The sequence below is a fragment of the Schistocerca cancellata genome, chromosome 8 (assembly GCF_023864275.1).
Source record: "Schistocerca cancellata isolate TAMUIC-IGC-003103 chromosome 8, iqSchCanc2.1, whole genome shotgun sequence".
NCBI lineage: Eukaryota > Metazoa > Arthropoda > Insecta > Orthoptera > Acrididae > Schistocerca > Schistocerca cancellata.
In genome coordinates this window covers 589,748,175-589,820,263 of record NC_064633.1, presented here as the reverse complement: position 1 = coordinate 589,820,263, position 72,089 = coordinate 589,748,175, and positions in this window count along the sequence as shown.

Sequence of the window (72,089 nt, the reverse complement as noted above, 5' to 3'; positions counted from 1 at the left end):
TCAGAACAGTTTCAACACTGGTCCACACAGATACACTTCTAAAGATGAAATAAATGTTTGACCTGTGCACGTCGGTGCGGCGGATGGCGGGCAGCGAGATAGCGGGCAGCACAGCACACATACAAGCACGGCTAAGGCTCTCACAGTATCGGCACTTTCATTCTTCTTGGCGTCGTAATCTTTCCAGTTTTGTGCGTGAGAATATAGCCATGCCAAGTAGTCGTCGGACTCGGCCCATCCGAGGCTCAATGGAATCCACTTTTCCTAGATAGCCTCCTCGGTACAGTACATGTTCCTCTGACCGATGCCCAACTCCGACTGTTTCACTGAGCCCGTTGTGCCGAACCGCACCAGTGTGCGTTTTCCCGCACTCGCCTGCATCCACCTTTTCCCGCGCCCCTACAGGTAGGGTATTCACCACAGGTTTTCTACTACACATATTCTAATGCATTACCTACGTATGGACCAAGTGTTTAAATTACAATTTTCACATTTTACAATAGTTTTAACATTAAATACATTTCCTTTTGGTTATCAAATCGCTTGAAATCTAACATAAATAATAACATTCATTTCAAAAGTTGTGTACAGTTTCTTTAACATGACACGAAAAGGAAAAAAAAATCCAAAATAATATTTACATTATTTTACATAAATTCAGAAAGAAACATTTATCTAAATGCATAAAGAAAAAAGTTATTATAGGTACATTATTGTTACACATGCCCCTGTTTCCAGAAAATTTTCTTAAGTCCAAATTTTATGGGAACACTAAATTTAACAATGATACACTGGTTCTGAATCTTTACGTAAATGTTCAAGAAGATTTACACTACATATTTCCTTCCACTCACTGTATATAGGTTCACACTATTTTAACATATCAAGACCAATTTCTCGTTATTTACTTAAGTGCCTTTTGCACAGTCCAACTTCCAATTCTAACATTACTAAAATAGCAATTTAATCATTTTTTCTAAATTTCTCAAAGAAATATTTTAAAATTCTGGAATACAAACATTTAACTACAAAAACAAATGCATATTTCGTATACACTATAGGATAATTTATCGCTGCTTGCTTTGAATAGCAGTCCATTTCTTAACTTACTAAACAAAACACACACACAAAATTTTCAGAAAATTAACTACACATATTTGCTGCCTATTATGCGGATTTGGGCAGTCCTTCTCACTTCTTATTGGCACACCTCCTGGATTACATTTACAATTTTCCATCGACTATTTATCTGCCCTCATTGGTATTTGGCAGTCCTTCATTTTATGGTTCATACACTGCCCATTTTCATTTTAGACAGTTCCATCTTTTATCTGGCAGATAGCATTTATCCTTTCTTTTCAGTCCTTTCCTCCATACATTTTTATAGTTACAGTACAATTGGTAATCTGAAACTCACATAACTACATTAGCACACTTTCAAGATTATACAGACATTTACAAAGAATAGTTACATTTGAAATAACTTGGGTTCAGCATAAAATACAGCACAATTACTCGTTTCTGGGAACATACAGTTTCAGATCCACAATATTTCTTACTCCTAAAGGTCTTTTGGATTTTGGGTAGATTAGGTAGTAAGCATTGTCATGTGGAATATTCTGTATTATATATGGTCCATTATAAATATATTTAAATTTTGAAATCTCATGGTTTAGTTCACTAGATTTTTCGTGGGTTTTTAGAAGAACATAATCTCCAATTTTAAATTTTGAAACTTTTAGATTTTTATCGTGTCTTCTAGATCTAGATTCGGCTTTTTGCTTTGCCCTTTTTATAACCAATTCTTTCTTTTGATTCAATCCCAAACTTGTACAAGGTGGAAACTCTAATTTTTCTTCAATTAAACTTTTACTACTTTTACCTAACAAAATTTCTTCCGGTGGGAACCCTGTAGTTTCATGATGTAATGTGTTCATGACATTCTCAAAATCCGATATGAATCTGCCCCAGGCTCTATGATTGTGATTGCAGTATGTTCTACACAATCTCCCGACTTCGCGCATGTACCTTTCAACAGGATTGCTTGCAGGATGGTAGGCTGCAATATATTTAACCTCCACACCATTTTTCTCCATTCCCTCTTTCCAAATTTTGGATATGAACTGGGGTCCATTGTCCGATAGTACTGCCTTGGGTTTCCCGATGGTCCTGAAATATTCGACCATCCTACTAAATACAGCTTTTGCTGTGGCTTTTTTCAAGGGGTATAGTTTCACAAATTTAGAAAATACTTCCAAAATCACCGAAACATATGCACAATTTCCCGAAGTCTTTGGGAGGGGACCATATAAATCTACCGATAATAAGTCTAGGGTGTCTTGAGGCAATGTACTTTGCATTGGTCCCCTACTAGTTTTGTTCGGTACTTTGGTCTTTTGACAGACATCACATGACTTAATCCGTTCCTTTACCTTCTTACTTACACTACCGGTAATCACTATGACATTATTCAGTTTATCCAAACATTTTTTCGGCCCACTATGCCCCAATGCCAAATGAAAATAATCTATGACATCAGTATCAAACTGGTTTGGCCAACATACCCTCCATTCCTCGGTAACTAAATCTTTCCTCCTATATAAAATGCCTTTATAAATTTTGTAATATTTCTTAATTTGAGGGTACTGCACACTGCCAAAATTTACTTTCACTGATTTCCAGGTTGAATCCTCATTCTGATGGTACCTCATATTTTTACATATCTGCTCAATTTTCCTATTTCCTGAAATCTCTTTCATATACCTTATCTGAAAAGTACCCTCTTCCCCATTTTCATTGGGCACTTCACTCATACCATTAGGCAATCGAGATAAGGCATCTGCCACATAATTCTCAGTACCTTTAACATAGCAAATATCGTAATCAAATTGTTGCAGGTACAAAGCCCAACGAGTTAACCTACCATTAAGTAAACGGCAATCTTTAAGAAAAGTCAATGCTTTGTGGTCGGTATGTATAATGAGCTTATGGCCCCACAGATAATTTCTAAATTTCTTTAGCCCCCATATAATGGCTAAAGCTTCCTTTTCCGAAATAGTGTAATTTCTCTCGTATCTTGTTAGGGTTCTACTGGCAAATGCAATAGTCCGGTGTTCGATTTCTTTGCCCTCACAGATTTCTTGGAACACTTCTATGCCAATTCCATAAGCACTGCTGTCAGTACTCATATGGAAAGGTTTTGACAGTATGGGGTGATGCAAAATATTGTCATTCAAAAGTTCCCTTTTTAAGTTTTCAAAATCTTTCATGCATGCTTCAGTCCACACAAAAGCACTATTTTTCTTAAGTAAATTATTTAAATGAGGACTATTAAAAACTTGGCCCTTGACGAATTTTCTATAGAACCCACATAAACCTAGAAAGGCTTTCAACTGTTTTCTATTTCTAGGAGCTGAACATCCCGATATTGCACTTAACTTCTCCGGATCCTTGCCAATACCGTTTGTAGTGATAATGTGCCCCAGAAATTTTATTTCCGATTTCACAAATTCACACTTCACCCATTTAAGTGTCATGCCCCCTGCTTGTAGAGCAACAAAAACTTTCTGTAATAACTCGCAATGCTCCTGCCATGTTTCTGTAGCAATCAGTAAATCGTCTACATAAATGGTTAACCGGGAACTCAGTTCTCTACCTAACACAAAGTCCAGTGCCCTAATAAATACTGCCACAGATGTGCTAAGCCCAAATGGCACTACTTTATACTGATAGCATTTCCCGGCGAATAGAAAAGCGGTATATTTACGGGATTCTTTACTCAACGGGATTTGCCAGTATCCGGCGGTCATATCCAGACTGGTTAAATATTTTACGTTATAAAATTTTTGGAGCATTTCGTCCAGATTCTCAGGCCTATCTATTTCCTTCTTTACAATTTTGTATAAAGTCCTAGCATCGATAACTACTCTCACTCCCCCATCCCTTTTGTTCACTATGATAAGGGGACTATTATACTCGCTGTTACTTCGTTCGATTACCCCCCACTCTATCATCTTATCTATTTCCAATTGAACAGCCTGCCTCTTTGATATGGGTATCGAAAACGGTCTTACTAAGAAAGGTTTATGCTCTATTGTCTCAATCTGGTATTCAAAATTCTTAACTAGGCCAGGTTTGTCCGAAAATACGGGTCTGTTATTATCTAAAATTTCAAGCAACTCTGCTTTCTGTTCGGGAGATATTCCCTCTAAATTTTCCACCATTCCCTTAAATTCATGCCCCTGCTTGTCACTCTCATTTAATAATTTCTGGACATGGTACATCTCGTACTTGTTCGTCAACCCATCATTCCCTTGGTCAATCTCCAACAACAAAGAATCAATTTCTGACTCAAACACTTTCCCAGTTCCCTCAAAATTTAATTCCAAATTCCTAAATGTACTATTAATTTTGATCACTCCCTGGCTACAATCAATAATAACCTTTTCCTTATCCAACCAATCTATTCCCAAAATCATTTCAGTACTCAAGTCTGGCACAACCAAAAAATCGTGTTCAAAGTTTTGTCATTTTATACTAAATTCAACCAAAATCTGGTTCTTTACCGGCTTGCTAGCCTTGCCAGTAGCCCCAACAATTTTTACACCTGTTACTGACATAATTACTAGCCCAGGCTTATCACAAATGTGTTCGAAAAACGATTGGGAAATTGCACTTATCTGAGACCCAGTATCAAGAAGTACTTGCAATTTCATGTTATAAATTTCAATTGGTATTATTGTTTGTTTAACCGTCGAATGTTTTTCATTACCGTAGTCTTCCTTGAGCAAATCCGGGTCGACGATAACATCGTCCCAAGATATGCTTTTAATATTCACTTCACATATATCAGGCGGTTTCTTTGGTTCCGGAAGTTCAAAGTCATTAATTACCTGAACCATTTGCGAAATAAACTCTGAGTCGTCCGGTGGTTCTTTCTTTCTTTGTTCAGTCACAACATCTGGATTCTGTTTTGACACTTCGTCATCGTTAGGTACAATATCGTACTTAACTACATCCCCTTTATTTTTACTGATTTTCTCATACCCTCTTTCAGTAAAAGTATATTCACTTTCTTTTACCCCGAAAAATTCATCTTCACTAGAGTCATAACTACTCTCTTCCTCAACACCAGATTCATTTAAGTACGCTACTTTTGCACAACAGGGAAAGCTAGTATATTCAATTTTGTCCGTATTAGCGTATCTTTCATCATCTGAACTATCGTCGGAATCCGACCATTCCGGATCGCTATCAGGTTCTAACATAAAGGCTTTTCTGACACAGGCACTAAGTTCCTCCTCGGTATTGTCATCAGGCTTAGATTTTAATTCAATCTCCTCTTTTGGTGAAACGGCCTCATCATCAGCTTTATTTACCTCTACTGTGACTTCATATTCGGTGTAATCCTCGTGGACTTTAATTACTTTCAGGTAATTATCTGCCCCTTCTCCACGGTGCCCCTCGGTAGCAGCTTGCACTATTGGCGGATTGTTAGCAGAAGTTATTTCTTCGTCAATGCTGAGGATTTCATCCTCCAAATCCTTCCTATCATTAACCTTCCTCTTATCGGCAGCACGCGTACTTTTCGCGGCGCTATGTATTCCCCCCTCTTCAAATTTGGGCCACGTCACTTTATTGATGCCCCTATCATTTCCCTTTCTATTAACTAATTTCTTCGCCTCATACTCCTTCTTAAAATCCTCCCACTCACATTGCTTTAGGCCCTTGTACAGATCATCGATCTGCACACGCCAATCAGTTACTTCTGCTAATTCATTATCGCCCTTTACCACATTGCAAACACTGCTAACCGCACCTCTCTGTGTATTCACAGTCTCATCTATTGTTTCCTTTGCCACGGAATTATCACTCGTAAAATTTTCATTATCTCTTACGGCTACGTTCGCACCTACTGCTGCCGTATTGCTAGCGGCTTCTCTCTGAACAGATGTTCCGCTAGGCTGGGCCGTTGCCCTCTGATGCTCCACTCGCCCGTTAATCTGGAGTATTCTGTGCGTCCGATATGACTCATGCTGGCTCGCACCTGACGCTTGTCTCGCCACAACACGTTGCGTCGTTTCACGCCTGTCTCTAACCTGTCTCATTACATTGCGGTCGGTCCGGTATCTTTTCTTAAATCGGGGCCGGTATGTATTGTCCGCTTCCGTTTGGCCCGCAACGTTTGCGGAAATTAGTTTCCCCCGTCGTTATTATTTTGCGCGGCATACCCTCTACCGCGACCTGGATAATTTCCTCTGCCTCTTCCTCTGCCTCTTCCTCTCTGTATTACATTGACGCGAAATCCGTCGCCGTCATTTCTTTCGTCATTGTGTCGGGTATTATGGTTGCCAAAATTTTGATAATTGGCACGACTTGCGCGCCAATGGTCTTCGTCTTCGACCCTTTCCAGAAATGCTTGGAAGCTACGATGGTTGCTTCCTACATACCTCTTTGAATCTTCTGGGAGCTTTTTATACAGTTCCCAGATAATTTCTGAATCTGATCTCCGGCCTCTTAAATGTGTCAATTTCCGGTACCAATATTCACAGAAATCTTTCAAAGAATTCCTGCCCCTGTTATCATGCAGTTTGGCCATGATAAACTCGCGCCATAAATGGTCCTGCTTTTGTTCAGACCAATATTCTTCTGTAAATCTTTGCCTGAATTCTTCGAACGTCATTCGTTCGGTATCTAAATTTATTCCCCAGCGCTTAGCATCACCTGCTAAGGCGCTAATTACTATATTTATCTTTTCCTGATCAGACAAGTGCTCAGGAAATACTCTCTCGCAATTTTTGATGAAGTCTAACGGATGCCACCAGTTATGTTTCTTGGCGGGATCGAAGCGTTCCTCGCCTTCTAACAGCTTCGTAATCGGTGTGCCATTACAGACAACACCAGGCCTATCTTTAATTTTGCTCTCCAGATCGAAAATTCTGCCTTGAATTTTCGTAGTATTTTGTTCGCAATTTTGAACACATCCGGTTACTTTTTTATCTAAATCCCTTTCAGTGTCTAAAACTACCTTTTTCAACTGTGATATTCCGTGTTGACATTCGTTTACGATCTCAGTTTTAAGACCGAAAACTTTTTCGTCTACCTTAGTTTCAACCAGAGGTTCTACCTTCTCTTGGATGTTGAGAATTTCAACATCGAATCTACTATTAATGTTACCAATTTCCTCCTGCATAGTATCCATATTTTTGTTAATGGTGTCAATTTCAAATTTCATATTATTTACCACAGAACTTAAATTTCCCATTTTTTGTTCTACCTGCTCTATTTGTTTAGTAATTCTAATTCCTTGATCTTCAACCTGTGCTTTAATCTGATCACTTTGAGTTTTGATCTGCTGATTAACGTGAGTTTTAAGCTGCTCGTTCTGTGTTTTGATCTGATGGCCCTGTGTTTTAAGTTGCTCGTCAACGTGCGTTTTAAGCTGCTCATTCTGTGTTTTGAGCTGCTCGTCAACGTGTGTTTTTAGCTGATGACTCTGTGTTTTAAGTTGCTCGTCAACGTGTGTTTTGAGCTGATTAACCTGATTGCCGACTTGTTTTTGAAGTTGCTCATTCTGCGTTTTAAGTTGCTCAGTCTGTCCTGGAATTTGTTTGGTTAATTGTTCTAATAGATCGTTCATGCTCAAAATTTTTACACTGTTTTGTTCTACGGAATCCGTGTGTTCCGAACCTACTTCAAAAGTTTCTTTCGGTTCTTTCTTTATCTGCGGTGAATCAAATATGTCAGTGGATTCGTTCACGTACCCACTATCATCTACAAAGTCACCCTCTACTTCCTGTTTTGTCCCTTGCTGTGTTCGAGGCGATCGCGACATTTCAATCTGTTCGTTGACGTGTTCATGGTATTGTATGTACGCCAATTGTCTTCCGCTAACGCCATCTGTTATCTGGCCGCGTAAACTCCTGCTACTACTAGCCGCATTCTCCATTTCGCTCGGCACATCTACCCTGTGTACGTTCCTGTCCATATTGAATACCAACTGTACCACACTATTATATTTGACTCACACTGCAGTTTATTTTACTGAACTTTATTACTATTCGTGCCACTGAACATCCACTGTTCGGTCTTTTCTTTAGTTTGTAACCGACAACAACTGATTGTCCTGTCACCGGGAAGCCACTTGTAACACTCCCGCCCTGTCGGACGTGCGTTAGCTCAATAAAGCCTGTACTGTAATAAGTTCACGGGCTTCACCTTGTAAACAAGGATTTTAGTACATAAGTTGACCGCGTGTACCTAATGGAAGCAATTCGGACTTATTCAGTCAGTAACTACAGTGATGCGTCAAGCAAATGTAAAGTACAATTACGCGTTCGCATGGACAAGAAGTACACACAGTAGATACTACCAATGATTAATAATACGGTCGCCAGCCGAATTAGGCATTGAATGAGTTTTTCCCTGTACAAGTGGTAGCCTGTACAAGCATAATGACACGTAGCAATGTTGCGTTTTATAGCAAAGTTTAGAACCAGAAAGAATCTGCTGAACTAAGGTTTTCTTCCTTTGTACTAATTTGGATGAGCTAAAATTACACAACACCACACAGCAATGATTACTACGAGCTGCACTTTGTATATTGATCAGACTGAAATCGGGCATAGATTACCCTAGAATCAGCAATTTTGAAAACACACATACAATGTCACTATTAAAATTAGAAAAAAACACTAATACACTTAGGTTTAATATAGAAATTAATTTTACTATTCAATTCTGATCAGTACACTTCAAAATGTGCAAGAATAGGCAAGAGAAGGGGGGGGGGGGGCCCTGAAACTGTTACGGTCGTTATGCTGAAACTAGTAAGTCCTGAAGGTACATTAACACTCAAAATTATCAACCTATGGATTATTATTCTTTTGTCCCGCTTCTGCAGTAATTGACTAACATTCTTTCAGTCTCAAATGAATTAAATAACCTTGCTAGCTCAATTCAAAATTTATCTTTCAATTTAATCACACTGTTGTTCTTTACTAACATCTGCGTCAACAAACATGAATTTAAACGTCTTTATAGCATAGATTAGTCTGCAGATGATTTATTACTAACTGTAAACTTTCAATTCGGGATACTCGGGTTGCACAATATGTGGTAAGGACCCTGTCTAGGTCAATGATAAGGATAAGTGATGGCTAAGGCAATTCTGGTAAAAGTCACGTTATTATTGAACAGTCAGAACAGTTTCAACACTGGTCCACACAGATACACTTCTAAAGATGAAATAAATGTTTGACCTGTGCACGTCGGTGCGGCGGATGGCGGGCAGCGAGATAGCGGGCAGCACAGCACACATACAAGCACGGCTAAGGCTCTCACAGTATCGGCACTTTCATTCTTCTTGGCGTCGTAATCTTTCCAGTTTTGTGCGTGAGAATATAGCCATGCCAAGTAGTCGTCGGACTCGGCCCATCCGAGGCTCAATGAAATCCACTTTTCCTAGATAGCCTCCTCGGTACAGTACATGTTCCTCTGACCGATGCCCAACTCCGACTGTTTCACTGAGCCCTTTGTGCCGAACCGCACCAGTGTGCGTTTTCCCGCACTTGCCTGCATCCACCTTTTCCCGCGCTCCTACTGGTAGGGTATTCACCACAGGTTTTCTACTACACATATTCTAATGCATTACCTTTGTATGGACCAAGTGTTTAAATTACAATTTTCACATTTTACAATAGTTTTAACATTAAATACATTTCCTTTTGGTTATCAAATCGCTTGAAATCTAACATAAATAATAACATTCATTTCAAAAGTTGTGTACAGTTTCTTTAACATGACACGAAAAGGAAAAAAAATCCAAAATAATATTTACATTATTTTACATAAATTCAGAAAGAAACATTTATCTAAATGCATAAAGAAAAAAGTTATTATAGGTACATTATTGTTACAACTTCTCTTAAAAAGTGGTTGGAATGTATGTCTTATCCTTTTCTGACTCTTACGTTCATGATTTTTCTGTGGTTTTGTTTCGTTATTGCCACATAATCCAGTTGAAATGGGCCTAAATGTGTACTGGGACAAGAGCAGGTCTTTCCCCTCCTTGGCAATTTTCTGGAAGAGATTCGGATTAGGTATGAGTCGGATTGTCTGCTGAAGTTGATGAGCCTTTCTCCATTCTTACTGGCGCGTTTTTGAGCAGGAACATTTCCTGCTATTGCCTTGCACTTCTCTTCTCTTACGACCTGTGCACTGAACTCCCGTACTGTTTCGGTATTTTTGATATCTCATTTTCTAGTGTTCCCTAAACTGTTCGACTTTTTCTGTTGTCACTGTTAATGGGTGCATGGGCACTTTCTTAGCATAGCCCTTGTTTGCTGATCTAAACGAGAGAAGCCATTTTCGCTCCGATGCGGATGCAAAATTTACTATGGATTCTGTTGCATTCAGTCTGACCACGAAAGCTATTCCAACCATAGCGACTTTCTGTTTAATTTTTATGGTCGGTTTTTCTTTGTAAATCCTGCAGCCCTCTGAAATGTGTTCTCATCACCGTATCTGGTTTCCTGAAGCGGTAGTATGAATATGTTGCGTCTGTTTAACACATCCGTCTACTGTTTAAATTCCCCAGTCTTTAATTAAGCGTTAATGTTCAGTGTTCCTAGCAGATATTTTTTTCTTAAACCGTATGCAGTAAGTTGTAGGAAGCTCCGACTCTTCTTTACACGATGTACTATGCTCTTCAGAATTCGACGGCCTAGTCTCATCACTGTTTCCAGTGCTGAAGGATTGCTTACCTCCTGGAGTATCTCTCCGTTCAGTGTTTACCATCATGTCTTGACTGAAAGTTAATTTCGGAAAGATTGTTAACCCCTTCGTGGCGTGTTACATCTGGATCGATCAAGAGATGGGTCTTAACAGGTCACCCAGGGAATAGACACCTTTTATAGCCGACTGATTTTTGCAGTCGCCATCAACATAAACATGTAGAGAGACGCTACCATGTAGCCGCTTGTTGTAATAGAGACGCGACGGGAACTTTTGTTCTGCTTCGTGGGTGGTCTCTTCCGGTGGAACCACCTTACTGAGGTCCATCCTTTCCGCTTCTACTACCGTTCAAGTATCACTCTCAGGAGAAAATGATTTGACCGCCTTCTTTGCCGTGGAAATTATCCTCTTCATCTGCCTCAGAAACCACTGACCCTCCTCACCTCATCTCCCACCTTACTGACAAACTGGATTCCTCTCTCATCTTACCAAGTGACCATCTATTATAAATTGACCGTCACGCATTGGCAGTCGAGATAATTGAGTATTGAGTCCCCGCCATGTCAAGGCTTAGTCCTCGGTTGCAGGGGAAGGAGTGTTGACATCATTATATGTAGCTGTTCGACAAACTGTTATACAAGTCAGGTGAAAGCATAGCGCATTTTTTTTTCTATTATTTATACCTTTCAATTTCATTGCAGAAATAATATACAGATTCACAAAGGAACGCGTGCTAGATACAGTGATCAAGCAAAACATTATGACCACTGCCCACCGTGACGTTGGACGCCGCCTACTACATCTACATCTACATTTACATCCATACTCCGCAAGCCACCTGACGGTGTGTGGCTGAGGGTAGCGTTGTGGGCACGTTACGTGGTAACAAAAGTATGTAAGCGGAGCAGACACTGACGGAGGATCGCCCAGGCGAAGATATGGGCTGCAAGTGGCGAAATCCATTCAGATAAGCGACTTTGACAGACGACAGGTTATTACTACGTAGTGCCTGTGAACGAGTATCTCGAAAACGGCGAAGTTCACTTGCCACTGTCGAGAGCATCTACGGAATGAAGTAGGGCAGGCTATAAACTTTGAAGCATCTGCTGCGTGGGTGTACGTTTACGAGAAAGACCATTGTATTGCGTCACGAAAGAAAACATGTTACCACTGAAACTTTTGCGTTTTTACTTACACTTCTGAATGCAACTGAACCTTCTTAATATTTGCTGATTTTTTATCATTTCAACACTGACCTACAGAATTTTCCCTGACAAATACAACTCAGACTTATCCTATTCATTTATGACCTACAATATACAAATATTCGTTACACGGAAAGACAAGCAAAACAAAACTTATTAACAACGGGTTTCCGCAAGGCTCCGTATTGGCCCCTTTTCTGTTTAACCTCTATATAGCAGATCTCCCAAACACAAAGTCAAGAAAATTTTTCTATGCGGATGACATAGCACTGGCTACCAGAGACAAGTATCTCTTCAATACAGAGGAAGTCCTTAATAATGACGTCGAAATACTATACAATTATTTCAAGAAATGGAGACTCATGCCAAACCCTAACAAAACTGAAGTATCTACATTCCATCTTAATAACAAAATGGCAAATGAAATTATTAACATAAAACTCGGAAACACCAACCTCAAACATAATAAGTTTCCAAAGTACTTAGGTATAACATTGGATCGCACTCTTTCTTACCGAAAACATCTGGAGAACACCACTGCAAAAATTGAAACACGGAATAACATCATTCAAAAACTTAGCGGTACTACTTGGGGAGCTAACGCAAAAACATTACGCACCTCATCTATCGCCTTAGTGTTCTCTGTGGCTGAGTACTGCGCTCCAGTCTGGATTAATAGCTGTCACACCAAACTTATTGACAGGCAATTAAGTAACACAATGAGGTTGATTTCTGGAACCGTTAAATCAACGCCCACGTACTGGCTACCGGTGCTATGTAATATTCTGCCCCCGGACCTGCGTAGAAAAGCGGCCCTACTGCACGAATTCAGAAAGATTGAGACAAAACCAGAACTACCAATTAAAGAAGAATTCTCACAACTGCGACACACTCGATTGAAATCAAGAAAGCTACCCATACGCACAGCTGAGCAGCTTCAAAATAATAACTATGACCACATGAAACAATGGAGACTAGATTGGAACCAAAAGACAAATGACCAACTACAGACCTGGTTTGAGAGCTATAACTGCAACATCTCTGGAATGGAACTTACACGGAAAACATGGTCCGCATTAAATCGAATATGTACTGGACATGGCAGGTGTGCGGATTCACTACACAAATGGGGAAGAGCGATGTCACCAGAATGCGACTGCGGTGCCCCTAGACAGACGATCCAACACATCCATGGTGAATGCTCTTTGCGAGCATATGCAGGGAACTGGTCCGACTTCCTGGAGGCATCCCCATAGGCGCTAGAGTGGATCTCAAACCTCGATATCACCTTTTAACTGACCAATATAAACATAAATTATATTCATGATTGTTATAAGATTTTAATGTCTAAAACTTGATGTATTAATGTTGCATGTATAGCCATACGCTAAATAAAAAATAAATAAAATTCGTTACACGAACGACAGCAAGCAGCAACTACAGCCAGATAAGTAAAAAGATTCTAACTCCTATAGGCTTTACCTACCAAGAGGCATATGGTTAGCAAAAGAAATATGTTTGTTGAAGAGCAAACAATGTATTTAGCAGATTTTACCTGATTCATGTGACATCCATTTCCAAAAATTAGGTAATCAATAATTCCATTATCCAAACATTAGCTGATACATCAATCATTATTTTACAATTCATTTCCAACCAACACTAAATCTCCATGACGGACACACGTCCAGACTTTCCGATCGCTCACTGCTAACCTCCAACAATGCTAACTACTTGTATCAACTTCTTACTAAGACTCCGTCGAGCCACAGAGTCTCTTAGCGAGGGCACACAGCGCTGTCAGCGATATTAATGCAGTCTATGACGCTGCCAACTTACAAACATACAAACAGGCTACTTTCACTAAACTAAGGAGCCGCGCAATGAAACAGCTATGCTTACTGCATGTGAAAACGTGTCGCTAACATCAAGGCTATTATGGGAACGATCGGTAGATAGAATGTGTGCAATATGGAACAGAGCTGTTTTAATTTAGGAATCAACTAGGGTCGATTTCTTGCCAAGAAAGGGACGAAAGATGTCGACACACTCCGGCAGTCCGTCAGTAACATGGCACACAGCTGCACAATAATGCCAACGGTATATTCAGATGGAAGTTGTTGTCGCCTATGATTCTAGTTTTAATAGAGCTGGCCTGGACGTCTGGGCCACGAGTCGAAGCTTGTATCTTACGAACAATATTGTGGCAGTCGCCTCATCTTCTGGAAGGGTCAACAAGGATCAGATGCGGTTATAGTGACAGAAGGTGTTTTGTAAATCTGTACAAGATGGATGCCTTTTCCGGTATCACAAGCTTGTCAGTGCATGAAGGAAACGCAGAAGACACCACAGCTTCTATGTTGACGATGTCACCAAGTGGAACAAGGTAACTGCCAACCGCTGGGTGTAATTTGCTTTCCCACATTCAGAAGTCTTGTCCGCAGGTTCACCAAATCGTCATGCCTTTTTAACAGCGTAACAACACCCTTAAAATGTTCTCTCTTCTGTAGAGACACTTATTTGCACCAGTATTAAGGCCAGCCTTCCAGTACGCTTAGTGTCAATGCAGCTACACCACTGTCCGTCCAGATGGCGTTAAACATCCAGCGAAACACTGCTTTTACATTGGTGACGTGCTTTGTTCATTGTGTCAGACATGTACCTGGCGCCAGATGTTCCTTTATTTTGAACTTCACAAGTAAAGTGCGAGTGACTGAGACGAATGTGTCATTATAGAAGTAGCATGGCGCTACTTGATTATTAACATCGCTGTAATGCCTTATTTTCTTTGGAGTGTAGAGCTGACACTTTTAAAGTGAAGTACATCTGTAGGAGTTGCGTTTTCCGTCGATGGGAGGGCATTGTTTGTCATTCTGCTGTAGGGTATATCTCGTGGCAGTCGCAGTAGGGCGGAGCGAGTGACATACTAGGAATGCGAGCGTGTCTAAAAGCTATACTGTAAAGGTCATAACTGCCCGCTAGCGGAATAATGGCCGAGATTTTCGCGCGGGGTCTATTGCTGGGGCTGATATATTCCAAGTGTGCTTTTTTCTGGTTAAAATACGAGGTCGAGTTCGGGATGTTTTCGTGTAAGCATGGCTAAGCATACGACACGAGTCATTAGTTGTAAATTTATACATAGACTATGGGGCACTAACTAATTTATTCTCAGACGGCACTAGCCTGCAATACATGTGTTATTTTAGTTAAGTGCGGGATATGCGAAGCAGGCCCTCTCTTCACCCACAGATGGTAGAGTAGGTCAAATAATTCTTAAGGTACAATGTCAGTGGGAACTAGACAGTTATCAAGGTACTAACACTATTCGCAACTGAAAGCATTTGCACTGCGGCAACTGTTCTTCAACATCTAGTGTTACAGGAAGGTTAGAATTAAACTCGCGCTACTTGAGAGGGCTCCCATGAAAAAAGAGTGTTCGTAGGATACTGAAACTTCGTGGAAACACTTGTAAGGACATGAGAAAGATAAATAATGGATAAGCCATTGAAAGAAACACATTTTAATTTCCACATGGCAGGAAAACAAGTTTACGCTCCAAGTCACAAAAACTGCTATATGTGACGACCATCTGCATTAACGAAAGCCTGCAACTGCACAAGAGATCTCTTTACTGCTAGACGACACATAGCAATGTCGGTGCTACACAGGATGACGTCACCTTCGTTATATGATGAAAGAAACGCTACAGATAATGCAGCGACGAGTGGCAAGAGCTTTTATGAACCAGTCCTATGATGTCAAACTTCTTAAGCAAAGCACGACAGAGTGAAACTTCCCCTTTGAATGTAAAGACTGACTGTGCTGGTAAAACGTCTGCGTCACTTGATTTCCAAACACCTGAGTGAAACTGAACATACTGAGACAGTTTTCTCTTTACTTATTCTGATCATTTATTAACCCACACACAATATTTTAGCGCAACGCAATCTGACTTTTAATAATCCCTACAAAAGAATAGCCCTGACTAACAACAACCTGCACCCTTCATGAATCACTTACCTCACAAAAATCTTCGTTACTCGAACTACTGCAATACAGCGAGCGCAAGTACTGCCAGCTATATAAAAGATTCTAACTACTGAAGGCACTAACTACTGATAGGCACATTGTTAGCAATTGAAAGATTTTGATAGAGAATAAACAATGTATTTACCTTAATACTGTTCAAAAGTCATTATATACAGGGTGTTACAAAAAGGTACGGCCAAACTCTCAGGAAACATTCCTCACACGCAAATAAAGGAAATATGTTATGTGGACATGTGTCCGGAAACGCTTACTTTCCATGTTAGAGCTCATTTTTATTACTTCTCTTCAAATCACATTAATCATGGAATGGAAACACACAGCAACAGAACGTACCAGCGTGACTTCAAACACAAAGAAAGGAAATATGTTATGTGGACATGTGTCCGGAAACGCTTACTTTCCATGTTAGAGCTCATTTTATTACTTCTCTTCAAATCACATTAATCATGGAATGGAAACACACAGCAACAGAACGTACAAGCGTGACTTCAAACACTTTGTTACATTAAATGTTCAAAATGTCCTCCGTTAGCGAGGATACACGCATTCACCCTCCGTCGCATGGAATCCCTGATGCGCTGATGCAGCCCTGGAGAATGGCGTATTGTATCACAGCCATCCACAATACGAGCACGAAGAGTCTCTACATTTGGTACCGGGGTTGCGTAGACAAGAGCTTTGAAATGCCCCCATAAATGAAAGTAAAGAGGGTTGAGGTCAGGAGAGCGTGGAGGCCATGGAATTGGTCCGCCTCTACCACTCCATCGGTCACCGAATCTGTTGTTGAAAAGCGTACGAACACTTCGATTGAAATGTGCAGGACCTCCATCGTGCATGAATCACATATTGTGTCGTACTTGTAAACGCACATGTTCTAACAGCACAGGTTGAGTATTCCGTATGAAATCATGATGACGTGCTCCATTGAGCGTAGGTGGAAGAAAATGGGGCCCAATCAAGACATAACCAACAATGCCTGCCCAAACGTTCAAAGAAAATCTATGTTGATGACGTGATTGCACAACTGCGTGCGGATTCTCGTCAGCTCACACATGTTTATTGTGAAAATTTACAATTTGATCACGTTGGAATGAAGCCTCATCCGTAAAGAGAACATTTGCACTGAAATGAGGACTGACACATCGTTGGATGAACCATTCGCAGAAGTGTACCCGTGAAGGCCAATCAGCTGCTGATAGTGCCTGCACACGCTGTACATGGTACGGAAACAACTGGTTCTCCCGTAGCACTCTCCATACAGTGAGGTGGTCAACGTTACCTTGTACAGCAGCAACTTCTCTGACGCTGACAATAGGGTTATCGTCAACTGCACGAAGAATTGCCTCGTCCATTGCAGGTGTCCTCGTCGTTCCAGGTCAAATGGGTCAAATGGCTCTGAGCACTATGGGACTCAACTGCTGTGGTCATAAGTCCCCTAGAACTTAGAACTACTTAAACCTAACTAACCTAAGGACAGCACACAACACCCAGCCATCACGAGGCAGAGAAAATCCCTGACCCCACCGGGAATCGAACCCGGGAACCCGGGCGTGGGAAGCGAGAACGCTACCGCACGACCACGAGATGCGGGCTCGTTCCAGGTCTTCCCCAGTCGCGAGTCATAGGCTGGAATGATCCGTGCTCCCTAAGACGCCAGTCAATTGTTTCGAACTTCTTCCTATCGGGACACCTTCGTTCTGGATATCTGTCTCGATACAAACGTACCGCGCCACGGCTATTGCCCCGTGCTAATCCATACATCAAATGGGCATCTGCCAACTCTGCATTTGTAAGCATTGCAATGACAGCAAAACCACGTTCGTGATGAACACTAACCTGTTGATCCTAGGTACTGATGTGCTTGATGTTAGTACTGCAGAGCAATGAGTCGCTTGTCAACACAATCACCGAAGTCAACATTATCTTCCTTCAATTGGGCCAACTGGCGGTGAATCGAGGAAGTACAGTACATACTGACGAAACTAAAATGAGCTCCAACATGCAAATTAAGCGTTTCCGGACACATGTCCACATAACATCTTTTCTTTATTTGTGTGTGAGGAATGATTCCTGAAAGTTTGGCCGTACCTTTTTGTAACACCCTGTGTATATTCTTGACATCCAGTTCAACAGATTTCCTTTTTCTCACAGACACACGTCCAGATCGTCCGCTCATATTAACATCTCAAAACTCTGGCATCTCTCCCCCCATATCCACCACTGCTTGCGGCTCACCTCCAACTGTCCAACCTTACGGTCTCTTCACATCCAACTGCACAACTGCACAACACTACCTACTGGCGAATAACTTCCAACAACGAGTTTAACCAGCCACAGAAGCCCAAATCGCAGTCAGTGATTTTGATAGAGAGCGCTACGTGGCGTTACTAACATGAAAACCTAAACAGTCTACTTACAAGAGTAATAATCGCTCGCACCTTCTTAACATCGAAACTTAGGCGATCATGACAAGCGATATCGTCTAAACGTTAGCCACTACTTCGCTCCATAAATACCCCAGCATTTTAGCTCATAAGGCAATCGGTCAGATGATCGACGGCGTACATAACGTTCGCACTAGATTCCATGATTACAGTAGAGTGACGTCTGGCACAAGTCTCTTGTGGATTTCCTGCAAACTACTGAGCAACGACAGCGTTTACTGGGAGCGGTGGCTACCTCGCCATAATCACCATTCGCAGAGTTTGACATCACAGTCTGCCACTGTCGCCGACGGGTGGACCCGGGGGACAGGGGAGGGGTATTCGCTATCATCCCAGGTCAGGACACCAGCTTTCTCAATTCCTCGTGTCATACAAGGGGCCCAGATTCGACTGCCGGCCGGGTCCGAGATTTTTTCCACTCCTGTGTGAGGCCCATTGAAGAAGGGAAGTGGAGCTATTTAAGATTTTGTTTTATTCATGTTGGGTTGTTGTGTCTGCTGGGTGAGTGGGCGGGCCAGGGCCCACCTGAACTGCAAGCCAGGATCGTCGTACTACACGGCTACTCGTCAACCGTCATCACGGTTCAACAGAGATCCGTACATTTCCCTTCTTGGTATTCCAGCCTTATCCTTCCCTCTTGGCTCGTGTAGATACTATAGTATATTACCCAGCAATCCAGTAAAAGAAACTCCAATAGAAAATTATACAAATAATATCTTTGGAAAAGTAATTATTTTTTCAAATGGGCTTGCTTTGAACTTTGAAAATACCTAGTACATCCAATTTTCAGCTGCATGGAGTAAAGTTCCTTCAATAAACATAACACATCAACAGAAGTCAGTAGCCAGGGTAGAGCATACAAAGTTTTTGGGGTGTACGTACAGTTGAGATCATAAATGGAAAATGCATGTTTTGGATCTCCTAAAGCGACTGGCAGGTTCGAATCCTGCCTCGGGAATGGATGTGTGAGATGTCCTTAGGTTAGTTAGTGTAACCTCCCCCTCACTTATTGACCTTAATGACAGTGAAAAATTAAACCGCGTGTACCTAATCGAAATTTGGGAAAAGCAATCGTCACCGAAGTTAATTTGTCGGTAAAGAGGGAGGAAAGGGTTACATCTAAATGAAAGGAAAAATGCTAATGAAACTGGTGGAAATTAATTTTGAAAAGGGGTAAAGTTAATAAAGAAAGTAAATGTGCGGTCGTTACCTTATCAATTAACTGTCGTTAATTAGATATTTCAGATTTGGGGAAAATTACGGTCGCCAATCCTATGGACAACTACTATAATAACTGAAAAAGAAAGGTTAAAGCACATATGATTAGCACTAAAAGCGTGGCAACTGAAGGTTGACACATGTTCTGTGAAAACTGAATGTTTGTCAGAAGTAATAAATTTCGCTACGCTCTGACTTAATTTAGCAAAGAATTAATAAAACCGAAAAATTGAAAGTTAATTTAGTGACTGAAATTAATAGTGAACTTTGTTTCAAATAAAATAAGGTACGTACCAAGCTGAGCTGCAGTCATAGGTAAGCTAAAATATGGTAACAAAACTCGCACCCTTAATTTGTGCTTGTGTAATCTAAATATTGTAGCCAGCTATGAATACCTTAACTGAACTTTGAAATTAAAGCAGTGAAATCGAATGATATTACTTTAATGCTGGCGTTTGAATTTCAATGACACTCGGGTTCATTCCGGAAAAGGAAGGGAGCCTGCTTGGTAATGCAACTGGGACAGTTAGCAACAAAGTTTCATGCTAAGTTGCTGTAATTTTGTGAGGCAAATGGAACAATTTTAAAAGCTGAGGTCAGCCCTACAGTTCCAAAACTTTGCGTGCTTCCAGTCTTCCTTGTTGGTTGATTGAAGGTTTGAAGTCGTCGGTGGAGGAGGTGGCGACAGTCACTCATTGTCGGCCGTCGCTGTTGCAGAAGCTGGATGTTGGCGCGCCTTCCTCTCGACACTGTCACCAGGCGAAACGGACTCTTGATGTGCACCAGCTAATGCTTCCCGTCCGCGACACCATGTCAGAAACTATCGTAGCAAGTCGAGCGCAATTACATGCTGCCAATCCCCGAAAGCGCGGCAACTCTCGGGAGCTTCACACAACACACCTGCTCCACTGCCCTCCCCAGCAAGACCCTCTCTGCCTGCGCTCCACGCGGCAGAGTTAACACTACCAAAGATCCTAAACACTTTGGTTCTCCACACAACCTATCGATGTATTCGTTCGATAGCATAGTTTTCCCTAGGCAAGACCAAGTGTAAAAATACAAATAGTATTTACAAAACAAACCAATTTATATATATATATATATATATATATATATATATATATATATATATATATATATATATATATATATATATTAAAACAATTACAATATATAAAGACACAGAAATGTCATATCTTCAGGTAACAAAATAAGGAAAAAAAATTACAGTACAGTAAATGGAAATAGGAGGATATGCATTTCTGGCGTTACATTAGGTTTAAGTAGTTCTAAGTGTAGGGGACTGATGACCTCAGATGTTATGTACCATAGTGCTCAGAGCCATTTGAACCATTTTTGAATTGCCAGTGCTGAGGATACAGAAATTCGTAAGCTAACATACTTTGCAAACTTTCACTCTCTGATGTCATACGGAATATTTGGGTAACTCAACACTTAGCCAAATGTATTCACTGCTCCAAAGAAAGTGGCGAAAGTGATTAGAATAATGTGTGCGGCTCATAGTCTCACATCTTGTAGCCATCTGTTTAAAAGGTTAGTAATTCTTACAACAGTCTCACAGTACATTTACTCAGTAATGAAATTTGTTCTCAACAGCATGGACCAATTCAAAAACAACAATGACATTCATGATTACAATACCAGAAGAGAGAAATACTTACTCTATCCTGTACTTAATCCATCTTTGACACAGAAAGGCATAAATTATGCTGCTGTAAAACTTTTGTATAACAGATGAAATAAAATGTCTGGCAGACAACACTAACAGTTCCAAAAATAAACTGAAATCTCTTCGACAACTTCTCCTACACCATATATGGATTCCGTAACAGGAATAAGTAAATATATAGGTATAATATATACATTTTGTACCATTTCAGGGAATGGGATAGCTAATAAAAATTTTAAGCTTAAAAAAAGAAACCTTGATTCATGTGTGCATTTTTTTATGAGTTGACACGTTCCACATCAGAAAGGTTACCGTGACATTGATCAGTGAAACACCTAACTAGCTAACTAACCCACAAACCCGTCTTTTCCTATAGCTTACCATAGGTTTTTCTCATGATTTCGAACATCTTGCACCACTTAACACCGTCTAACGGTTTTTCCATGTCGACAGACGCTGTGAATGTGTCTTGATTTTTCTTCAGTCTTGCTTCCATTAGCAACTACAATGTCACAGCGGCCTCTCTGGTGCCTTTACCTTTCGTGAAGCCAAACTAACACTCTTCCAACAGAAACTCAGTTTTCTTTTCAATTCTACTCAATGTTATGCTTGTCAGCAACTTGAATGCGTGAGATGTAATTGTGTTGATGATGTTTTACCGAAAGTGTGATAGTACACCGCCAGTCTCACACATTCTACACACCACTTCCTTTAAATTTCATTCCTAAATGATTTGTATTCTCGTATCCCTGATTTTCCCTCGACACTTTGGTTCTTGAAAAAAAGTGTTCATATGTGTGTGAATTCCTGTGGGACTAAACTGCCAAGGTCGTCGGTTCGTAGACTTACACAATACTTAAACTAACTTATGCAAAGAACCACACACACACACACACACACACACACACACACACACACACACGGGAGGACTCGAACTCCGGCAGGAGATGCCACGCAGTCCGTGATATGACGCCTCAAACCGCATGGCCACTCGGCGCGGCTTTTGATCTTTGTTCTTCCTTATTTCATCGATCAATTAAAGTATTTATTCCTTTACTCACTATTTCGCTTCAGTTACCTTCCGGTACACCTATGTTTTTGTTTCCAGCTTCTGTCATTTCATTTTTTAGAGGTGTCTATTCGTCTTCACCTTACATGTCTACTGATCCATTCATTGTTGCAGTAGCTACAGCATCTAAGAACTTAAAGCGTATCTTCAAATACCTTTCCCTATTTCATTTCATTACGCGTTGATTCTTCGTCAAGCTTCAAATCTCCTCATCATTACTAAAGTGTAACCTGAGACTGTATCTGCCCCTGGGTACACCCTACAGTCCAGTATCTGATTTTGGCCTGACCATGATCTAATTGAAATCATCTTGTGTCTCCAGGCCTTTTCAAAATTCATCTCCTCCTCTTCTGATTCTTGAACAGCGTATTCGCTGCTACTAGCTCAAATTTATTGCATAACTCAATTAGTCTTCCTCTTCTCTCAATCCTATTGTCAGGCCCATAGTCTCCCGTAGCCCTTTCTTCTTCTCCTACAACCGCATTCCAGCCTCTCACGACTGTTAGATATTCTTCTCCCTTTAATTACTGAATTACTGATTCAGTATCCTAACAAACCCTCTATCTATTCTTCTTCTGTTTGCGGCGTCTTCGTGTATACATGAGCTATTGTTCTCGGTGTTGGTTTCCTGTCGATTCTAAGGAGAACTGTTCACAGTGACACACTCTCTGCCTTACCTTCCTATCCATAATGAAAACTACTCCCGTTATACCGTCTTCTGTTGCTGTTATTATATTACACTACACTCATTCGAGCAGAAGCCCTTGTCTTGTTTCGATCTCACTTCACTGGCGCCCATTATATTCAGGCTGAGCCCCAGCATTTAAGATTTTCTAACTTCTCTACTACATTCAAACATATGATATTCCAAACTTTTGATATTACACAGTAGTATATTACCTTTTAGTTGGTTATTCAGTCTTTTTCTCATGATCACTTCCCCATTGACAGTCCTAGAGATCTGAATGGGGGACTAGTCTCGAATCTTTTGCTAATGGAGAAATCATGATGACACTTTTTCAATTACAGGCCACATGTCCTGCGAATAGAAGTCATGCGTCTTTAATGCAGTGGTTTCCATTGCCTTCTGCATCCTCATGCCATTGATCATTGCTGACTCTTCCGCCTTTTAGGGAAAATTTCCCACTCAAAGGGGAAGAGAATGCCCTGAACCTCTGTCTGCTCCTCATCTTTTTCGACAGGGCCGTTGGCAGACAGAGTGAGTTCTTATGCCTAAAGTCTTCGGCTGCTATTGGCTGATGTTTTTTTTTTAAAAAAAAGTCTGAATAATGGCGGGGTTTGTACACAGGACCCAGGACGTTTTGATTACTAATTAAGGACGCTACCCTTAGACCAAGGGTACACAAAGCTTGTAGCTTACGGGAGTGAATAATTAATTCTGAATCCTCTTTCACTGCGCCTGATGCCGACACCAGGTCGCCACCATTCTTCCGAGGAAAACTGGCGAAGAGCGAACTGGGAGAGTGCGCCCTGAAACAGAACCATCTCTGCTCCCGCTATGTAAATAGGCGCCTTCTGCAATACACAGGAACTTTGAAAATTACATTGTAACTAAAATAACATTACTAACCGACTTCTCAATGTTTCGACACAAGTTAACCCACACGAAAGTTACAAAAACACTAAGTTTACATGAAGGAAAATATGTACGTAATCAATGTTTGCAGTTTATCTCTGTAACCTGTAAAGTTGATGGGGGGGGGGGGCTATTGATTACTCATTAAAGTGGGTACTGCATGTTCCTTGCACTTTGGCTAAATGTCGTACAGGTACTGTGAGAAACAGTAGGCATATTACCTTCATTATTTAGTTTTTGGGACGGATTCGTGCAATTTCATCACAATTATAAAAATTATTGGAACGAATTTAGTGTGAAATTATGTGTAAACACTAACCACTAAGAAGAAATCTGCGTTACCAGGATTCACTTATGTCTTATGTAGATTAATTTGTGTGTTTTCAAGTGAAATTTTCACGTTGTTGGAATACGTGCAAATATAATTTCGATTCTGTAAGTATTGTTTCTGAAGATGGCCAATATACGGCCGTAACCAGAAGAATGAACTTAAGTAAAACCATAATATATTTGAATGATAATTAATCATTGTTGACCGCAAGTAAATACATGTTATATCTCTTATAATTAATTGATACTTTATCCTGAATTGCTTGAACCGAAACAAAGATATTTCGAGCTAACAATCAGATTTAAAGTAATTGGTTTCCACACTTTGAAAATTATTATGTCTGCGTGGTTTTTGTGGTTGTTGCTTATTAAGGCCGTCTGATAATAGAAAAGTTGTAGGTTGCCTATTGTTAGGGTGTTAGTGATGTTGCATAAGATTTAAATTTTTTGAATTTCTGCGAGGTGAACTCCGAACGGAGAGTGCTAACTCGGGGCAGATGTCACAACTGGAATGCCCAAAAGCCGTACTGCTGCATAAAAAGACACTGTGACGTAACACTTCGTACCTTCAGAGCCTAGGAGCCACTTCAAAGTTAAACTTAGGTGGAGAGACCAGATCTCAGCGACCCAGAATAACTAATGCATTACCAGAGTGAGTCTAGGAGCACTGACGGGATCAATAAAACAGTGGGAATGTGTTCATACACTCAGAGCTACTGTGTCTCAGACACAGTCTCGGACCTTTAAAAATTAGGCTTCCGAAGCTCGCATGGAACTTGCTTGTCGACTTCAACACGGACAAGCGAAGATCTCTAAGTGTAAATAAACGATCTTGATGAAAACTGTTGGGTGTGTAGAGGGGGCAAAATAATCCTATTAGAGCTTTTTATTTCTGCTCAATTCCACTTCTAAGAGTTAAAACATACCTCAAAAAGTAATTTGGCCTTTTAGTTTTAGAGGGAACATCTTCAAAACAATGATAAATAACAAATGTTTTTCATACTGAAGCTGACATTTAATTAGCATTGTGAAAAACTGTGTAGTGAACTTGTGTGATAATTTGATGTTTTGAAAACCCCGTCACTATTAACTAAATTTTGAAATGAAAGCTTTGGGTACAAAATAAATTAAATATGCTTTCAAGCGATAACCACACATGTGTAATAAAGCTGGTTCCTGAATTACCATTTCCGCAAAATAAACTGTTCACATTGGGCTGTTGTAGTAGTACCTTATTAAAATATCGAAGCATACATTACTATCCTAGTCACTTCTTTCTCTTATGTTCGTTTCGTGTTTTAAATTGCTATTTCACGTTTTTCATTGACGTGTTTCTTTTATTTTAGTTTATTGTTTCACATATGTGTACTTTGTTAATTGAAAATAATAAGTACCTCATTGTGATACAGATGACTGCAATAGTAAAGAAATTGTTCATAACACCAGCTGATGTTAAAATTGAGGAAAATCTGTTTTTGAAGCTGTAAATGTCCATGTGACAGGATCTAAATCTGGTGAAAGAACGCCTGACTAGGTCAAAAGATATTTGGAAGATGTTTTCTTTGTCGTGGAGGAAGAAAAACCTGTACTATTCTTAGATTCGTAAAGTGGTCAGTGTCAAAGAACCATTAAGTGCATCGCCCCTGAGGACAAGGAACTTGTTCATCTCGTGATACCAAAGAGCTCGATGGCATAGATACAGCAGTGCGACGTATATGGCTTTTAATGTTGGAAGAACTTTTTGGGATAATTTCCAGATATAGTTTAGTTGAATGGTTGTGATGACAATATTCACTTGAAAAATAATATAATCAAGCTGCAGTCACTAGCAGGTAATTAATTCTTTTCGCCAAGGTTTAGCAATGTCCTGAAATATGCCTGACACAAATCAATAAATTTAGATCACCCATGACAATTTGAGATCCTGCAGAATTTTTTTTTTTTAATAAGGCATTTTCCGTCGTATATATTATGTGACGAAATTTCGTTCATTTTGTGTGCATGGTGTAAAAAAAGTTATGTTTTAATCATTTCTTTACAGATGATCGTTACTGTAATGATTTTTATCGTAATAGTGAGTTACTTATTACTTTCAGTTAACATGGTACATGTATGTGAAACAGTAAACTGATAAACGAATATGAAACGTTAAATGACTGTTTAAAACATAAAATAAAAATAAAGTCAGAAATCAGAATAATAATGCACGTGCAGATACTCTAATTTTAATTAGGTATGCTGATAATAATACAACAGCACATTATGTGCACCTTATTTTCTAAAAACGGTATACTAGAAACCCTCTTTCATATACATGACTTCGCTTGAAAGCTTCTTTAATTTATGTTGTATCAAAACTTTTAAGTTTTCAAAATTAAATGTGGTAATAGAGTACTTTCCAAATTTTCAGATTATTATAAAAGATGATCATACAGTTTTTAAGAACGTTAATTACACATCAACTTTTAAATGAGAAACATTTATTGTATATTATTATAAAGATATTTGCTCTAAACCTAACATGCGAAATTATGTTTCGGAGTGTGTCTTACCCTTTAAAAGTGAAACTAGATACAAACAAAAATTGCATACCATAGTTCTAGTCTGCCGTCGCTGTCTACTAGGACACTGCGGATGAGAAGATTTGTGCAGCCAGACCTTCGTCACTACAGGTCATCGTAGATGATCTGCAAGCTGTCATCTCCACACCCACCTCATCATCTATTTCTACCTCTACATCAGAATTCCTCATTCCATTTTATGGTCGTTATAGTAGAGCACATATAGCAGGATTATTGTTCCTCTTCATGCTATGAGGCAATTTTAATGTTGTAAACATCAAAGTTTCAAATATGATGTATGTTCGCTGCGGTTCTTGAAGTGCCTCCGACTGCAGTTTGCTGTGTTTTCCCGTGACACACTATCACTCTCGTTGTCACTATTGATACCTGTGAGCAGCGATCCACCTCTTCTTGGAATAATTTTCACCTCTTCGTCATCCAGTTTAGTGCCACATGGGCGAACACTAGCCAGGAACTCATCGAATGAGGATCTCGTAAACGACATCTATTTAGCATTAATTGCTTCTCTTCGGGATACCAAGTATGGTAACCGCACTCCGTACCGTCTCTGACTCTACACAGAAACAACGTAATAGTTGGCTATTGTGAATGACTTCAGCGGCCGATTCTTGATCGTGTAGCCACTCACTAATGATATGGACTCTTTGAGACACTAGAGAGAAGGGACCGTTAGTGTATGGCATCTGGACTTGAATTTGTTAGGGACCTAACGGTAACAACTCTTGGTAACCATCGGAGTTAACACTAATGACGAAACTATCTAGCGTCCTTCCAGCAGACATCGAAGAGCGCAAAATCAATTCCAGCAGTAAAAGTGCCCCACATTTGGAGTATATCGAGGCTTCTTGTCCCCCTTGTCATTCAGCGAAATTTGCCCCATGTTTGGACCTATTTTAGTTTGGCCAACTTAAATTATTTACAAGAAACTTTCGTTGCCCTTCATGAAATGTTATCTGAGTGGTTGTTATCAGAACTCGACAAAGTTGGCCTGCTGAACTATGTTGTTATGCAACGGTGTGGTGCTTCTGGACACTTCTGGACTCCTCTTCGAGACTGGTTGAACAACATGTTTCCGTTATGAATTGGATTTGGCAGACTGGCCTCTTATACGTATGGCCGCTCAGAAGCCGTGACTTAAAAGTGTGCGATAATTGGCTCTGGTCCTCCTTAAAGCCACAGATTTTCGCAACTCGTGTGGCTTCTGTCGAAGAGCTGAAAGAAGAGACCACCCTCAACCTGAGACTGATCGATTGAGAAATTCTAGGCCGGGTAAGCAGATGCACTTGGCCGCGAATACAGCTCTGTGCCGAGAATGATGGTCAGCATTGTAATGGTGACTTCTGCCACCGAATGTATCAGGATGACCAAATATAGCAGGAAGACACGAAATGTAGCGGGTGGTTGCCAGGAGGTGCCGTATTAAAACTCGTCGAAAATTTTACAAATGATTTATTTTTTTCTTAGCTACAGTGCCCCTTTCACCTCGGTCTGCATCACAGGGTCCTGCAATGTTCAGTCGACTTGTAGGGAAGCAGCCTACTCCGGCCATAGTAAATTCACATCAGTCTTTCCATTGTGTGCCAGCCAGTCCGCTGTAACTAGCTCTAAGGTCATAAATGTTGCGCAATACTTTAAAAATCAAGTAAATAAACTAAAATGTTTCTAGCATGTCAGGAGTAATACCAAATTAATGTGTGTTGAATATCAGTTCGATAACTTTAAACATTTTCGAAATTTGGACGTTTTTCTGCAAAAATCATTGGCGCAACAGAAAAGAACAAAAGACTTAAAAATTTATATTTAGAATCCTTTTTCTTAATTATTTAATAGGAACAGTCTACTGGATCTCACAAATTAAAATTTTTGTTGAAATTCATGATTTTATGGTTTTAGTCTTAAAAATTAAAGAAGCAAGATAGATTAAGTAGGCTAATAAATAAAGCTAGGATGTTTATATTTAAGTAGAATGGGGATCCGCTATAACCATAAAGATGTGAGAAGTTTCATTTAAATGACTATAAAACTATAGCGATAGCATATCTCCAAAGGGCCAGTTCAGAGCTCGTGTACTGCATGCAGTGTAATTAAATTAATTCTCTCGCCCAAAATATTTAACTTAGCCACGTCAAATATTATTATGATTACTTACCTGTGTGTTGAGTGCACATTTAAATTGAGAGCTTCATCGGCCATCAGCAAAAGAAGCTATGATTTATTCAATGACTTAAAGTGGTGCATTACTAGCCCAGCGGCTAGTTGGGAGAGCCGATTTGATCAGGCGTTCCCTTAGCCGTCCGCACCGCGGCTTTATACAGTATAAGAACGCTGCGCGAGGAAGCAAGGCCCCAGTTCTCTCCAGACGCTGAATAGCACACCATCTGTGTCGGGAGTCGCGTCGCGTCGGTATCATTGCTACAAACAGCCTCGGATGCCGTACTAAGTTACTCGGGGTACGCGTAACCATGAAATCATTTTCGAGTGAAGTGTTAATTCTGGGATGACTTTAATTATCTATCTTCAGTTTCCGTATGTCGTATTTTCACGTGCCGCCGCGGGACAGACATTCTACCATTATTTAGCGTGGCGTTTGATGAACATTATCATGAAATTATGGCGAGCATTCATTCAAACATTTAATTTGGACAGTTATAGTGCATCAGCGCATTAGAGTCTGAACTGCTCTGTTAGTCAAATTGTGTGGATTCTTTTTCTTTTCATCTGTGACTTTCAGAATATAACGAAGTTTTTTTCACGATCGTTTTTGATTATGAATCCCAGACAATATCCTAATTCCTCAGAGCTATAAGCTGTAGCTATAAGTATATTTCTCAGATGAAGTGGGCACTAAGAATTCTAATTACAGGCTTCACGTTTTGTTAATCACTTTCTGGTTGCCAAAATTGTAGTTAGAGAGCCAGTGTTGAGAACGGCGAAAGACAGCATAAATAACATTCTAAACAATAGGAAATGTTTCTACATTCAAACATTCATACAACAGTAAATTTCACTACCTGCCGCCCCACAGACGGCCACAGCGACCCAGTGCAGTGAGCTGCTGTGTGTCGGCCTTGTAGGACCGCGTCGTCAGGGATGTGCCTGCAGCCAGCTCAGCAGTCTTCTTCCCTGGTGACTCAGCGCTGCTCCGCTGGGATCGTTCTCAATGGAGAGAAGTCCTCCGAAGTAAGAGTGATTTCAGGTGTGCCGCAGGGGAGTGTCATAGGACCGTTGCTATTCACAATATACATAAATGACCTGGTGGATGACATCGGAAGTTCACTGAGGCTTTTTGCAGATGATGCTGTGGTGTATCGAGAGGTTGTAACAATGGAAAATTGTACTGAAATGCAGGAGGATCTGCAACGAATTGACGCATGGTGCAGGGAATGGCAATTGAATCTCAATGTAGACAAGTGTAATGTGCTGCGAATACACAGAAAGATAGATCCTTTATCATTTAGCTACAAAATAGCAGGTCAGCAACCGGAAGCAGTTAATACCATAAATTATCTGGGAGTACGCATTAGGAGTGATTTAAAATGGAATGATCATATAATGTTGAGCGTCGGTAAAGCAGATGCCAGACTGAGATTCATTGGAAGAATCCTAAGGAAATGCGATCCGAAAACAAAGGAAGTAGGTTACAGTGCACTTGTTCGCCCACTGCTTGAATACTGCTCAGCAATGTGGGATCCGTACCAGATAGGGTTGATAGAAGATATAGAGAAGATCCAACGGAGAGCAGCGGGCTTCGTTACAGGATCATTCAGTAATCGCGAAAGCGTTACGGAGATGATAGAAAAACTCCAGTGGAAGACTCTGCAGGAGAGACGCTCAGTAGCTCGGTACGGGCTTTTGTCAAAGTTTCGAGAACATACCTTCACCGAGGAGTCAAGCAGTATATTGCTCCCTCCTACGTATATCTCGCGAAGAGACCATGAGGATAAAATCAGAGAGATTAGAGCCCACACAGAGGCATACCGACAATCCTTCTTTCCACGAACAACACGAGACTGGAATAGAAGGGAGAACCGATAGAGGTACTCAAGGTACCCTCCGCCACACACTGTCAGGTGGCTTGCGGAGTATGGATGTAGATGTAGATGTAGATCCGCCGAGTGGCCCACTGCTTCCTTCCTCACTGGCGTAGCTGAGATCGACTACAGGCACCTGCGATCCGGCGTCCGAATCCGCGTCCTCTTCCCGGGATGTCTGTGGAGTGTGTTAGGAGCTGAGACGACTGCCCGTGTTAGCGAGCCAAAAACTGGCCCGCCACTGGCTGGCTGCGGACTTCGCGTCGGCCTCAGAGGGTCGAACCAATGACCCACCGTGGACTGGGACGCTGGCGCCCCCATCTGTTGCTGCATGTAGCTCGGTGGCGTGATACTCCCCGCCGTCCAGGAGAGCTGCGACACCTGAATGACTCTCGTTAGAAAACGGCACCTATTTATATGCGGCTGTGCACCTCTGTTTTGCTAATGCGCCACTACGAGTCACTTACTCATCACACACCGGTTGCGCCAGTGGGCCCCTTCTGCCTGTAACTTGCGATATCCATTGTGCTGCATTTAGTCTTTTCAGCGGTTCGACAGCCCTGTGGCCTCCATTCCACTTCGCAACCGCTGGTCAGCGTAACTTACAGCAATGTGGCCCGCACCTAGCTGTAAGTTGTGCTCAGAAATGTTGCACCGAATCTAACTTTCCTATCTTAAACTGTGGTGCCGCTACAGCATACAGAGAGAGAGTCTGAAGTACGTAATAAGTATGTAAGAAAATTCTTTTGTGTGTTATTCTAGTCTCACATATATCTTTCTCTGTTAAATAAGTTTCTGGCACAGCTAGGCAGTCGTTTCACGTACATATTTGTCTTCATGTTGCTTCTTGTGTCAGTACAATAACATTAAACTTTTCTACTTGTGTCTTCTGGTTTTACTTGTATGTGTTTTGGGTTTCTTGCTGACTCATCTCTGCTGTGTTATGGGTAACATATGCCTCACGATGTCTGAGAGAAAGATGCGGCAGCATATAATGTGCCCCGAACTTGAAGTATGCTGGACACTGCGATTCTTCTGGGCGAAACGTCCAATCTGCCCATAGATTCATGGTGATATTTTGGCGACCTGTGAACCAAATTCAGTGTTGCGTCTAGCCCTAGTGAAATGGTGGCAACAATTTGGCGATGGCTGCGCTGAAGTGGCGGATGCGGGAAGGAAGTCCATCGACATTGACCACAGATGACAGAGGCAGCAGCAGCTGAGTCGCAGTAATCGCTGGTTATTCAAGGATGACAACGTCAGCACAATGGTTTTTGAATGCCTCAGTGCGCTAGGAGCGGATTTATAACATCCAGGAACTGAACTATTATCAGAACTTTCCGACTGTTGTTTACAGATATTGCCACAGTGGTGAAAAATGGTGTCGCTTGTCTGTCTCACTTCGAAGTGTACTGGACCATTCGGAGTATGGATGTAGATGTAGATGTAGATAACTCCGAATCGTCCATTGTGCACTGTAGTTCACCTACTGGGACACTACTGATGTACATTACGTCCTACAAGTACGCTGTACTACAGTGGTGCCCTTGACGCTGCATCACAGACAGGAGCGCCTGCGATGGTGTACTCAACGAGGCAAAACGTCATTTTTTCGGATGAGTCCAGGTTCTGTTTACAGCATCACGATGGTCGCATACGTGTTTGCCGACATCGCGATGAACGCACATTGGAAGCGTGTATTCGTCATCGCCATACTGCCGTATCACTCGGCGTGATGGTATGGGGTGCCATTGGTTACACGTCTCGGTCACCTCTTGTTCGCACTGACGGCACTTTGAACATTGGACGTTGCATTTCAGATGTGTCACGACCCGTGACTCTACCCTTCATTCGATCCCTGGGAAACCCTACATTTCAGCAGGATAGTGCACGACCCCATGTTGAAGGTCCTGTACGGGCCTTTCTGGATACAGAAAATGTTCGATTGCTGCCCTGGCCAGCACATTCTCCAGATCCCTCACCAATTTGAAACGTCTGGTCAATGGTGGCCAAGCAACTGGCTCGTCACAATACGGCAGTCACTACTCTTGATGATCTGTGGTATCGTGTTGAAGCTGCATGGGCAGCTGTACCTGTACACGCCATCCAAGCTCTGCTTGACTCAATGTCCAGGCGTATCAAGGCCGTTATTACGACCAGAGGTGGTTGTTCTGGGTACTGATTTCTCAGGATCTATGCACCAAAATTCCGTCAAAATGTAATCACATGTCAGTTCTACTATGATATATTTGTCCAATGAATACCCGTTTATCATCTGCATTCCTTCTTGGTGTAGCAATTTTAATGACCATTAGTGTACATAGAAGCAAAGTACAGGCTTACACAGTATATTTACAACATCGCTGCCAGACCGGCCCCTATAAGCGTAGGCCAGCGCAGGTTCGACCCAACTCTCGACTGACGTGGCACACCAAGCTTAAAGTGCCTGACTGTTTATACTGGTTTTCCCCTTGCTTCTGACGTAGTGTCAGAGAGAGACAGAAACTATGGCAGGGGTAAATTCCCATACGTCAGCCACTTACACATCACCACTTCCGGCTCTGGCCTACTGCCTCGCCTCATACAGGGTGTTTCAAAAATGACCGGTATATTTGAAACGGCAATAAAAACTAAACGAGCAGCGATAGAAATACACCGTTTGTTGCAATATGCTTGGGACAACAGTACATTTTCAGGCAGACAAACTTTCGGAATTACAGTAGTTACAATTTCCAACAACAGATGGCGCTGCGGTCTGGGAAACTCTATAGTACGATATTTTCCACATATCCACCATGCGTAGCAATAATATGGCGTAGACTCTGAATGAAATTACCCGAAACCTTTGACAACGTGTCTGGCGGAATGGCTTCACATGCAGATGAGATGTACTGCTTCAGCTGTTCAATTGTTTCTGGATTCTGGCGGTACACCTGGTCTTTCAAGTGTCCCCACAGAAAGAAGTCACAGGGGTTCATGTCTGGCGAATAGGGAGGCCAATCCACGCCGCCTCCTGTATGTTTCGGATAGCCCAAAGCAATCACACGATCATCGAAATATTCATTCAGGAAATTAAAGACGTCGGCCGTGCGATGTGGCCAAGCACCATCTTGCATAAACCACGAGGTGTTCGCAGTGTCGTCTAAGGCAGTTTGTACCGCCACAAATTCACGAAGAATGTCCAGATAGCGTGATGCAGTAATCGTTTCGGATCTGAAAAATGGGCCAATGATTCCTTTGGAAGAAATGGCGGCCCAGACCAGTACTTTTTGAGGATGCAGGGACGATGGGACTGCAACATGGGGCTTTTCGGTTCCCCATATGCGCCAGTTCTGTTTATTGACGAAGCCGTCCAGGTAAAAATAAGCTTCGTCAGTAAACCAAATGCTGCCCACATGCATATCGCCGTCATCGATTCTGTGCACTATATCGTTAGCGAATGTCTCTCGTGCAGCAATGGTAGCGGCGCTGAGGGGTTGCCGCGTTTGAATTTTGTATGGATAGAGGTGTAAACTCTGGCGCATGAGACGATACGTGGACGTTGGCGTTATTTGGACCGCAGCTGCAACACGGCGAACGGAAACCCGAGGCCGCTGTTGGATCACCTGCTGCACTAGCTGCGCGTTGCCCTCTGTGGTTGCCGTACGCGGTCGCCCTACCTTTCCAGCACGTTCATCCGTCACGTTCCCAGTCCGTTGTAATTTTTCAAACAGATCCTTTATTGTATCGCTTTTCGGTCCTTTGGTTACATTAAACCTCCGTTGAAAACTTCGTCTTGTTGCAACAACACTGTGTTCTAGGCGGTGGAATTCCAACACCCGAAAAATCCTCTGTTCTAAGGAATAAACCATATTGTCCACAGCACACTTGCACGTTGTGAACAGCACACGCTTACAGCAGAAAGACGACGTACAGAATGGCGCACCCACAGACTGCGTTGTCTTCTATATCTTTCACATCACTTGCAGCACCATCTGTTGTTGAAAATTGAAACTACTGTAATTTAGAAAGTTTGTCCGCCTGAAAATTTACTGTTGTCCCAAGCATATTGCAACAAACGGTGTATTTCTATCGCTGCTCGTTTAGTTTTTATTGCCGTTTCAAATATACCGGTCATTTTTGAAACACCCTGTACATCGCAACAACTTAAAGCAACGCTGCAGTTACCTGCCTCGCCGTTGCTCGACTCCAAACGAATCATATGTGCAATATGCCGCTGCAGCTTCGAGCCATATTTACCCTGTCTGGCCTACTGGCTGCTGACTATTACCACACAGTGCGCCAGTGGCCCCAGACTTCATTGCCCAACCGCGCCATTACTGAATTTTTAACAAAATTCCCCTTTCCTACGACTAAGACTAATACTAGCGCAGCAAGGCTTAGAATACCGTCGAACTCCCGCTATGCTGTAGTGCTGCCGTGGATGACCACCACAGGGATCCTGGTATGATATTAAATGGCACCCCGAGTATGATTCTTGGTTATCGGGTCGTATTGCAGGTGACTATACAGAGTGTCCTCAGACACGTATTCGCTGATCACTGGGGCTCACTGGAAGTGGGACTCTTCACTGAGGACAATTCTGCTCCTGTCAATGAGATTGCAGGACGAATGTTTCCGACACCACTGTAAACAGGTTTGGTGGTGATCAGAGGACAACGGTAATGATGAATCCAGGGCTATGAGTGCTCCTCTATTGTTCTGTCCTTACTTTCTGTCCTGTCTCTAGATCCTCCGCTTCCTTCTTGACGCTGTGTTCGACCGTGGTTCTCCCATTCCTGCCAACACCGTCCAATAATGGCATCGCTCCTACTCGACTGATTCGCCGATTACTCCATTCGGCTTCTTTAAGCCCAACTACAAGTCCTCTCTCAAATGTTGACATGGTTCAAAAAATGGTTCAAATGGCTCTGAGCACTATGGGACTTAACATCTATGGTCATCAGGCCCCTAGAACTTATAACTACTTAAACCTAACTAACCTAAGAACATCATACACATCCATGCCCGAGGCAGGATTCGAAGCTACGACAGTAGCAGTAACGCGGTTCCAGGCTGAAGCGCCTAGAACCGCACAGCCACACCGGCCGGCTGTTGACATGTGCATACCTTTTTAAGCGTCTGTCTGCGAGTCATAGTTACTGCCAAACTGCGTACATTGAATGAAATTCGCGAAGAATTTATGCCCTGGTATTGACATGTCCCCTGTTTATTAGCCATGCGTGGTGAAATTCCGCTGTATCCTCATACATTCATCCATCGGCCGCCAAAGTTTCCAGTTTTCCGTTTTACGACGATATCTGTATGAATGTCAATTTGTGACCAATTTGCATAACTCCTATGTGGTATGACTTTCTTTTTCTTAGAACTGTACATTATTTCCTCCATTAGGAGTCCCAGCTTCGTAGGACACATCACAAATTCATTTTCGCTAATATGACAGCTATTGATCCATCCTTATACAATTAGATTTTACCATGAGCAAAATTTACAAATTCAACCAAGACAATAATTACACTTCAGTACATCTCACATTTCAAATGTTCATCGTTAGAATGATAATTACAATGAATTAGTACCCAAGCATTAGAAGTAGCCACTCACGATTCTTTAATAATCACTGACGAACTTTCCCCCATACGCTTCCTAGTCTTCTTCAGCCATTATCCAAGTACAGTTAAAATAAGGCCTCTATTTTTTTGACTACACTTGGTTTTGTGCTATCAGGTGCAACATTGTTCTAGCTGTCATCACAATACCTTCGAACACCCAATAATAGCGTCTCTATTGCTTCGTTTGTTGGTCCAAGGACTCCAGTGATCCATCTTGTTTCTTTACCTATTGGTATTTGGCATGGCTGCTGCTGTTTCACTCTGGTCACTCTCTAAAGAACATTTGTCATACTTCTTTTGATCACCTCTCGCCTGATCTTCTCCCAGAGCCTGAAGCCTAGCGTAACACATCTCAGCTGCTCTTTCTGCCCACTGGCAGATGAGTAGTGACATTTTTCACAGCAAATATTGCTAAACCCTACATTGCAACTATAGGACACATGTGTTATAGCCTTAATCTATATTGTAGTATGCTTACTGCTCAGATTGAAGGTTATTCCTACGAATTCCTATGCGTTTGCCTCATATCGTGAATTACCAGTCGGGGGAGGGGGTGGTGGGAGGGGAGGGAGGAAGTTCTTTATGCCCAATGTAAAAAAAGTAAAAAAATTCATTAATTGTTGTTGAATTATGTTAACAAGAGGTGCTGATGTGTAAGTATGGTTCAGAACCTGAAAATATCTTTTAGCGTACTCTTATCAGCCTCAAGGGCGAAGGCCTTGCCGCAGTGGATACACCGGTTCCCATGAGATCACCGAAGTTAAGCGCTGTCGGGCGTGGTCGGCACTTGAATAGGTCACCATCCAGGCCGCCATGCGCTGTTGCCATTTTTCTGGGTGCACTCATCCTCGTGATGCCAATTGAGGAGCTACTCGACCGAATAGTAGCGGCTTCCGTCAAGAATACCATCATAACGACTGGGAGAGCGGTGTGCTGACCCCACGCCCCTCCTATCCGCATCCTCCCCTGAGGATGACACGGCGGTCGGATGGTCCCGGTAGGCCACTCGTGGCCTGACGACGGAGTGCTTATCAACATCAACACATTTTCAATAACGTGTATAGCCAACTTGGCATAGCTTTATGACCCAAATACAAACATTTTTAAAAATAAAATTTCTTTAATTTTTGTGGACTTCCACTTATAGCGTAGCTTCTAAAGAGATATTTATGCCTATGCCTGAGCCAGAAAATATTGACTACGACGTTCACTGTGGGTAGTAACATCTAACACCAAGACTAAAGGTTTTGAGACGTAAAGGAATTCCAGACTGACTGCCATTGGGCATTGATTTAAATCAGTGGGGGAAGTTGAATATTTGTACCAGACCGGCATTTCAGCTCTTGTCGTCTGCCTACCATGCAGAAGCGCTGTCCACTGTGCCATCTGGAGTCATTTGTCAAGCTGCACGGACTATACCGGCATGCCTCCCGTCAGTTCCAAATTATCAACTTATCCACACATTACTAAAGTAGTCTCCGTGGCAAATTATCCTCATTTCTCGCGGTACTTCGCCTATTCCCACAAGAGTTAGAGGATGATGTGCATCTACATTGAAAATATCGTTAGCCGTCTACATGTGACACCACATAAAATTACTGAGTGAAGTTTATTGTAAAATGTAAGAATTTATCGAATCTGATGCAAGAATACACTATAAACAATAAATACTTTTTACAGTATTTTATAATATAAAGCCGGCCGGTGTGGCCGAACGGTTCTAGGCGCTTCACTCTGGAACCGCGCCACCGCAACGGTCGCAGGTTCGAATCCTGCCTCGGGCATGGATGTGTGTGATGTCCTTAGGTTAGTTAGGTTTAAGTAGTTCTAAGTTCTAGGGGACTGATGACCTCAGGTGTTAAGTCCCATAGTGCTCAGAGCCATTTGAACCATTTATAATATAAAATAACTCAATAGATTTCAATATTTTCAAAAGTTTTCCCTAATGTATCCTCCCTCCCCCCCCCCTCTCCCGCTAAACCATTGATATTGCGAGGTTTAAAGATTGTAACTCACTTCAACCTGAAACCTTCCCGTCTCCTCTATACCTCTTTTGTTAATAATAACCTTCCCTTTTACAATAACCTATGTATCCTTTCCTTAGGATTTCTATCCCTTGCTTAATAATAACAAATGAAATCTTCCCTTTGAAATTTATTCTCTTTCTCAATCTTCTCATATAAATTTAATTGCTGCTTATTAAAAGTGAATTTCTGATTATTTCGAATAAACATACACTCCTGGAAATTGAAATAAGAACACCGTGAATTCATTGTCCCAGGAAGGGGAAACTTTATTGACACATTCCTGGGGTCAGATACATCACATGATCACACTGACAGAACCACAGGCACATAGACACAGGCAACAGACCATGCACAATGTCGGCACTAGTACAGTGTATATCCACCTTTCGCAGCAATGCAGGCTGCTATTCTCCCATGGAGACGATCGTAGAGATGCTGGATGTTGTCCTGTGGAACGGCTTGCCATGCCATTTCCACCTGGCGCCTCAGTTGGACCAGCGTTCGTGCTGGACGTGCAGACCGCGTGAGACGACGCTTCATCCAGACCCAAACATGCTCAATGGGGGACAGATCCGGAGATCTTGCTGGCCAGGGTAGTTGACTTATACCTTCTAGAGCACGTTGGGTGGCACGGGATACATGCGGACGTGCATTGTCCTGTTGGAACAGCAAGTTCCCTTGCCGGTCTAGGAATGATAGAACGATGGGTTCGATGACGGTTTGGATGTACCGTGCACTATTCAGTGTCCCCTTGACGATCACCAGTGGTGTACGGCCAGTGTAGGAGATCGCTCCCCACACCATGATGCCGGGTGTTGGCCCTGTGTGCCTCGGTCGTATGCAGTCCTGATTGTGGCGCTCACCTGCACGGCGCCAAACACGCATACGACCATCATTGGCACCAAGGCAGAAGCGACTCTCATCGCTGAAGACGACACGTCTCCATTCGTCCCTCCATTCACGCCTGTCGCGACACCACTGGAGGCGGGCTGCACGATGTTGGGGCGTGAGCGGAAGACGGCCTAACGGTGTGCGGGACCGTAGCCCAGCTTCATGGAGACGGTTGCGAATGGTCCTCGCCGATACCCCAGGAGCAACAGTGTCCCTAATTTGCTGGGAAGTGGCGGTGCGGTCCCCTACGGCACTGCGTAGGATCCTACGGTCTTGGCGTGCATCCGTGCGTCGCTGCGTTCCGGTCCCAGGTCGACGGGCACGTGCACCTTCCGCCGACCACTGGCGACAACATCGATGTACTGTGGAGACCTCACGCCTCACGTGTTGAGCAATTCGGCGTTACGTCCACCCGGCCTCCCGCATGCCCACTATACGCCCTCGCTCAAAGTCCGTCAACTGCACATACGGTTCACGTCCACGCTGCCGCGGCATGCTACCAGTGTTAAAGACTGCGATGGAGCTCCGTATGCCACGGCAAACTGGCTGACACTGACGGCGGCGGTGCACAAATGCTGCGCAGCTAGCGCCATTCGACGGCCAACACCGCGGTTCCTGGTGTGTCCGCTGTGCCGTGCGTGTGATCATTGCTTGTACAGCCCTCTCGCAGTGTCCGGAGCAAGTATGGTGGGTCTGACACACCGGTGTCAATGTGTTCTTTTTTCCATTTCCAGGAGTGTAGAATGTGTCGTCGTCGTGGCCCTCAGTCATTATCTGCAATAATCCAAAACTGTTCCTTACCTTTTTTTTTTTTTTTTTACAGTTACTAGATCTCCATCTGACGGCTACATCGAACTGCGACATGAATATACTTACTCTGGTTTACTATACTCTATTATCTGCTGGTGGGTAGTCATAATAAGTGGCTGTATTTATTACCAAAGCTGACGTTATCCTTTAATTAATTTGACTGAAGTTACGTAATTCATAGTTACACTTTTTCTTGACAACAATAAAATTTTTGCAAAGTTTTATGTTGATTGTTTTTGGGATGGATTATAATTAGAAATGCAATACTGCTGGCAAAAGTTAATTATATTCTGAATGAAATGATTTTACAAACGTTCAAATGGGACCTACTTTTCACAATAATTTTACAACTGACAATGCGCAAACATACCTTCAGTAGCCTTGAGTTTCTCAAAAAATTAATTCAATAATATTAGTTCCTCTTATTATAATAGTTAGCTGATGTCCCTGTACATCCGTTAATAATCTCTTGTGCCGGCCGCGGTGGTCTAGCGGTTCAGGCGCTCAGTCCGGAACCGCGAGACTGCTACGACCGCAGGTTCGAATCCTGCCTCGGGCATGGATGTGTGTGATGTCCTTAGTTTAGTTAGGTTTAAGTAGTTCTAAGTTCTAGGGGACTGATGACCACAGAAGTTAAGTCCCATAGTGCTCAGAGCCATTTGAACCATTTCAATAATCTCTTGTAAATCATAGCTGGTGGCTGGCAGGCACACCGCTCCTCTCAACCTCACGCTTCAGACCTGCTACCGACTCGAGTCACTTCTCGCTTACTACTGACTTCATACGAACGCTAAAGTGCGGTCTCTCCTGCCAACAATGCTTTCTGCTGCAGACAATCCCTGCTACCACAATTATTTCCAACATGACAAATATTAATTCTTCCTACTTAATCCTATTAATAAAACATAAACATCTGTCATAAATTGTGGTTTGACTATGGACAATAGAAATATACACGTATTACAAACCTTATTCCTTTATGAGACTTCGTATTTGGTTCAGCTTTCCAAGCTGAATTTTATGGCCAAGGGAGATGTATTTTCTGGAGATTATACCACGCAAATCTGAGCACGAGACCTTTCGTACAATTCAGAAAACTGTTACATTAGAAGGCAATTGTGAAAAACGTTCTCAAATGACACTCGCTTTTAAATCAGGGAACGCAGAGGAAAATGTATTCTGAAACTTGGGTGAATCTTGGAGGCCGATGGAATTATTGAGACCCTGTTCGTTGCTTCCTGAGGAGGCGGAGCAGGTGGCGGGTGGCAGGTGTCTGGTGGTGCCTGGGCTGGCAGCCTTCATTAGCAGAAACGCGCTGCAGCTTGCATCAGCTCCGTGGAAGCAATCTCCGTTAAATATCCTTTAGGCGGATCACTTATTAATCGGTTCAGTGAGCGACGCGGCGCGGTTCGCCTGAATAATGGAAGCTGCACGAGCGAGCGGACGAGCAGACGCGAGAGAACAGCCCCGGGGCTGCGTCGCCGTAACGTTGGCACCACTGCCGCTACTGTGCGCGCCGCGCTGCCGTCTGTCAACAGCGGCGGCGCTTCGCCTGCTGCCTGCCTGGAGCCTGCGCAGCTTCCGCCGGCGTCCAGGCACTCATGAGGTCCTCGTGTACACTACCTTGTCACTGGCGATACCTAGGCTATCCAAACACGTTTCGCACGCTGCTGACAGTCTGCGAGCTATCAAGTGGCTGCGCTTTTGTCAGATATGCAGGATTGACTACTTTTTTTTACTATACAGGGTGAGTCACCTAACATTACGGCTGGATATATTTCGTAAACCACATCAAATACTGACGAATCGATTCCACAGACCGAACGTGAGGAGAGGAGCTAGTGTAATTGGTTAATACAAACCATAAGAAAATGCACAGAAGTATGTTTTTTAACACAAACCTACGTTTTTGTAAGTGGAACCCCGTTAGTTTTGTTAGCACATCTGAACATATAAACAAATACGTAATCAGTGCCGTTTGGTGCATTGTAAAATGTTAATTACATCCGGAGATATTGTAACCTAAAGTTGACGCTTGAGTACCACTCCTCCGCTGTTCGATCGTGTGTATCGGAGAGCACCGAATTATGTTGGGATCCAAAGGGAACGGTGATGGACCCTAGGTACATAAGAGACTGGAACAGCACATTACGTCCACATGCTAACACCTTTTTATTGGTCTTTTTCACTGACGCACATGTACATTACCATGAGGGATGAGGTACACGTACACACGTGGTTTCCGTTTTCAATTACGGAGTGGAATAGAGTGTACCCGACATGTCGGGCCTATAGATGTTCAATGTGGTGGCCATCATTTGCTGCACACAATTGCAATCTCTGGCGTAATGAATGTCGTACACGCTGCACTACATCTGGTGTAATGTCGCCGCAGGCTGCCAAAAAACGTTGTTTCATATCCTCTCGGGTTGAAGGCACATCACGGTACACATTCTCCTTTAACGTACCCCACAGAAAGAAGTCCAGAGGTGTAAGATCAGGAGAACGGGCTGGCCAATTTATGCGTCCTCCACGTCCTATGAAACGCCCGTCAAACGTCTACCTCACCCCTCATGGTAATGTACATGTGCGTCAGTGAAAAAGACCAATAAAAAGGTGTTAGCATGTGGACGTAATGTTCCAGTCTCTTCTGTACCTAAGGTTGTTTACGAAATATATCCAGCGGTAACGTTAGGTGACTCACCCTGTATATCAAGCCCTTAACTACAATCGACCGTCTCTCAGACCGCTACTAATTTTTGTGTCGAGATATTTCTCACACCCCTTCAAAGCCAAATGGACTCTCTCATGTACCTTCCTATTGGCTGTCTAGCTACACCTGCCAGCATTCTTGCATTGTTGCTGCTCTTTGTTTCGTAAATATTAGCCTTGAGATGTCTCACAGACGTACCATAGTGTTTGCGTGCCGCGTTTTTATTGCATGCTATTGTTTCTCCATGGCGGGGAAAGCTGGGCCCTCTGTGCAACGTGTGTTATGTGAGACAGATGTCTTCACTTCCGAGATGAGCCTCAGACACCGAAAGAAGAATTCGAAAATCGAAAAACGTGCACCTTTTCCCCTCCTCGTCTGCAGAGGAATACAAGGTATCCATGTCAACAGCGTGGTGTTCCGATTTGTTTGCAGTGTTCCAGGAAGGTCTACGTGAAGTGTTTGCAGGTGGAAATTGACTAAAGTATGATTAAGTCGCACATGAGAACAAGTATTTAGTTTTTACTTGTAATTTTATAAGTAAAATGGTGGCAAAGTTCCTCCATTCATAGACTTATGGACTGAAATATTCGCTCTACATTGCAAAGTGAGTCGTAAACTGAAAGCTGACTTCGCACACAATTTATCGTAAGTCATGTCGGATTTTTCCACCTACTTATATTGCCAATTTGTAATATAATCCCTCTGATGAAAATCTGTGTGTGAGTAGAGAGCTAACTATTTGCTGTTATTTTCGTAACTCATAAAATAAAAATATACTCCAGATTTCGCTTTGTTTTAATTGTTGAAGTGTTTAAAATACCGCAGTGTTTAAAAAAAATCAAATTTCTACAAAAGCCCCCTCTAAGAAGTGTAATGAATGACTGGAACTCAAGAAACTATATATATTCAGCAAAATTCTGGTTTGATATATAAAATAGAAAAATGCGGTCTGTGAGACCCCTCCATAGTAATTGTGTTCCTGTGAATGACCATAGTAGTTAAGGGCTAGAAAAACTTTTCTCTGTGTTGAGTGGAATACACTATTTGCAGTTCCGAACTTATGTGGTATAACATACAATGAGAGGATAGGTAACAGTCTGCATAGAAACGGGACTGCAGTTCTAAGAATCAGTCTGCATCGCGAGCAAGAGGTAAAGACAGCAAAGGAGAAATATGGAAAGGGAACTGAACTTCCGGGACAAATTCTTGTAACAGGTACATACACATTCAGACTCACATTCGAACTATTCATAGCAAGACATACCTGTCAGTTATGCCCGCAGTACCTGTATGTAGTTGCATTTCACATAAAAGAAATTAAGTTTGCCTGTCAAATTCTATTTCTGTCAGAGACAGCAGCTATTTGGAACATCTGTCAAACGAAACGGACAGTGCCTTCGAACAAGACCACACAGTGTATAAAATAGAAGGAAAATGAGGGTGATACACGATATGTCTTCCTTTGCACGCTGTGTAGTTCTTTAGTGGATACAGGAGTGAGGGACACATGCCGTTCATGAACAGAGAATTCAGACTAATTTGTTCTAAATCTGATATCAAACACTAAAAACAATACATAACTTCGTTGCTGTATTTGCAGCGTCAGTTGCTAATAGTAGATTTCAATACAGAAATACACTGAACAGCCATAGAAACTGGTACAGTTACCCAATATTGTGTGGGGTCCCCGCGATCACGCATAAATGTCGCAACAAGACGTGTCATGGACTCGACTAGTGTCTGAAGTAGTGCTAGAGGGATTTGACACCATGAATCCTGCAGGGCTGTCCATAAATCCATAAGAATACCAGGCGATGGAGATCTCTTGCGAAAAGCGCGTTGTAAGGCATCCAAGATATGCTTAATAAATTTCATGTCTGGGGAGATTGGTGGGCAGCAGAAGTGTTGAAACTCAGAAGAGTGCTCCTGGAGCCACTCTATAGCAATTCTGGGCATGTGGGGTATCGCATTATCCTTCTGGAATTGCTCGTCCGGAGGTATGCGCAATAGGTATGAATGGATGGAGGTGATCACACAGGACGCTCACGTACATGTCACCTGTCACAGTTCTATCTAAAAATCTCCGGGCGCAGATCTCACTCGAACTGCACACGGCTCACTAGCTTCAACAGTCCCCTGATGACATGCAGGATCTACGGATTTATTAGGTTGGCTTCATACCCGTACATGTCCATTCGCTAGATACAATATGAAACGAGACTTGCCCGACCAGGCAACATGTATCCAGTCATCAACAGTCCAGTGTCGGTGTTGACGGGCCCAGGCAAGTCATAAACCTTTGTGTCGCGCAGTCATCAAAGGTACACAAGTAGGCGTTCGGGTCCGAAAGCCCATACCGATTCTTTTCAGTCGTCGTTGGTCCCGTTCTTGCAGGATCTTTCTCCGGCCGCAGGAAGTCTGAGATCTGACGTTTTATCGGATTTCTGATGTTCACGGTACACTCGTGAAATGGTCATACGGGAAAATCCGCAATTTATTGCTACGTCGGAGATGCTGTGTCCCATCACTCGTGAGATTAGATTAGATTAGATTTACTTTCATTCCAATTGATCCGTAGTGAGGAGGTCCTCCTGGATGTGGAACATGTCAGAAAAACAACAATACATGACAAATATTTACAACTAAAACAAATAAACTAATGTACCATTCCACAGGTCCCAAGTGGAATGATCGTCATTTTTAATGAACACTAAGAGTCATTTTACAAATACTAATGCACTGAATTTAAAATACAATTTTTTTGTATTTATAAGGTAATAAACATGTAATACAACTACTGTAATACTTATTTACAATGAACACATTACTGCACTGAAATGGTGCAGAAGTTAGATTATACTCACACACACACACACACACACACACACATACACACACACACACACACACACACACACACACAGAGAGAGACACAAATTTTCAGTGAACACATTACTGCACTGAAATTGTGCAGAAGTTATGTTGTACTTATATACAAATCAGTTGGTTTTACTAAGAAATTCATCAATGGAGTAGAAGGAGTTGGCCACCAATAAATCCTTTAGGCTTCTCTTAAACTAAATTTCATTGGTTGTTAAGCTTTTTATGGCTGCTGGCAAGTTATTGAAAATGTGTGTTCCTGAATACTGCACACCTTTTTGTACAAGACTAAGTGACTTTAAATCCTTGTGAAGATTATTCTTATTTCTAGTATTGATTCCATGAATTGAGCTGTTGGTTTGAAAAAGTGATATATTTTTAATGACAAATTTCATGAAGGAATAAATATATTGGGAAGCTGTAGTTAGTATCCCTAGTTCCCTAAACAGGCTTCTGCAGGATGTTCTTGAGTTCACACCACATATATTTCTTCCTGCACGTTTTTGTGCCCGGAAAACTTTAGCTTGGCTTGATGAATTACCCCAAAAAATAATCCCGTACGACATTATGGAATGAAAGTAAGCATAATATGCCAGCTTTTTCATTTTTATATCCCTTACGTCTGACCAAATTCGCATTGCAAACAGAGATTTGTTAAGACGCTTCAGCAGTTCTGTGGTGTGCTCCTCCCAATTGAATTTATTATTAAGCTGTAATCCCAAGAATTTAACACTGTCCACTTCTTCTATCTTCTTGTCATCGTATGTTAGACATATACTCTTGGGACACCCCTTACAAGTTCTGAACTGCATGTAGTGTGTTTTTTCAAAGTTTAGTGACAAAGAATTGGCTAGGAACCAGTGATTAATGTCCACAAATATTTTATTGGCTGATCTTTGTAAGACTACACTTGATTTGCTATTTATTGCAATGTTTGTATCATCGGCAAACAAAACAAACTTGGCATCTGGTAATGTTACTGATGAAAGGTAATTGATATACACAAGAAAAAGTAAGGGCCCCAAAATGGAACCTTGTGGGACCCCACATGTAATTAGTTCCCAGTTGGATGATGCCTGATAGCTTGATACATGTCTCTTTCCTAATAACACCCTTTGTTTCCTGCCAGAGATATAAGATTTGAACCATTTTGCAGCCGACTATAACACCACGTTCAAACTCTTGATACCCTGCCATTGTAGCAACAGTAACCGATCTAACGACTGCGCCAGACACTTGTTGACTTATACAAGTGTCGCCGACCACAGCGCCGTATTCTGCCTGTTTACATATCTATGTAAATGACGCACGCCTAGGCCAGTTTCTTAGTAGCTTCAGGGCACATTCAGATACAGATGTATGAACATGTCCTCTTCAGCACAATATCCATTTAGAAGATATAGAGTTCTGGCCACTATGGAGGCCCGAAAATATTATTTAACTGTAAAACACACAACATGTGCTCAGTCTTTGAATGTCCGAACTTATGTAGACCCACCACTTGAGTTCCGGCGAGGGGATGCTTGCATCGCATTGGCAGTGGCGCGGTCGTTCGTGGCAGGCAGCGCCCTCACGCCACGGTTGTGGCTGTAGGAAATGTGGTGGCGTAACTGGCAGTGCGCGTATTCGAAAGTGTGGCCGACCAGACTGCGGTCCACACCGCAATGTACCGGGTGATCAAAAAGTCAGTATAAATTTGAAAACTTAATAAACCACGGAATAATGTACATAGAGAGGTAAAAATTGACACACATGCTTGGAATGACACGGGGTTTTATTAGAACAAAAAATAAATAAATAAATAAAACACAGTTCAAAAGATGTTCGACAGATGGCGCTGGACAGCAAAACTGCTACCGTGACGGGTGAGAGGTACGCCGATATGTTAGAGAATCGCATCATCCCTAGCCTGGCTGATAAACACCTGCTCGAACGTACGATGTTTATGCAGGATGGCGCTCCATCCCAATTTGCTAGATGCGTGAAAGATCTCTGGCGCGCGTCGTTTGGTGATGATCGTGTGCTCAGTCGCCACTTCCGTCATGCTTGGCCTCCAAGGTCCCCAGACCTCAGTCCGTGCGATTATTGGCTTTGGGGTTACCTGAAGTCGCAAGTGTATCGTGAACGACCGACATCTCTAGGGATGCTGAAACACAACATCCGACGGCAATGCCTCACCATAACTCCCGACATGCTTTACAGTGCTGATCACAACATTATTCCTCGACTACAGCTATTTCTGAGGAATGATGGTGGACATATTGAGCATTTCCTGTAAAGAACATCATATTTCCTTTGTCTTAATTTGTTATGCTAATTATTGCTATTCTGATCAGCTGAACATTTGTTGAACTTTTGTATTTTTTTGGTTCTAATAAAACCCCATGTCATTCCAAGCAAGTGTGTCAATTTTTACTTCTGTATCTACATTATTTCGTGATTTATTCAGTTTTCAAATTCATACTGACTGTTTGATCACCCGGTAGTATTGCAGTACTGTCGAAACGGAGGACTTAGGTAAGTAAATTGAACAACGTATAGCCAACAAATTAACTGATGATAATGTGAAGCTATAGCTGAGCCACGTTCAGACACCTGTGAGTTGTGGGGGATGTGTAGTAGGTGACCTTACTAGTGAACTGACCACTCCCTTTGGATCACGTGAATTTAATTACATTTGTGACTCATTGGGTAACTTAATGAACTGAACTTATTAAACAGCTCAAGCACACCTGACACATAGGTAATGTAACCCCCAAGATGCTGTGAATCGGGAGTTCATCAAACTAATGAATGAAACAATCATTACTATAAAACCCTATTTACTGCAGTTCGCTATAGACTCCAAGCTAAACACGAGTGTAAAAATACAGGAAACTTACGTTCTTCAGGTATTAACATGGACTTTAACTGAATTGAAATATCACCATCGTGGAAACAGTGGTACCAGGTAATGAGTTTCAGGTAGATATGTTAAAGGCAGACAAAAGATGGGGAAATAAGTAAGTTCGCGAAAATAACACAGTGATTGCCAAATCGGAGAGGAAAGAAAGAACTATAGAAAAAAAATCATGCTCACACGCACTATCTTGATCGAGTACATGTTGCATACGTCAAGGTAAGCCCAAGAGCAGACAGACAGAAAACTGTTACGTTGATTGAATATTAACATAGATTGTAATTGAATTAAATTTTCATCATATTCCCAGTGGTGGTACGGGGCAATGAGTTTTAGGTGAATACATTATACCCAACACAACATATGAGGAAGCAACTAAGTTCATGGTAGAAGAACAGTGATTGCCACGTATTAACCACAAGAAAGAAAGAACTTCAGTAAGAATCATGCATGCACCCACCCATCTTGATTGAGCACAAGTTGACGGTGGGATTCCTAATAAACGTACTTGACTAAAAAATGTGAAAAAAGCTAAAATCAATCTGAAATCTTCCCTCAAAGCCTGGAGCTGAAGTTTCTCTCCAGACTAAAACAGCACCTCTTAAACCAAAGTTGTGAAGAGTGCTCCAAGCCAGAAGCATAAATTTTGCTCTGTCTTTTTCGTTGTGAGCTCTGTCCATGGTTTTGATCACCAGTGAAACTGACTAATCCGAGTGTCAACCAGTCGGGTCTGTTCTGACAACACAATCTCCCATCCGTACCTCATTTTAAAGTCATTAACTAATTGTGCTGTCGGAAGCTGTCGCCAGCACACCGGCCGGCAAAGATGAAGCGAAGATCGATCAGCAGGCACTGGATCAAGCGCGCCTATCACATGAGAGGCCAGAGAGACACCTGGAAGCAACACACTTCCAACGCCTGTAACATCCCCCTCACTTATCGACCCTAATGACAGTGAAAAATTAAACCGCGTGTACCTAATGGAAATTTGGGAAAAGCAATCGTCACCGAAGTTAATCTGTCGGTAAAGAGGGAGGAAAGGGTTACATCTAAATGAAAGGAAAAATGCTAATGAAACAGGCGGAAATTAATTTTGAAAAGGGGTAAAGTTAATAAAGAAAGTAAATGTGCAGCCATTACGTTAACAATTAACTAGCGTTAATTAGATATTTGAGATTTGGGGGAAATTACGGTCGCCAGTCCTAAGGACAATTACTATAGTAACTGAAAGAGAAAGATTATTACACATATAATTAGCACTAGAAGCGTGGCAACTGAAGGTTGACACGTGTAGTGTGAAAACTGAAAGTTTGTCAGAAGTAATAAATTTCGCTACACTCTGAATTAATTTAGCAAAAGAATTAATAAAACAGGAAAATCGAAAGTTAATTTAGTGACTGAAGTTAATAGTGAGCTTTCTTTCTGAAGCACATCGAAATTCAGTCAAATACGGTTAGTCTTAGACTACCTCAACAATCATTTCAAAAGCTACTTGAATCTACGCAATTTAGAAATAAGGGATTTAACTTTGAACTTGAATTAAATGATTCTGAACAATTAACAATAGTAAAATTTAGTACGTACCAAGCTGAGCTGCAGTCACAGGTAACCTAAAATACGGTAACAAAACTCGCACTCTTAATTTGTGCTTGTGTAATCTGAATATTGTAGCCAGCTATGAATACCTTAACTGAACTTTGAAATTAAAGCAGTAAATTAGGATAATGTTACTTTAATGCTGGCTTTTGAATTTCAACGACACTCGGATTCATTCCGGAAAAGGAAGGGACCCTGCTTGGTAATGCAATTGGGACAATGAGCAACAAGGGTTCATGCTACGTTGCTGTAATTTTGTGATTTGAAAAGTTTTAAAAGCTGAGGTCTGCCATACAGTTCTAAAACTTTACGTGCTTCCAGTCTTCCCTGTCGGTTGACTGAAGGTTTGAAGCCGTCGATCGAGGAGGTGGCGACAGTCACTCATTGTCGGCCGTCGCTGTTGCAGAAGCTGGATGTTGGCGCGCCTTCTTCTCGACACGGTCACCAGACGAAACGGGCTCTTGATGTGCGCCAGCTAATGCTTCCCGTCCGCGACACCATGTCAGAAACTATCATCGCAAGTCGAGCGCAATTACATGCTGCCAAACCCCGAAAGCGCGGCAACTCGCGGGAGCGTCACACAACACACCTGCTCCACTCGCTACTCCCGCCAGACTCTCTCTCTCCCTCTGCCCGCGCTCCACGCGACAGAGTTAACACTACCAAAGATCCTACACACTTTGATTCTTCACACGAGCTATCGATGTAATCGTTCGATAGCAGTTTTCCCTAGGCAAGACCCAGCGTAAAAATACAAATAATATTTACAAAACAACCAATTATACATCGACATAAATGCATAAATATATATATATATATATATATATATATATATATATATATATACAAACAGTAAAACAATTACAATATATAAAGAGGAAGAAATTTCATATCTTGAGGTAACAAAACAAGGAAAAAAATTATAGTACAATGGATGGAAATAGGAGGATATGCATTTCCGGCGTTACACGAGCTCTCAACAGCATGTAGTTAGGCTGCTGACGCTGTCGCAGGGTCTCAGTGAGTCACTCTTCGGCTTGGTGTCTGTAAGTAAGTTCATTGAGCGGGTCCAGTTCACATCGCAGATTACGACAGTGTACAGTGACCAGATAAGTGACCACAGCGGGGCTAGCAGTGAAACTGAAATTTGTAATGGCAAGATTACCGATATTGTCTGCAAGAGGAATGTTACTGATGAGCTTGTACCACACGGACTCTATTCAAGATAAATAAATACTTCAAGTTAATATAAGTAAATAACCATATTAATCGACGTGTGCGTTTGTGTTGTAGAAAGGAGATACCGGCCACCCATAATAACCTCCTCTCCCTTGCTTCCTCTCGGTACAAGACTCCACACTACTCAAGATGCTGTTTAGTTCTGGAGTTCATAAAAGGGAACATCCGTTTCTGACCATCTGTTCTGTTTCGCTTTTCTGTCAACTAGGCCTTCTCCACATACACACAACCGAGTTTGAAACCTTCCCGTCTTTAATAAATTATATTTAACGTAATGCGTTTAGACGATAACCTTCCCGTCTACAATAAAATAATTTAACTTACTTTCCGTCTACTGAAAGAAAGAAAGGGAATTGAACTTTTGTGCCTTGCACCTTACCTGTCTGGACCTGCGTTTGACAACGTGTCTGATCTGATAGTCTTCAGCGTACACAATGTTGTACGCCTTGTGCCTTTATTGGTAACAGTATTAATGTGACTAATCAAAAGGAGATTATTTCGACGTCAACACATAAGCTTACGCCGAAGCCCTTAGTGGCAGTTATCTACGCTTTGAACCTGAAAACATACATATATATTTTCCTTACCTTTTATTTTACTGGGTCGCCTCTGGATAACGTCATCTGACTGCGTGTCTGAATATACTCACTTTGATCTGTTGTTGGTAATTATTTGGGTTGGCATTTGCAAATACGTGCAAAATTCAATGTCATTATTAAATTAAAAAAATTGAGAAAACTCAGCAAACGTTAAATATTGTGGTTACTGGGTTCAATGAAAAATAGTACAATATTGACCGAGATAAACTGATCTATTCTGAAATTGATTGAATATAAATTTTTAACTCTTTATAATGATTCAATTTATAAAACTTTAGTTAGGGGATGTTTTACATAAAACACATTAAAATGTAAGAACGAACTTACGATATGCAGTTTGCGCTTAAATACCACTGATGTCTTCATGAAGTCGATTTTTAATAATTCATAAATAATTACGAATTATATAATTATAGTAGTCTTCAAGTAATATATAGCTGGTGGCGAACAGGCACACTGCTCTGTCTCTACACATAACTTCACTGCACTGAAGTTGACTCAACAGTGTTCTATCAATAATGCTGCGTGCTTCTCGCCACGCTCCCTATGTATCAATGCGCGGGCTCCTCCGCCTACAAAGAGCTTGGTGCGGATACTTCACTGTCATCATCGATATCATCCTCTGTCCACAGGCGTCACTGGATGCGGAAATGGAGGGGCATGTGGTCAGGCACACCGCTCTCCCGGCCGTATGTCAGTTTCCGAGACCGGAGCCGCTACTGCTCAATCAAGCAGCTCCTCAGTTTGCCTCACAAGGGCTGAGTGCACCACGCTTGCCAACAGCGCTCGGCAGATCGAATGGTCACCCATCCAAGTGCTAGCCCAGCCCGACAGCGCTTAACTTCGGTGATCTGACGGGAGCAGGTGGTACCACTGCGGCAAGGTCATTGGCGCTCCTTACCAATATCCTACAAAATATGTGAATGTTACTCTCTTCATGTACAACATACAAAAAAAAAGTATTTGAATTATTAAGGGACCAAACTGCTTAGGTCATCGGTCCCTAGACTTACACACTACTTAAACTAACTTAAACAGTTATGCTAAGAACAATACACACACCCATGCCCGAGGGAGGACTCAAATCTCCGGCTGGACAACACATCAAAATTAGCGTCCTTTAGATGATTATCATTCTCGCATGTCAGTCCTGTGGGTGCTCGTGGAAAGGTATCTGCTACAATGTTTTGTAAATTCTTATATGTAAAGGGCCCACAGCAAAGGTATACATACATACATGAGTTTCGCAGTTATCAAGAATACTAGAACCGTGTGATTTCTGTACACTTTCGTTGATTTCCCCATTAGAAAGTATAAGAATTTAGGAAATTCTCACATAACTGCAAATTCCCAAGTTCAGTCACTGAATAATTCCTTTCGGCTTTGCTCAGGAGGTGACAAAAATGTGCAGGTTCGTTTTACTAATTCCCTATTGTGTTCGACCTGATAGAACAAGTGAACCCCGAGAATGGTTCGCAACGCGTCAGTTGGCATGCCGGACTTCCTTCTTGAGTCTGAATGGAAGTGGTGTTCTCAACGTAGCTACCTTAACTCTTACAACCAGTGTTCTACTTCTGTCCAGTTCTAAGTCAAATTCTTATCCGTTAAACAAGTTAACTGTGGTCACTTTCTCTTTCACGTAACGCTTATATAAGTTGACCTGTCCCAGGAACGCATGTACTTTGTAACCTCCTGCTCACTTATTGACCTTAACGACAGTGAAAATTTAAACCGCGTGTACCTAATCGAAATTTGGGGAAAGCAATAATCACGGAAGTTAACCTGTCGGTAAAGATGGAGCAAAGGGTTACATCTAAATGAAAGGAAAAATTCAGATTAAATTGGTGGAAATTAATTTTGAAGAACGGTAAAGTTAATAAAGAAAGTAAATGTGCGCACGTTACGTTAACAATTTACTAGCGTTAATTAGATATTTGAGATTTGGGGAAAATTAGGGTCGCCAGTCCTATGGACAACTACTATACTAACTGAAAAAGAAAGGCTAATGCACACATAATTAGCACCAAAAGCGTGGCAACTGAAGGTTGACACATATTGTGTGAAAACTGAGTGTTTGTCAGAAGTAATAAATTTCGCTACACTCTGACTTAATTTAGCAAAAGAATTAATAAAACTGGAAAATTGAAAGTTAATTTAGTAACTGAAATTAATAGTGAACTTCGTTTCTGGAGCACTACGAAATTAAATAAAGTAAGGTTAGTCTTGGGCTACCTCAACAATCATCTCAAAAGCAACTTGAATCTACGCAATTTAGAAATAACAGATATAATTCTGAACTTGAATTAAATGATTTTGAACAATTAACAGTAGTAAAATTTAGTTCGTACCAAGCTGAGCTGCAGTAACAAGTATCCTTAAATGTTGTAACAAAACTCGCACTCTTAATTTGTGCTTGTGTAATCTAAATATAGTCCAGTTTGGTTTTGTAGCCAGATATGAATACTTTAACTGAACTTTAAAATTAAAGCAGTGAAATGGAATGATATTACCTTAATGATGGCGTTTGAATACCAACGCCACACGGGTTCATTTCGGAAATGGAAGGGACCCTGCTTGGTAATGCAATTGAGACAATGAGCAACAAAGGTTCATACTAAGTTGCCGTATTTTAGTGATGCAAGTGGAACATTTTGAAAAGCTGAGGTCTGCCATACAGCTCTAAGACTTTACGTGCTTTAAGTCTTCCTTGTTGGTTGATTGAAGGTTTGATGTCGTCGATCGAGGAGGTGGCGACAATCACTTATTGTCGGCCGTCGCTGTTGCAGAAACTGGATGTTGGCTGCCTTCTTCTCGACACGGTCACCAGGTGAAACGGGCTCTTGATGTGTGCCAGCTAATGTTTCCCGTCCACGACACCGTGCCAGAAAGTCGAACGCAAGTACATGCTACTAAAGCCCGAAAGCAAGGCAACTCGCGGGAGCGTTACTCAACACACCTGCTCCACCGCCCTACTCCAGCAAGACTCTGCTCTGCTCGCGCTCCACGCGGCAGAGTTAACCCTACCAAAGATCGTAAACACTTTGGTTCTCCACACGACCTATCGATGTAATCGTTGATAGCATAGTTTTCCCTAGGCAAGACCCAGCGAAAAAATGCATAAAATATTTACAAAACAAACCTATTATACATCCACACACACATATATATATATATACACACACGCAGCCATATATATATATATATATATATATATATATATATATATATGTGTGTGTGTGTGTGTGTGTGTGTGTATATATATATACATACACATATGTATATATATACATATATATATATATATATATACACACACAGCCATATATATATATATATATATATATATATATATATATATATTGTAAAACAATTACAATACATAAAGACACCGAAATCTCATATATTCAGGTAACAAAATAAGGAAAAAATTTATAGTACAATAGATGGAAATAAGAGGATATGCATTTACGGGGTTACAACTTGCCATTTTGATCTTGGTACTGGATAGTTTTCGATCACCTCCAGATTTTCCGGCTCTGGCCGGATACAATTACTAGACATTACATGGTCCTGGAATTCTGCCTTCTTCAACTTCATTACGTTGACTGTGATCCCTTGATCCTTGAAATCCTTAAGTAACTGATCCAAAAAGGCAATATGGTCGTCCCACGTCTTTCCTGCAGTGAGTACATCGTCGACATACAACATCAATTTGTCCCTCAGTGCTTCCAGAACCACGGATCCAAGTCTCCAGGCCGGCCACTGTGGCCGAGCGGTTCTAGGCGATTCAGTCTGGAACCGCGCTGCGGCTATGGTCGTAGGTTCGAATCCTGCCTCGGGCATGGATTTTTGTGATGTCCTTTGGTTAGTTAGGTTTAAGTAGTTCTAAGTTTAGGTGACTGATGACCTCAGATGTTAAGTCCCATAGTGCTCAGAGCCATTTGAACCATTTTGGAACCATTCTCCAAATGAAGGCAGCCGACGATACATTTAGTCCGAGCGGTAACTTCTTAAACTGATAGCGCCGCCTGTAACAAACATTTCGTGTACTGTCACCATGCAGGGAGCAGCTCCACCTTCTAACAACTCTGAAGCAAGTCGACAGAGCCTCCTCACCATGGAATCGCTGAGTAATTCCACAAACGTTCGGTCTCTGTTTCAGTTACGGTGTTGATATATCGAGAATGAAGCACCAGCCGGATGGACCCAGCTTTTTCCGTCAAACGCCACAGGGCTTCATATAGCAACTGATCATCACTCACCACAATTGATTGTTATAAGAACTGATCACTTCTTCTATTAGATCTTCTCTTAGCATTACTTTAATTTCGTTTTACACTTTTTCGTTGAAGACTAATGGTAGTTGGTAGTGTTTAAAGATAATATTCTATGTTCTTTGTCCTTGAACTGATAGAAAAACTTTCGGATCGTCCCTGATGCGTCTGGAAACATGCTTGCTGTGACTGTAATACTATCCTTAATGCCTGGCATCTCATCAGTTTACTCAGTGTCTATTAGTTTCGTTTGTAATACGCTGTTACTTGCTTGCACGTCACTCACGTTTGTCTTTGCAAGAGTTAGAGTATATTCCTCACTACTTATTCATTAAAATGCAGTCATAACTCGTCCCTCACAACCATCACCACGACAAATCTTTTAGCCAAAGGCATAACTTTTACAATCAATTCCTGAGGCATATTTCCAAAAGCATAAACTTACATTCTTGAAGAATACATTTTACTCTGCCCAGACTGTACGACGTCATCAGTAGCGCAGTAGCGAGTGTTTTAACGTCGGAACAAGTAAACCTCTCTAATCAATACGCAAGCCAGAAGTATCAAAAGCACACATAACATATCAAGAGAGCAAACTGAGAGATATCCCTAAACAAGAGTCAGTCTGTGTGTAGCAGGATATTAACAGGACTGTACTCTCAACTAGCGAAGTGAATTAAGTCGGTGGTCGCATTACCTTCTCTCCTCAGACACCAGATGCTCTTTCCAGTACACATGACGTGGACGCACTTTGTTGGCGGCTGCCGTAACCAGTTTGCTGGATTCGAAGATCGTTGGTTCTGCATTCTTCGTTCCCGTGGTGTTATCGACAGGCGTTAATAGCTAATCCCCCCTACGTTTAATGGGCACGTAAGGACAACAGTGCCCAGATCTGTGTCTTAAGCGTTGAGGGGAAGGGAGAAAGAGGGAGAGAGAAAAAGAGGTAGAGAGAGGTAGAGAGAGATAGAGAGAGACGCAGGAAACTCAGTCAGCGGTTTCCAGGGTAGCGGAAAATACAACTGATATTCCCCATCTTTAATAGGCTGCTGGGGTAGCGTCGGAGGGAGTGGATTAACCTACATTGGTTACTTATCCCCACACTGTGGGTAATGAACACTATCGTCACCTTCAGTAATAATTACAGATGGGAGCTGGTGTGTCCTGATGTCTTGTACCACTGCAGTGATGTCATCCGTATAGTTTGCAGGCCCTGGAGTTGGCTCCATAGGTTATGGTTGGCTATCCTCATGTCGCAGTCGTAACTGGTTTCTGAAGCTCGAATACCCATTGTCTCTGAACACCACCTCAAAAAATGGCCTACTTTGTCTTCCTAGTCGACTCCCATACATGTAGTCCAGACCAACACAGTCTTCCAATAATTTACTGGGCCATCAACCATGCAGAAACTCCATCACATTATGCCCATTTGCCGGAGTGGTGTGGTACGTCGCTAAGAAGAGTGAAGGAGCATCACTTAATGGCATGGTTTGCTATGGTTTCCTCATTGGGGTCTTAAATAGCCTGACAAATACGCTCTGACTCTGTTGGACGCTGGATGGATAGGAGTCATGGTCAGGTGCTGGATACCACTGCTCTCTATCTCTCTTTCTCTCTCCCTTCGCCCTGAAACTCCAGCGTGGATGGTGTACCGTCTATTGCAAATACAGTCGTGAGCCTGCTGATAGTGGATATCACCTTCGTAGTGGACATTCACGATATATGGGAGATTGTACAGGGTGTCCACTATTATCAACCGCATTTCCTCAAGAAAGGAACCGGCAAAACCCACATGTACTCTGCCTCCCCAGCTCAGTCAGGTGGTGGCGAAAACTCCTGGGAAGGCGCTGCTTGCTTTTGTGGACAGGAGTCACACTGTCGAACTGCATATATGAAATGGGTATTTATCATAGACCGACATATAAGCCGTCGATCTAAGCTTTCGCGCGAGACTGCAGAGGAATGCAGTAACTGCAGACACATGGATGGAGACAAAAATGTTCAAATGTGTGTGAAATCTTATAGGACTTAACTGCTAAGGTCATCAGTCCCTAGGCTTACACACTACTTAACCTAAATTATCCTAAGGACAGACTCACACACCCATGCCCGAGGGAGGACTCGAACCTCCGCCGGGACCAGCCGCACAGGCCACGACTGCAGCCCCTCAGACCGCACGAGTAATCCCGCGCGGCCATGGACAGAGAGAAGGCAGAAATAACTGTCACTCGCTATCCTCCGTTGCAAACGACAACACTCCCTGACGTACTTTTAGTCGCTCTTTCATACTAAAATAAGGTAGAAAATCTGGATGTGCGTCCTTAGGAAGCAGCACGGCCATTTCTTTTGAAAAGCTGCAACAATATTGTGCAACACTAGACAATAACTTGTAGCTACTGCTACTTCTTTACCAGTGATGGGAAATTGTTGAACTGTTGTTTCTAAAGCACTATCAATCACAAAACAAATTGTTTCTTACCTGTGAAACTCTGCACTGGGATCTATGAGCAACCTGGAGAATGCAGCAGCATTAGCATTCTATGTGGTTGGCCGAAAATGGATATCATAAAAATAATTGGTGAGTTAGTGGGAAATTATGCCAACGCTGTATCTCTGAGCTGTCTTGTCAGGGAGTGGGGCTTTAGGCTTACACAACGAGCGATACCAATGGTTCATGTTCTGTGACCAAGTGAAATCTATAGCCAAATAGGAAAATATGAAACTTGTTAGTAATTTACATGATAGTCGGCGCCCCTTTCAGTCATTCTGATTCGTCTGGTTTTCTGTGGGACAATATGATTGCCGATCCTATAATGCGATGCGTCAGTAGCCAGTGGAGCCACTATTAAACTTTATTTCTGATCAAACATAGTAAAACCAGAGTGAGAGTAGGAACTACGTTTCAGCCACAGTTAAACTTGTTGACAGACATCTGAGCAAACAAATTTCACACCTTTCTTATGAAGTCGATTTAGAGCGTGTGAGACATCATATGCATTTAGAATGAATTTTCATAACTGTTCACATTTCTAAGGAACGACTGCAACTCTTTCAACTTTCGAGGTACGCGCAACTCATCAATTGCTCTGACACGGTGTTCGGCTCTTTTAATGCCCTCCTTAAGACTTTCGCAGCTTACAACGCAAACGACTGTGTTTCAGTACCTGAAACACTGCCTACAAATTTTGTAGGTGTTCTTCCCTGGAGACACCTGTGACAGTTAAATCATTCAGGTAAGCTGCACACTTCAGTGAATGGGAAACTCCGAGCTCTATGAAACGACGACAGATTTCTAAGCCACACCAAAAGAAAATCTAATAAACGTATACAGGACGAACGTCGTATTATTAACGAGCAATTGTAGTGACTCAGTATCCAGGGGAAACTGCAGATAAGCATCTATGAAATCCACCTCCGAAAAACCGGGTTCACTAGCCAACTTCGCCAGTAACTTATGGGGGCGAAGATCTGGATGAACTTCCACTCCATTCTGGGCATTAATTGTGGCTTTAAAATCACCGCATAACCGAAATGCTGACTACCGCTAATGGCTTTGCCCACTGACTCAATGCTACATGTTTAATAACTGCTAATTACTGTATTCCGTGCATTTCAGCTTTAAGCACATCTTTTATAGCAAACGGCAAATGGCGCGCACAGCGAAAATTATCGGTCACAGACGGCATAAGCTGAATGTGTGCCAGAAAATCCCCTGCACTGCCCAACGTTGGCTCAAACAACTGTTTACGGGAATGCAAAAGCGACTCAGGTCGTGAAAAGGAATGATTTCTGACACTGAATGAACTCGGTCAACCATTTGGAAACCAATTGCTCAAAAAGCGCTCAATATGAAAAATACTCGATGCCGAAGCAGAATCGATCACTAATAATGTTACTGGGTGCTCCACATTCTCATGTTTTGCCGCTACAACCAGTTGACCTCACAGCGGAATTCGTTGACGCCTATAGGAGACTACTGTATTACTAACTGCTTTTAACGTAGCTGATGTAATGATAAGTGAACACTTCGCAATTTCCCGTCAGTCGTCCAAACTTCTTATAATGCCATATAGAACATGTACTGGCATTGTACTGTTTTATCGCTATGCAAAATGCATCCCTTCTTCTCTCTATGGCTTATATCTAAAATCTCGTACAAACAATATTGTAACAATACATCTGAAGCGGTATTCTATTCAGTGATTCCATTAATAAGGTTTAAGGGATTGTCAGAATGTAATAAGTAGGTCGTTAGCTTTCCTTATATTTGAATAGAATACTGCCTGAACAACACTTGCTGTAATGATAGCAATAACCAGTCCTACGTGACCATCTTATAAAGTCAGAATATCCCAAATAATTCTGATATATGTATATGTATTTTCGATCGCCTACAGTTTCATGTAGTTGACATTATGTAGACGCTTAGTTCAAAAGAACATTAAAGTACAAACAGACATTCACTGTGTAGGTATGTATCACTACTAGATAATATTCGATCTAAGAGGGAAGAATAATATTGTTTGAGAATCAGTTTATGTAGTGAATGTCTTATTGTATTTCAATGTTGTTCTGTTGAACAATGCATCTACATAACGTCAACTACATAAACCTATATGCCAGCGAATACGGAGAGTTTATTTTCTTCGAAATGACTTGCTAACATAACTGTCACCTCCTTAAACCAATTTTACTGTTTGCCACTTATTGATATTCGTCAGTCTTTGTACTAAGGGCATAAATAACTGTGTCAGCAAAAGAACTATCTTAATATTGATACTAAATCATGCGTCTGTCTCACGAATTGCGAACTAATATTTATATCCCTGTCTATGTAATTGATTTGCTTGCTTATTTCAGATTCCGCAAAAATGTATGGATTTATTGTTTCTTTTGTCCCTTAACGATTTGAACGAGCACTCATATATATGTCGAGTCAGTGATATACAACCTACTATCATTTCTTTAATATTTCATTAAAGCTAATTGTGCAAATAATATTTCGTTCAACAGTGATGAGTTAAGAAAGTACCTAACATCTTATGTATAAGCGATTTGTCATAATTATATTTCTTCTACCATCCTATTGATCTCTTTTCCTTAATGAAGATATTTATCGTAATTATAGTATTTCTTCCACCATCCTATTGATGTCTTTCCATTAATATAATTAGTACTGTTCTCATCCAAAACCAGGTACTGAGCAGCAGATTTCAAAACTTTCCCAGAAATGCTGTGCTTACTGTTGTTTTGAAATTACTATCTACGTAAGTATTAGTAATATCCCTTTCGCGTGAATTGAAGCTGAGGCTATTATTCTCCATATACTTCTGATTATCTATCTTTTCTTTTCCTTTAATCATATGCTTCCACCACTTTCAGGATATTCAACTTGCAGCAGAAGTTTATAGGCCGTTTGCTAGATATCTGAGTTTGAAGTGAAAAGCGCGTTAAACTGGTCAGTATTACGAACGATACTTTGCGCTGTGCTGACAACAGGTATGTGGTGTAAGAAAATAAACGAAAAGAAAGGATGTGTGCATCAACATATACACCGTCACTAACTTTGGTTACGTTGCAGTAGATCAAGAAACGTTTGAGATAGTTGTCCCAACTCTCCATCCCTACGTCAGAAGGTCCAAGAGCCGGAGATGAGCTCGGTTCGGCAGCATCTGTTGCCGCGGTTGCTTTCAGGATGCCAACACTTGCAAAAGTTCAGCATGTCTTTGCTGTTGCTGTCGTTGCTACTGCTGCAGTAATTCCACATATCGGGCGTCTATGATGACGCGACGCAACCGATACACATGTGAATCAGACTCGTCACCATTTTTACAGTTCGATTCTAAGGAATGGGTTTAAAAATACACTGGGAGGATACACCACACTCTGCCCATGGTATACAACGGTGTCAGCAGTGAATGTTCTAATGGCCAATGAACTAAACTGTACAAAAGCCACAAACCTCAACAGCACACGTAATGCGTCAAGAGGACAAACCAAGAGTGACAGATACTTCTGAACTGGCATCCGTCAATGTGTGGAAGAATATTAGCAAGTTTTGCTTCTAAACTGCGGAACACACAAGTGAACTGAGTCGGCAGCCACCCATCTTGTCATCTGGAATAGCAGAGGCTCGTCCAAATACACACACTAGGGGCATGGCCCCCATAACCAGTTTAACCAGTTTGCTAACTGCAAGCATCGTTGGTTCCAGTCCTTCGTTGCCATGGCATTGTGGGGAGGCACATAAACCGAAATAAGTGTTTCGAATTTACATAGGAAGTCAATCCCTAATATTTCCTCCACTGTGAGTCCCTGTACAACCATGAAATTTGCTCTAAGCTCGTGCATCTGAAGAATGAAATCAACTCAAACTTGTTCCCTGACAGCACATTTTCCACTAACGGGATACCACACCAGTTACCAAACAGCAGGCTACGGTCTATCCCGTACTCGACTACTCTCCTATTTACATTTGCATTAAGTATGGGGTAGCCACACATACCTATAGTTCACTATCTTCCATTAATAATGTATTTCAAAGCCCCTGGAAGTCTACTTATAATGTTCCATTTGTCTTCATACTTTAGACATTTCTCCCTGGAGTGGATGTTATTACACAGTTCCACTGTTCATGTCTTTGTACCCTGTTCTGCTGATTATTCCCAGATCTCAACTATTTTGGCTCTACGTCTCTTGGTCATCTCCTGTCACCTTAGTTTTTCATTCAGCTGGCCTGGTTCTGCCGGTTTCACTGATTTCCATTTCTTCTGGGTGGATGCCTTGTTATCCAGTTATTATCTCGTTCATATCTAGCCTGTTGGAAGTTAGTCCATACAGAATGCACTGGCTCCTTTCCTTCCACACAACTATCACATTCAAGTTCCTGAAGTAAGTGCCAAAATGGTCTCACTTCTTGCATATTTCTGCCTGCTGTCATAATATTCCTTCGCAGGTGATTAGGTAACTTCGAACAAGTCCTAATCAAGTCTGTTGACTGGTACAATACATCTAGGAATTAGTTACGGCCAACCGTTTCTTTAACATCCTGACTTAGATCTCGTGACCTGCAGTCTACGTATGTCTCCACCCTAGACTCCCACCTCACCCCAGTACACTCACTGTGGGACAGAAAACAGCTGGAAGTCGACTGAGCACAATTTAGGGCGACAGATGTGTGCATGTGAGTAGTATGTATGTGTGTATTTCTCCTACAGCTTGAGAAAGAAATTTTATTCCGAAAGGTAGCAAAGCAAAGTGCTTTACCTTTTGTTTGTGTACCTGTCGACGACACAGCGCTTCTGCGTTTTTGTGAGTCGTTTCCTATATTCGTAAATAATCCGAAAAAATAAGAAATACAATTATATAAAGGGTTCTAGTGCTACTTCTCGGAGAAGTGAATGTCTGACACCCACCATGTCTTATTCCGCGTTTCCGGCAACCAAGCTTTTTCCACGTACACACAGACGAGTTCGATGCCATTACTGGAGAATTTATTTAAGTTATCTAGTGGTAGCTGCTCTTACCGTTTGTAAGAAGAGTCAAAAACTATTCATTTAACTTAGTGCCAGCCTGACGGCTACAGATACTGTGGCGTAAACCAAAAAAAGAGACCAATGGTGTCATCTCCCACTCCACTTCAAAGATTTTTTTATGACGGCCCTGGACCAGGAGGTTCCCTGCTAATTGGCTTTCTGTAGGGCGCAACGTATTGCAATACTGCGCTATATATCATTGTTAGCTCGCAGTGCACCTCATTGGTTCAAATGGTTCAAATGGCTCTGAGCACTGTGGGACTCAACTGCTGTGGTCATCAGTCCCCTAGAACTTAGAACTACTTAAACCTAACTAACCTAAGGACAGCACACAACACCCAGCCATCACGAGGCCGAGAAAATCCCTGACCCCGCCGGGAATTTAACCCGGGAACCCGGGCGTGGGAAGCGAGAACGCTACCGCACGACCACGAGATGCGGGCGCACCTCATTGGTGTCAGCGGATTCCCTATGTTAATAAGAATACACAACAGCTTTCTTCGTTTATGCTGGTCCCGACTTCTACTTGGCTTCTCCTCTCCTCATCAAAGCGGCGATGCTTGCATTAGAAAGGACCTATGCTCTCCACGTCCAGATGGCCTCTGCTTAACGTTGAGTCCGTAAGATTCCCAACTAGACACTTAAACAGTCAGTAGAAGAATTTAGCAGCTAGATATGGCAGTCACAGAAGTTAACTTTAACCATACTTCTCTAATTTCTGATAGGAAATTAATTTTGATTGACTGGGTTTATTAATTTAATGGAGTATGATTACGGTATCAGTTTTGCAGAATTAAAAAAATAGCTATAGCAAAAGACGTTTCCATCAAAGAGTGAGACATTAACATGGAATTCAAAGTACGAAGTCTTTCTAAAAGTATCTGGCTGGTGCCTTGTACTGATGTGGAATGTGGTTAATAGCAGGAGCACAGACAACGATAGAATAGAAGCTTTTGAAATGTTTTCCTCGAGACTAATGCTGTAGATATGACGAGTATATCGAATACGTAATGAAGATTGTGGATGTATACCTATTGGGTCGTATATGTAACTAGTTTTTCTTACAATAATGGCTCAAATTAATACTTTCCCGATCTTAGCCACACTGGAGTATAAAGTTCGAACCAGGTGCAGATGCTAACAAAAGGGACCTAATGTTCATCCTAAGGTTAAGTGTAAGACTCGGTTAAGCTACTCTGTAATTAATATCCTATCTGACTGCGAATTACTAGTCTCAGAGATTATAGCGTCTTCGAGGAATAAAATGTTCACAACTAATTTACGTAATTTCGCTTCCAAATACTACCATTCAATGTGTTGTGGTACATTTTCCCGACGAGTAGGCTATCTGAAATTCATTCGGGTCTGCGGCCGGATTGATTGATCGTTGTAGAACGAATTTTCGATTCCGTAACGAGCCATTATCATCAGGTTACTTCTGTTAACAGCCATCCTGGACGAGTGGGTGGGAAAGACATACCGGGCTCCCCCCCCCCCAACCCTCCCCCGCCACAACTGGTATGTGTATCGCACCCACTGGTCCAGGATGGCTGTTAACAGAAGTAACCTGATGAGGGCAGGTTACGGCGTCGAAAACTCGTTTTACAACGAACAATGAATCCGGCTGCAGGTCGGAGAGACTTGCAAGTAATACCGTTCGACCTGTAAGACTTCAAGCAATAATCAAATGAAATATCACCCAAGAACCTCCACTTGCACCAAGTTTAAAACTACCAATGCTAAAAGCACAGATGTTTAACAACGTTTTTCGTATATTCTTCCAGAAATATTACAGGCTATGTGCTGTAAAATCCCTAACTAACTTTCACTTCAGTATTAAATAAATTCGACAGTAAGTATTGTTGGGTCTTGCCCACTCGTCTCGAACAGAGACTGCGTACCTAAGGGATGCTGCGTTCTCGGAATACTATACAACAATTCAAGCAAATAACATTTGGAGTTTTATTTCTATAAATCAGATTGAGAATACTTAACTTTAATGTACAAAGGTGCTGCAAGCGATGGGCGACATGCAACAAAAATTCGAGTCCTTGCCGCACATTATAATCAAACAAGCAAGTCTGTGACAGTTTTAGAATCACTACTAACTGTTCATGTAGCTCTGTCTGCTAAGCTACGCTATGCTGCACGAATACGTTCCACTAATGTCCGGCTGAGGCTGTTTTTTTCTTTTGCTTATTGTATTTCGTTTTCCCTTATTGGGCGGGCTGGCAGCAGCATAGGCACCGCAGTTCAGCCGAGAGAGACTGACATGGCACCGCACGCGTTGGCTGGGACAGATACTGGGCAAAACACCAGACAACGTCCGAAGGACAATGCTTTGAATACGAGGAAGTCGTGGGGGGTACGGGCAGGCACCGTTTCTCTAACAAAGGCCTTTTCTTTTACATTTAAAATCTTACAACTTTATTAACTTTATTTTAAAATAGTTAACATTCGTTATCATGAACAACAATATCCTCAATATAGTTTCTTAATGAAAGTTTGTGGAGTATTTTACACACCAGAGAACAGCTTCCAGAATCTATTTATAACGCTTTAAACTGAAAATCGCTTTCTAATCAAAGGAAAAAAAATACAAAATGTAAATGTATTGTTAAATAAAAGATTCTAAAGCCACATGGTAATACCAACATTTTCATAGATGCGACCTGTTATCTCTTAAGGCAATAAAAAAATTGATCACGAAATATTTAATTAAAAAAACCTAAATCCAATGAAGTCTGATTACTATCAACGTATATTCAAACCTAGTAGCCTGTACGATACGCACCGTATCACAATATATTTTCCTTCCTTTTAAACACTTTAAACCATAAACATCCTTACATGTGATCCATACTACCGCCACCGAATTATGACAACTAATTAAGCATAAATATTATAATTTACCAGGTATGTAAAACTTTTCCTTTCAAAATAAGAAAAAATAAATCTTAAGCTCAGTCGTTACATTCATTAAAAAATATACAACACATACCTTTTTATTTCGTCGTGGTCATGCATTGTTGTTCACTGTGCTGTCCTTCAGAATCACATGCGGCAAAGGAAAGATTTTCAAAGATGGATGATACGTTAACAGGGTGCAACCAACTTACACAACTTGCATACTAGCATTATAGGTGATGTGGATGCGGCTCAAATCTTAAAACGGGCAAGGGAGTAGATGCGGTACTACTAAACACTTCGACTATACAGCACCGCACCATACAGTAGTACGGTGTTGTAGACAAGAGACAAATCAACAAGTGTTGTAAGGCAACATCAGCGAGGCAGTAACATAATATCTGCGGCTTTAAACTCTTGGGAGGGTCACATCAAACCACAGAATGACGTTCCAAGCTAAATTATGAAAATACTATCGGCGATTTCGTCACGACAAGTAGAACCATAAATACCATAAGAAATGAACCGCAATTAACACAATTCATAAATGTCCAACTGAAAAGCTCCGCAGTCAATCTTTCCCTTACTACAAACACTAAACAGTACCTCCGAAGTTCAGTCGTGGACTCAATTACTCGTTATAACTGCAGATAAGTTTAATAGACTGGGGTCCGATTTAGGTTTCTTAATAAGACAAGCAATGATTCCGTCCTTTACTTGCATCCATCTTCGATACAAAACAGTTATTTGCCTTAAAGCAGGTAAATGGATGACAATGCTGATATCAACGCTCAACTGCCAAGCAGCACTCTAACTGGATACTGCATTACCGAAGCAAAGCTTACACCACTCACAAGTCAGATTTACGCGCAACATTCTAGAATTCTTATGTTCACCTCATAAACCAATCTTGCCGTAATTCTTCGTCGGAATCCGAGGGCAGAACCAAGAAATCACTTCTCAGCCGTTGAATGACGACACTATGATCGTCATCGGGACAATACCGGCCTTCCACACACTGGGATCTTCGAGCCCACGGAGTTCCGTCCCAGCCGACTGCTTCTGCGGGACCCACCGACCAAGCTCCCTTGCTCGCGCAGAAAGCAGCCAACTCTCCAAAGATAAGCGGTGACCAAAGACTCCAATCCGATTTCGATATTGACATCGCCGCGAGGACTGAGAAGACGGGTGGTTAAAAAAACAAAAAACAAAAAAATTAAATAGCGAGCCACATCGGCTCACAGACAAAATGTACAGAACACGGAGAAAATTTTCAAATACGTGTGAATTCCTAAATGATCGAACGGCTGGGGTCATCGGTCCCTGGACTGACGCACTACTTAAAGTAATTTAACCTAACTTATGCTAAGAACAACACACACACCCATGTCCGAAGGAGGACTCGAACCTCTGGCGGGAGAGGCCACGCAATTGGTGATACGGCGCCACAAACCGCGCGGCCACTCTGCGCGACTGAACATGGAGACATTTAAAAACAACACAAAGGAAAAAATACTGCGAAACAGACATATAAAAGGGGAAACATAATGGAAGATAGCGTAAAAAGGGACTGACTAAAAATGGTGATAAAAATATAAATTCTGTACACGAAAAACCACACACTGTGACGATTAAAAAAACACAAGGTGAAGCACGACTGGAGCATAAAAGTAGCGATGGGTGGCGGAGCACGTAACAATCACTGACAGCAACACTATGTACAAGTCCAACCCATCATTAAAATCACAGCTCTTCACGTCACAGGAGAACAGCACTAAACAGAACACTGACCTAGCATACTGATGACGATGACAAAAATGAAAGGATCTGCCAGGGGAATGGAGATGTGGAAGAAGCGAAAAAAGGAGGGAGAGGCAGTGCTAGAGGGGGGAAGAGAGGGGGAGACCGGCGCGAGGCGCGCCGAAGGGGGGCGGTGGGCACGCCGCAGGGGGCTGGGGAGGGATGCACATGGTAGGGAAACAATCGAGGAGGGTGTTGAGAGACAGGGGTGAAGGAGGAAACTCCACTCTGGGAGAAGGAGGCGAGAGGTAAAGGTGCAGGCCCTGGGAAGGGGACGGGACAAGGCCAGGCTACAGTTGGTAGTAAGTGTAGATGTCACAGCAAAGTTCAACATCTGGGAGGGGGAGGTGCTGGAAATTGCGTTGATGAAGGAGATGGATAGTGTGGAGATGGAGAGAAGGAGAGATACAGCGACAGAGGCTCGGCAACGGGCGGTAGGTTAAGAGAAAGTTAAAAACAAGGGGGTGCAGACAGTGTAAAGGATGTGCATATGTTGGAGGAAAAAAGGAGATGGGGAAAGGGGATGAGATCATACAGGTGTGGGGGGAGAATAGCTGATTACAGAAGGCAAGGCAGAGGTCATGATGTTCTAGGATTTGGAGGGTCTTTTAATCTGGGATGAGGGGGGGGGGCAGAGATCCAGACAATGCTGCCATGCTGCCATAGGACAAGACAGATGAGGGATTTGTAGGTATGCAGGATGGTGGAAGCATGCAATCCCCATGTCCAGCCAAACAGAAGTCTCAGGAGGTGGAGGCAGGAATGGGCTTTCTGCTGGATGGTCAGGAGATGAGGGGTCCAGGGTCCCTGTGAGGTGACGGCCGAGGGTGAGGCCAAGGCATCTCAAGGTGGAGGTGAGCTGGATGGGATGACAATAAGTGGTTACATAGAAATCATGGGAGGAGCAGGTGGTGTAGCCTATTATGATTGCCTGGGCTTTGGAGGGGTTGATATGAAGGAACCACTGGTTACACCAAGTGGTGAAATGGTCAAGGTGGGCTTGGAGCGTGCTTTGGGATCATTGAAGGGCAGGATAGATAGGAAGGAAGGCGGTGTCGTCAGCATATTGGAGGAGGTGGATCAGTGCGGCTGGCTTGGGCATATCTGTGGTGTATAGGAAACAGAGGAGAGGGGAGAGGATGGAACCCTGGGGTACGCCAGCAGTGGGATAAAAGATACAGGATTTGGTGGTATCGAGGGTGACATAGGATGGACAGTAGGAGAGAAAGGAAGCGACCAGAAAGACAAAATTGATAGGTGGGGCCTAGGTTTGAAGTTGAAAGAGGTGAGCGGGATGCCATTTGTGGTCTTAGGCCCTTTTCTAGGTTGAGGGAAACAAAAATGGTGGAGCAACCGGAGTTAAGCTGGAGGGAGAGATGGTGGAAAAGGTCAAGGGGTTGGTCTTCAGTGGAGAAGGAGGGTCAGAAACCACACAGGGTAACTGGAAGGAGGTGGTGTTGATTATGGTGGTGATGGGTACAGCAGGAGAGGATAGATTCAAAGACCTTACTGAAGATGTAGGTGAGGCAGATGGGATGGTAGGAAGAGGCGATGGTAGGGGGTTTGTTGGATTTGAGGAATAAGAGGATGCAGGAAGTCTTCCACAGGTTGGGTTAGGGGCCAGCAGAAAGGATGGCGTTCTATAAATTGGTAAGTACAGTCAGGAAGGATAAGTGGCACTCTCTGAGGTGGTGATAGGTGATACAGTTTAGGGGCTATGTTGCGTTTTGACTGGAGGATACGTTTAATGTTGTGTGCTTGATTGGAGTGTTTATGTCAGAGGGGCAACTGCCCTAAGTATTAGAGACAGGGAGCAAGTGGAGCGACTGAGGTATTGACGCATTCCATGATGGTGTGGAAAAGGGAATAATCAAAGCAGAGATCATCAGGTACAGAGAAGACCTCAGAAAGGTGGGAGGCAAAGTGGTTGGCTTTACTGAGGTTGTCGAGAAATGGGCAGTCATTATGGAAAAGGGGGTAATGGGGTGCAGAATGAGAAGACTGGCCAGTATTTGGAAGAGTTAATAGAGAGGGTGGCATTCAGTTGTGTACAGGCTGGCGCCATTCCCAGCGTTTCTATGCTACAATGAGGTTCCCAATATGTAGCTGTATTTGCCGGTGGCATTGGGTGTACCCCTGTCATTAGTTCGCAGGAAGGAGCAATAGAGGCAGTGGGATTCGTGGAAGATGAGGACAGCCCTCAGAGGGAGAGTGGGAAGGTGAGGGTGGATGGGTTTAGTGGGAACATGTACCTCCTTGACATCAGTAACGGCCTTCTGAAAGAAGGACAAGGCATAGATGATGTCATCAGGATGGTGATAGGTTAGAGGGTGGCTTTCGACCTGGGTGGTGAAGGATTCCCAGTAGGCATCCTGGTTGGCATGATGGTAATCATGGACTACCTTGGGAGGGGGTGCAGGTTGGGGAGCCGTAGGTGGGTGGTGTGCAGACGTTATGGTGACAAGGATGAGGAGGTGGTAGCTACCTGTGGAGTCAATGGTGATACTCCCAAGGAGTTTGGCAGAGGCAATTGCAACATCAGTGGTGGCGTTGCTTTCAGGACAGGTGTGCTGTGAAGGGGAAAAATGTCACTTTGGATTGTGAGGAGGAACCGATGCCACTGCTAAAGAGTAGCAGGGGAGTGGCTATGGATGTTGATGTCAGCGGCAATCACATAGGTGGAGAAGGTGTGGTCACATGGGAAATGAAGTCGTAGGAGATAGGAGCAGTGGAGTGGACATAGATGGTGGTACAGGTGACAGTGTGGGAGAGGAAGAAGACACTGAGGATAAGGTGTTTTGTGGGGTCATTGAAGAGGGGTTGTGGTGGGACAGGGATGTGCTTAAGGATGGCAATGGCGACTCCACCCTGCACCTGGGGGCCAGGAGCATCAGTTTAGTGGAGGATACCAGGAGAGGTGTGGATAGTATGGTGGGGCTGGAGAGAGGTTTCGTCCAGGAGGAAGGTATCAACCCGGTGGTGGAAGAGGGAGTTCATGAGTAGGTATTTGTTGGTGTGAAACGAGCAGATGTTCTGGAAGAGGATGTGCACTCATGCAGTGCCATGACTAGAAGAGAGGGCGTGTGCACAGAGGGAAGGGAAGAGGCTTAAACTAGGGTGTCGAGATGGGTGAAGGTGAGTGGGAGTAAATGGCGAAGGTGTTGAGGTGAAAGACAGAGTGGGCCGCAAGAAAGATGTGCTGAGGGGTGTGGGGGCACTGGAAAGGGTGAATGTTTTGGAGGACTAAAGTGAAGAACAGATGATGTCTTCAGCTGTGGGGAGTGGATGTAGGGAATTGTTGGGGTGGGTGGGGGGGATCGATGGCACAGCCAGGGACAGTAAGCTCGGGTGTGGCAGGAG